Here is a 72089-nt window from a genome sequence, read left to right as displayed (position 1 = left end):
GCCCACAAACAGTTCTGTGTGTTACATCTGTGTCCTCTCCCACTGCCTCTCGACCCTCCTGTTCCCCTCACTAAACCATAGTTAGATGTTAACATCAATTCCAACATGCGTCGCTGAAAGCGTGTACAGTTGAACAGTAACCTCACATGCAAGAAAGTTACGTAGGTAGCTACTCCGTCACGTGCACGTAGAGACGCGGCTCGCACACACACGCACACACTCTCAAGCACACGTACACAAACACACACACACACACACACACACATTCCGGGAATGTTGAATGCAGATTTGTGAAGCGAGGAATCTGTAATAAGACTCGTTTCTGCAGTTAAGTAGGCGAAACTGCGCACTCGCCTGCTGCTCGTTACGAAAGGAACGCGCCCCTGCGGTCCTTGGTGGCTGTCTGAAGCACCTGCCAGTCGCTCGTTATAGCTGTACCTTGTTTCCCAATGGGCTTGCGTTGCCGCAGCTACCTGTCCGCCAGCGCGGCATTGCAATCCGACATCCTCCACACCTCGAATACTAATTAGTTTCCACCACTCTGGCGGTCCTGGCTTCTTTTTCGTTTTGCTTCTTAATTCTCCTTTATTTTTTCCTGATTTGCCTTTCTCTCTGTCTGATGCGTGAAAGTGTTGCCGAGAGCTACACTCGTATCATTGGAGAACATGTTCCGTGTTTGCTTGCTCATGTAAACCTGTTTCTCTGTCGCTGAACAGAGAGAAACCGTTTCGGAACTGACATGAATAACGTACCGCGGAATGTTTCGAAAACCAGGATATAGCCTGGTACCTCAGATTACTTCGGTATAGCTATTTCAAGAGATTTTTCGAGATTCTTAACTTTAATTGATAGTTTTGGTGACTCACGTGTCGTACTAAAAAAATGGTTCAAATGGCTCTGAGCACTATGGGACTTAACATCTGAGGTCATCAGTCCCCTAGAACTTAGAACTACTTAAACCTAACTAACCTACGGACATCACACACATCCATGCCCGAGGCAGGATTCGAACCTGCGACCGTAGCGGTCGCGCGTTTCCAGACTGAAGCGCCTAGAACCGCTCGGCCACACCGGCCGAACGTGTCATACTGTCAAGTAACAAATTACAGTGACTGACTGGTGTGGCGCAGTGATTAGTACACTAGACTCGCGTTCGGGAGGACGACGGTTCAAACTCGCATCCGGCCATCCTGATTTAGGTTTCCCATGATTTCCCTAAATCGCTTCAGGCAAATGTCGGGATGGTTCCTTTGAAAGGGCACAGTCGACTTCCTTCCCCACCATTCTCTAGTTCGATGGGACCGATGACCTCGCTGTTTGGTCCCCTCCCCCGAATCAACCAACCAACAAACTACTTTGGGTCGCAGTGGGCCGTTAGTTAATTACGCATTTCATCTTATCGCAGTTAACGTATTACGTATATAACGCGTGAGAATGTAACTCATCGCGTATGGCCATTGGCTGTTAATTGCCATTCAACCTGAGATACGTTAGCTGGTAACACAATATTTTCCGTCAAGTATAGCTATGGCCAAATAAATTATTCTGTCTGCACTTCTGTCTATTGTTCCTGAGCTATATTAACGACATAGGAGACAATCTGAGTTGCCGTCTTAGATTGTTTGCAGATGATCAAAACGAATCGCAAAATGATGTAGATAAGATATCTGTATGGTGCGAAAAGTGGCAATTGACTCTGAATAAAGAAAAGTGTGAAGTTATTCACATGAGTACTAAAAGAAATCAGCTAAATTTCGATTCCGCGATAAGTCACTCAAATCTGAAGGCCGTCAATTCAGCTAAATACTTAGGGATTACAATTACAAGTAACCTAAATTGGAACGATCACATAGATAATATTGTGAGAAGAGCAAACCAAAGACTGCGATTCATTGGCAGAACACTTAGAAGGTGCAACAGGTCTACTAAAGCGACTGCTTACACCACGCGTGTTCGCCCTATTCTGGAGCACTGCTGTGCGGCGTGGGATCCGCATCAGGTGGGACTGACGGATGACATCGAAAAAGTACAACGAAGAGCAGCTCGTTCTGTATTATCGCGAAATATGGGAGATAGTGTCACAGAGATGAGACGTGAATTGAAGTGGCAATCATTAAAACAAAGGCGTTTTTCGGTCCGATGGGATCTTATAATGAAATTTCAATCACCAATTTTCACCTCCGATTGCGAAAACATTCTGTTGGCACCCACCTACATAGGGACAAATGACCATCATGATAAAATAAGAGAAATCTGGGCCGAAAAATTTAAGAGCTCGTTTTTCCCGCGTGCCGTTCGAGAGTGGAACGGTAGAGAGACAGCTTGAAGGTGGTTCATCGAACCCTCTGCCAGGCACTTTATTGTGAATAGCAGAGTAATCACGTAGATGTAGATGTAGATGTAAACGCGCAACACCTACAATCTTCTCAAATTTTCAGTGATTGTAAAGACGTAGTAAACATTTTATATTTGTTATATCTCTCTTTTTTAAGTTGTTAGTCTTTTAGAGACTCTGTCCACCGCAATATCGAATCCATCAACATAATAGTGATTTCCCTTTCATGAGTATTCGGGATATAATGAGATGAAGAGTCGAATGCGTGTGAGGTACAATGTTGCAACTTCGGTAGTCACATGTATAAAACATCATTATATTTAATCACTTACTTATTTCGCAACGTGAATATCTTGTTTTATAACTTTTGTAGCATGATAGCAACTAACTCAACACTTGAACTTGTAGAGGAAATACAAATATGCTCAGAACTGAGAGCGTGAAGAGTGACTATTCTTCGGAACTTCTGTATGAGTCGTAGCTTCCTTTTTTTTCTTCATGTAATGCAAAGAGATCAGTCTGATAGCAGTAAATCAGCCTCCATAATTGCGGGGGCACTAGTCCGATTATTTAGCTTGACAGTGAATTTCTCTTCGTTTCTAGGCTGTAAAGCGCTGTTCTTATACAAGTGAGGAAATTTAGTGGCTGTTTGAATGACCCGGCCGTTGTGGCCGAGTGGTTCTAGGCCATCAATCCGGAACCGCGCTGCTGCTACGGTCGCAGGTTCGAATCTTGCCTTGGGCATGGATGTGTGTGATGTCCTTAGGTTAGTTAGGTTCAAGTAGTTCTAAGTTTATGGGACTGATGACCTCAGATGTTAAGTCCCATATTGCTTAGAGCCCTTTGAACCATTTGTTTGAATGAGACGTAGCAGGTTTGTTTTGTAAAAGCCAACAGTAACGTCTGGGAAAAGTTTTGTTTTCAACACAGGTACTTCCTTACTGACGTTCTATGACGCAATAACCGGGTCAATAGCAAACTGATCATTCGCCATAGCAGGGCTGCCAGGGCCTGGTAGGGCAATGGACAACGAAAGAAAGAGATTGTACGATATGACCATTTTTAGGGCAACAAAGACTATCTTGAGAAAGGTGAAGCGTAAACATCCTGCAGTACGTGTAGGAAACGAAACGTGGCTATTTAGTAGTGTAACAGAATTAAAAATGCTCGCAATAAAGGAAAGAAACCACAACCATCTCCGAAGCTAATTCTGATGCCGATATCAAGCTCATAATTACAAAATAGCTCATTTGTTTGTCGCGGTGCGATATTGCACCTGCAACTTCCTCCCATGTGTGCTTCCCGTATATCCAGTTCCGCGGCTGAATACGTAATGCTCTATGGTCTTGAAGGTCAATTCTTTCCATTAGTTCATACGCCATTTGAAGCTTGCACGTTGTTTACAAGTGCGATAGAAAAAGCGCCGTAAGAAACGTGCAACAGAATCGGCTCGTGGTGCGTCTGACACCAATAGACATGCACCATCAGTTGCGGAAGAACTCCTGTTCTTCAATAAGTTGCGCTCAAACTGTCTCCCTTCAACAACACAATTCTGTACCTAAGACGATTTGTCATCGCTAGCGGAAATACGAATGCAAAGAAGCTTTAGCCAAGAAAACTTGAGGGCTGGGAATTACTAATTGCTGTAAAGTCCTTCTTGTTGATTACACTTATCGGCCTAGGATCTCTTTCTGCTGTCATATTTAAAGAAATACGTGGTGGACAAACATTCAGAGTCCACTTTGGTTCCTAAAGACTTGTTTTTAGAAATTTCCAAAGTAGCATTTCAGCAATGTAAATCCTCCAGGAAATGTTGGACAGGCTACATGAAGGCTAAAACTGAAGCTTTCTTCTTTTCTCTTTTTTTTTACCTAAAACTCTTAGCCCTCGTGTCAGCATGTGATATTTTCCCCATTGTTTTCTTCGTCATTGATATGAAATATTAGTACTGATGTGTAACTAAGTAGCGCTGTATTATATAAAAGTCACGTGTAAATGAAGGGAACACACAGATGAAGAATATGGAACAATTTGAAATCCAGCGCTACAGAGGAATCTAAAGACTTAAGTGAAAAGGAAGGTACGCAATATACAGGCACTAAACAGACAGGAGATGAGGAAAATCTATGTAAAAGTCCTGCGACGTGGTAGTGGAATATGTTACATGGGATTCACGAATAGTCACCTTAGTCCTGAAATGAGCAGTGGAGGAATATAAATTTAAGGTTCGAGAAAGATTAGAATATTCAAAACAGATTATAGAGGTAGGAGGGGGGGGGGGGGGGGAGGAGAGAATATTTGTAGGTAGAAATGGAAAGATAAGCGCGAAATAGTTGTAGTGAACTGCATTGAAGTAATCGAAAGACTAATGAAAAAATTGTCTACTTCAATTTGTCCACTAATAATAGACTAAAAAACACTTTTCTTGAAAAATTTACATATTGCGCGCTTGAAGCATGCGGCCTTTGCAAATGTTTGTGTGGTAATTTTTACGTCACAATCGCTAAGGTATGTAAAAAGAATCCCCATTGCTAATTTCACTTAGTAGCTGCCGTCTTAAAATGTGCTTAATTCACTAAAAAGAATCATACAGACATATAGACAACAGAGGTTGGGTACTATGCACATCATAAAATCATCAACATTTCATTAAACAACATAAAATCATTAGATGACACAAGACTAAGATAGGAATGATGCCGTGCATTATTATACAGCGATATGGAAGACAGGGTTTATGGAGGAATGGAGGGAGGGGATAAGAAAGAGAGATAGGAAACATAGGTGAAGCAGGAGGATAGCAATGTACTCTGTATCTGTGGGCAGTCGTATACAACTGCTATTTTAAAAGGCGTTATGAAGGACACAGGTACTGACGTTAAAATATTTAAAATATTATTAAAAGAACAAAATTTTCATAAAGTAATATAAAGAATTAAAACTATATTTTTATATCAAAGACTGCCACATTTTAAAAACATAAAAATGTGTAGATGTTTTTACGCCCATTTCATACAAAATTTTCTAAAAGGTGCTGTAACGAATTATGTGCTCACATTAAAGCAATTTTCTTTTTTTTCTTTATTGTTATGTCACCCTGCTCGCCCATATGGGTTGGGGGTGGGCTGTCAGCGGTAAAATATTCCACTCTCTAGTCAAACGAATTATAAAAAGTCTGAATGACAATTATAAAGAATATATGCCGCTATTTTTGTACTTCAAATTAAAAATGAAAGACGTACGCTTAAAAAAGGAAACTATATACATTCTAGAAGCACATCGCAGGAAGCCGAAATTCTTCTGATAAAAGCCACTCAACGCAGTTTGTCTTAAAATCTGAAGAACTACGTAGGGAGAGAAGTACCATCAGAGAATAAAGAATGTTTCATATGGTTGAGGGGTGTGGATAAAACGACAGGGGTCTGTTCCATAGGACAACTACGCAGATGATAGGCAGGAATTGAGGTGGATGGAGGGAAAAACAGTCGGTGGGAAAGACAAAAGACAGAGAGTGAGGACTAGTGTGGTGGGTGGGCAGAACAGAGGTACAAGAGGAAAGGGATGGGGATGGATGGAGAGGGAAAAGGAGAGAGCAGCGCTCATGTGGAGTGGGATAGGTGGAAGAAGAATTAAAGTTAGTAAGAGGGATAAATATTGGTACGGATCTCAATATCTGGGCAAGGGAATTGGTTGAAGTTGCGTTGGGATAGGACATGGAGTGTGTGTAAGTTGTAGGTGCAGAGGGATGTGTTGTGAAGGTGTGTAAGCATACCAGGGTTGGTGATCACAGAGGAGAGGTAGAAAGCGAGACGGAGTGCCTGGCTGTTGAGGATATGGAGGGACTTAAATAATTTTGGTGGGGTGGAGATCCACGCAACATTTTCATGCAGAGGATTGGTCGGATCAGGGTTTTGTAGCTGTGGAGAATTGCGGAGGGGTGTAATCCCCAAGTTCGGTCTGTTAGTAGTTTTTGTATCTTCGGTCTTTGTGGGATTTCTAGACAGAGCCAGGATAGAGACCACTGCATAAAACATGTGTGATTAACGAGACACGTAAGTACTAACAGGCAGTTGCTAAAAAAAATTACAAATTTTATCAGTATGATAACAAGAGTGAAAAACAGAAATCATCAAAAACTGTTAAAATGAAAAACAATAAAATAAGATGACATTGTGATAACTATGGCCTCTATTACTCCATTCTGTATTGTTCAGTTGCTAGTAGTGGTGCCATCACTGAAACCATGGAAGTAAATGTAGATCTAACCAAGAGAAACTGAGGAATGGGAATTACGAATTGCTGTAAAGTCCTTCTTGTTTATTACATTTGGCTCCCTCTGATCTCCTTCAATACTCATATCTAAAGAAATACGTGGCACAAAATCCCTTAGAGTCCATTTTGGTGACTATTGACCTGTTTTCAGAAATCTTCCAAATTCTCACTTTAGCAATAAAAACTCCCCACCGGAATGAGCAGTGGAGGGCAATAAATATAGGGAGTGGGAAAGATTATTAGAGGAAACCCCCCGAACAACCACCCAACAGGAAAACCCTCAGCCTACTAAAAATATTAAATGGCCGAACATGGGAACTACACATCTCCACTGTCCTTCACACCCACAAATCCCTAATCTGCCCCATCCTTAGCTATGCAAACGCTATGCATCAATATCCACCCTCTCAAGTTCTATAAATCCCTCCAGGTCCACGAAGGCCATGCAGTCTGCCTCACTTTTTGCCTCTGTTTATCTTCCCCCACAAGAATCCTTTACCAACTCATCAATTTCTCGCCTCTCCTCAGTTACACTGAGCACCTCTGAACAGTCTACAACATTGGCAAACTCGGGTCCAATAATCGTATAGTTTTCCCTCTACTTGCCAATCTTTATATGCTGCCGCGCCTCCCCTCCCCACGTTTTCTAACCCCCCCCCCTTCACCTCAGCTGGCTTCATTTCTGCACCCCACCTTTTCCCAACAATGATTAGCCTCATCAAATCCCACCTCTACTCCACCCCTTCTTCTATTCCAACAGTAACTTCTACTCTATCGTTGCTATGCACCAGTCCTCCATCGTTACACCACCCCGTCTCTACCTTACTGACCGGTCAATATTTCCCCCTTCAACTCCCTATCCCAGGAAGGTCGTTCCGGTTCTTAGTGATGATGCGGTTGGTTTGTGGGGCGCTCAACGTCGAAGTCATCAGCGCCTGTACAAGTTCCCAGTCTTTCCAGTTCCAATCCCTCCACTTCCCGAATGATGATGAGATGATGAGGACAACACAGACATCGACTCCTTGGGCAGAGAAAATCGCTGACTCGGTCGGGAATCGAACCTGGGACCCCGTGATCCAGAGGAAGCAACGCCAGCCGCTAGACCAAGAGATGTGGACCCGGTTCTTAGTGACAGAAAAGTGCTCCTTTCAGATATCAGTGTTTCAGCATCAGGTAATGAATGATTTTAAATGTGTGCTTAGTGTGTTTCGTTTTATCTTTTATTATAATTGTTTTTAACTACCAGCGCAAGAAGTCATATGTCTCGCATATATGAAAACATCCATTTTATTTTTTCCCTCACGAAAGTGTTAAATTCGTTGTAAATACCTCCGCTGTTTGATTCGTGTTTCTTTTGCGTCTAGTTACATTTTTACTGTCAACTGGTTGGAGAGCAAGTTTCCTGGGGATGAAATAACAATAAAGAAAAAAAAAGATTAGAATGTGCAAATTAGATTATAACGTGTGGGCGATGTATTTGGCAGGTAGAAATGGAAATATGAGGGAAAAATAGTAATCTAAAACTGAACTGGGCTAGTCGAAAGACTAATGACACACTGCACCGTTAAATTAGTCCACTAGTAATTGACTAAATACTATTTTCTGAATATAATGTCTGGGAATATCGGTCTTTTAGCTTGTAAAGGGCAGAGTTGGGCAACGAAATTTCCTCTTCAGCGCTTGCACTTCGCGGTGACGTCTCACGTTATGGCGTTTTCCGCAGCTACGTAACAGGGCTGTGACGCGACCGTCTTGCGCGCCCTGCCTTTGACGTGTAGCGGCGCCTTTGAAGCGATTAGGGGGCTGCCGCAGACTGCGTCAGGTCCTCCTCTGCCCACCAAACGCTGACCTTGACTGGCGTCGGCTGGCGATCCGGAAGGGATGGGAAGGGAACGGTAGGGAAGGGAAGGGAAGGGAAGACTCAGGCTGACGCAGTCGGTGCCCACCCCCGTCATCCCGCCAACTTCTACCGCCAGGTCCTCCCAGGAAGGAGCACGTGCGCGGGAGGGCTTCCGCGTGGGACGGAATTATCTCGAAATTCGGTACTGACGTCAGCGCTCACCCATTCACAAAGCAGCGGCGTCACAGGTCCCACAGAAGTTGTTCAGTTACAGATTACCGCGAAATAGGGATGATTGTTCGTTTCTCATTACCAACTAGCGGTTGTGATAATGATACTAATGTCAATATTACGTTTTAGCTCAAATTTCTCTGGATAGTGACAGTGTAACGCATTTTAAAGATACCTGACAATTTATGAATTCGTTACTAAAATTTCTGGCCGTTGTGGCCAAGCGGTTCTAGGCGCTTCAGTCGCTACGGTCACAGGTTCGAATCCTGCCTCGGGCATGGAGATTTGTGATGTCGTTATGTTAGTTAGGTTTAAGTAGTTTTAAGTTTTAGGGGACTTATGATAACTAAAGGTGTTAAGTCCCATAATGCTTAGAGCCGTTTGAATCATTTTTTGTTACTAAAATTCCTCATATGTAATCCATAACAACTAGACAGAGTAGTGATGTCTGTATCCACAACATCAGAAGGAAAAAAATAATCTTTCTTACCTTCAATTATTTATTTACATTTATTGCGTGTAGAGCATTAAGCTGATGACTTTTGCAAACGTCACACATAAGTTGAGTAGATTACTGTAGATAGCGCTTACATACAGTAATGGTACATACATTTATCTTAGTATTCTAATTACGTTACGTGTTATAAGAGAGGACAAGTAGATTAGAATTCACTGAGTGAATATAAACATTTATTTTTGGGAAGGCTTTTAAGCTCCTTTAGAACAGCTTTGGTTCACAAGTTTTCAACGCTTGTGGTTGCTTGTTGAACTATATCTGCCCATTAATATAAAGACTACCGTCAGTTTTTTCTAAATTTTGTCCTGTGCCTGAAGTAATTTCTATTACTTCTAGCAGCACAATTGTGTGTATCGCTGTACTTATTTAGTTTGTTTTTACTATTCAGAAAAAAATATAATAAGTTTATACAAATACAAGAAATATACTGTTAGATATTTATGTCGGACAATGGTTTCACGACAGGACTCTCTGGACCCTAGCTCATGCATTAACCTAATGGCTCTTTTCTGAACACTAACATTCTGTTCAGATGCAGGTCTGCTACACAACCCCACAGTTAAATACCATAATTAAGAAATGGATAAACCGTTCCATGTCAAACAATTTTTAATGTTTCGGTTGGCACAACTTTTGACAGCTGACTCATAAGATATAGGTTACTGTTGATTTTCTCACACACGGAAGTAATGTGGTTTACCCAACGGAGATTTTTGTCCAACTGGACACCAAGAACTTTAACGTTATGTGCTTCTGCTAAAGTAACACCACAAATATTGTTTGTTTCAGTCTCATGAGAACTAGTTGTTTTAAATGTTAGTAACTGGGATTTACTAATGTTGGTGTTTAGGTCCTGATGTAGAAAATAGGTGACTACTTCCGCCACACCCTTAGTGGCAACTGAATGTAATATCTCCAAGTCGTTTTTCATAAAATAAGACGGAGATGTCGTCAACATAGGTTACTAGATGTGAGTCGAAGGGTTTTATCATGTCATTGACATAAAACAAGAAGAGAAAGGGACGAAGGATCGATACCTACGATGCCCCCTGGATTTCTAGAAGACTGGAAATCTATTACCTTGATATCTGTTTTACATGAAAGTTTAGTACATTGTTTGCAATTTGTCAAATATGTGGTCAGGAGTTGCATAGATGACTCCTTGGTGTTACAAGCCTTAGGTTTGTTAATAAGCAACCTTTGGTTGACTAAGTCAAAGGCTTTCGAAAGATCTAAGAATTTGCCAGCTGTCTTCATAACTTGGTATAGGAGAGTGTACACTTTATAGAGAAATTCAGGAACTGCAGTAGTTGTGTAGCAACCTTTCCTGAAGCCATGCTGTGTTCCTGTTAGTAATTTCTTCTTTGTAAAATAAGCAGAGAGCTGAGAAAGGATAGCTATTTCAAAGACCTTATTAAAGATAGGGATCCATGATATCGGGCGGTAGTTCCAAACCTCTTTTGTACTCCCCTTCTTATGCACTGGTTCAACAATGCTTATTTTTAAACTTCTAGGGTAAGTGCTTTCTCTAATACCATAGTTTATGAGGTGCGTTAGTGGTTTAACAATTTCTTTTGATTTTTAACTACTACACTCGACATATCATCCCATCCAGCTGAGTACTTGTTCTTTAATGCGAGGGTTATCTTTCTGATCCATTTTCTGTAACCTGATTAAATTCAAAACTAACTGTTGGGGGGTTGTGCTACGGTACCTCTCGGTACATTTCTAAAGTGTGTGTTGGATTTCATGTTGGTGATGTGAATTGTGTATGAAAAAGGTTACATAATTCTTTGGTTCTTTTATAATATTGCCATCCTGTACAATGTATAAGGATTTACTGTCCCTAGTTGTGGAGGTTCTTCGACTCTTATTGATCAGTTTCCACGACGTCTTGCTTACATTTGTGGATTGAGAGATTTCATTACTGTGGACTTGTTTTCTAAGATTTGAAAGTTCTACTTTAAAGGTTTTCTTAGCAGTGTTATATTTTTGTTTGAAAATGTACGGTCTTGTTGGTCTGTACAAGACATCCAGGTCATGAATACTTTGCTTGAGTTTAGCAAGGATAGATGGAAGTCGCAGGGCCGGCCGGACTGGCCGTGCGGTTCTAGGCGCTACAGTCTGGAACCGAGCGGCCGCTACGGTCGCAGGTTCGAATCCTGCCTCGGGAAGGATGACCTCAGAAGTTAAGTCGCATGGTGCTCAGAGCCATTTGAACCATTTGGAGTCGCAGGTTCTTATTTCTTTCTCTCTGACTGTGTATTGACCCTACCTGCATTTCTGTAATGGGACAACAGGAATCATTGTTTCTCAATATGGTGTTATAAAAGTCATTCCATTTGTTATCTGATCTTTCCACATGGTAGATTCGATCCAAATTCCCGTCAGTCTGTTTAATTTTCAGACGTTTGATGTTACCAGTGCTCATAATTCGTTTCTTTTCAAACGTTTTCTGTGTTATTTTGGGAGCTGTTTTTTCTATATTCTATCTTTTGTGCAAGGTGGTCTGAGTAGTGAAAGTCCATGTTATTAAACTTAGCAGTGTCTTCAGCAGTTTTGTTGATTATTGCATAGTCTATCCTGGTAGAATTAGAATCTGAGACTCTGGTATCCTTGGTAACTATATTTCTAAGATTGTATGTTGTTAATACATCTACAAGTTTCATGACAGCAATGCTATTGTAGTTTGTATCAACGTTAAGGTCTCCAGGTATATTAAGGTCATTGTTACCAGTCTGCCTAATTATGGTATTAAACCTGTTGAGAAAGTGGATTACATCTGCACAAGGTGGTCTGTATATTCCTATTACCTTATGTTTGAAAATGTACAGTCTTGTTGGTCTGTGCAAGACATTCAGGTCATGAATACTTTGCTTGGATACATTGACTCCACGCTCTTTCAGTCTCTACTTACTTCTAATATCCACTATTCACTGTGTTGCTCAATTGATGTCAGTTTCTTACACATAACATGTTGTCTCACAAAGATTGCCACACCTCCACCCTTATTCTGTTTCCTACGATAACTGTTTCCCAGTAGTTAACCATCTAGTTTATAATAGTTGTTGGAAGCTGTCGTTGTATGAGAAAGGAGTTCAAAGGCCATCAATAAAAAGTTTTCGTAATTTGCCTAATAACGTGAAATGCCTGGCAGCTACCAAAGCAAGTATTAGACCTATCCTAAGTTACTTCTTCCGAATAAGTCAATATATTCCACAGGCGAATTTTTATTAGAAAACTGATAGCCTGTAAAAATTAAAAATTAGCTACTTTTTAGGAGAAGCTGCATGATTAGGACTGAAAAAGATATATAATCAGAACTAATCGTCTTTGCACATACTTTAAACTGAGTAGTTTATTTCGATAGAAATCTTTCAAATGTGCTCTGTATCTGGTAACTAACTAATCAAAAATGAAATACAAAATTTAGAAAATATCTGGGAGGGTAACATTGAGTTTATTGCACATACAGCACACAGAAGATAATGAAACTGTGTAAATATTGCAGATCTACACTTGTCAAATATGACTCTAAAGAACTTGGATACTGTGCCGCTAAGCCTTTAACAGCAAACCAAACGACTGAAACAGCAAAGTAGGTAATTAAAAAATCTTAGTACTAATATTAAAAAGTCAGCACCGGACAATGAAGCCTCCAAAATTAAGAAGCAATGGTGAAAATTGTCAAAATATAGAAAGAATAATAGAAATAAAGAGGGAAAAATACATATTCTTTTGAACATTTATGAATGATAACAAGCTTATAAAATAGATCTCCAGTTGCCTGTGGGAAAAGAAATTAGCAAGAAGCTGGATTCGAGAAGTTAAAGAAACAGAAGTTTGCAATACAAAAGCCGAAGAATCAATAGAGAGAGATGTTTTCAAAGTGAAATATACGGTGGTAGATGAAGAATGTTATAAGGAAACACTATCGCAGGTCCTTCGTTTTGTTGGCACCCATGTGCTCTGTTCTTAATTTATGAGTGACCACAACTCCATTGCGCTCGATACCACAATTAAGGAACTTCGAGTGATGAATGTGTCAACAGCTGACTGCAAAAATCCATAGTAATGTTCACCATTCTGCCTTTCCCTTAACTGCAGCAAAAGATAGCAGTCAGTGTGAAAGGGGAATTAAAGTGAGTGCATACTGTTGCACGTATTGGCAAGCTGATCGGCATTCCTGTTGTCCCTTACGCCCATATGGACTAGTATCCACTACCAATAGATCAATGCTATAAGGAAGTGATGCACTTTAGTAAGGTTCTTTAGATGCGTAATTTTGTACAACGCTGATGCCTTCAGAAGCAGCAGAACATTCTTGTAGCAGAACTTATCTGAACTATGCCGACTTAACACGACTAGAAATGTTTGTTCTTAGTATATACATGCCTGACAAAAAAGTGAAGTGCCTAGAAGGGCAGGGGGAGACGAAACGAAGCTTCTTGTGTTGAGAGAGCATGTGATGTTACTTCAGTGATAACCAAACCGAATAAGATTTACAGAGAACCTGGCAGTATAGCCCCACTTATCAGCATGACATTGCAGCCTCTCTTGCCTGGATATATGCACTGATTCTGTTGAGAGGTGTGTCGTAGAACCGTTGTATCCTTTTCTGAGACAGGCCGACCCACCTGCTTGAGACAGGTCCTTGACATCCTGGATACTGGTATTACAACCGAGTTGACATCTGAGCTGGTCCCACACATGTTCTATTGGGGTCAGATCCGTGTATCTTGCTGGTCGTGGTAGTACCTGAGCATCTGGAAGACAGTTCGTAGGGACTCGTGCCATGTGTAGAAGAGCAATGGCGTCACGATACTGTCAGATGTGAGGTAACACGCGAGAATACAATGTGTCCATGACGTACTGTTGCGCCATGAGATTTCCCTCACTCGCTATCAGCCGTGACCTGACGTCACACCCAATTGATCACCACACCGCGACGCCAGGAGTCACACCTCTGTGCCTCTCCAGAATATTTTAAGATCGAGACTGCTTTCCAGATAGTCGCCATAATCACTGATGATAGTCATTTGGCATAGTGCAGAACCGTGAGTCGTCATTGTAGCGAATGCTATACCATCCATCACCGGACCTTGGTTCTTTGTAATGGCGTCACTTAAAACAGCTGTTTGGTGTTCATGGCAACCTACCGCATGGGACGGTAATTCCCTAGTGCTGCTAGTCTCCGACCAATGGTGCAGGAAGATGAAGAATGTTTCACGGAGTCTATTAACTGTTTTCGAACTTCAGGCACAGATGCGAAGGGTTTACACTGTGTTTGGTCCACAACACAGTGATCCTTCATTATAGTGGTCAGAAATGTTCCACTGGATCGTTGACGACGTGTATGCCTGCCCTCATGTTTCCATACTGCTCAACAATGGGCCACTGTCACATCTGAATGCCTCATAAATCTGGACACTGCACTATTCATCAGTTGACCCAATGGAGACCCCCCATAAGGTCACTTTTAAACTTTTGTCACTTACTAATAACGCTTTCTCAAAAGAGTATGTGGCATCTCCATATCATCCTCAGCAATCCCCCTGAACATAACTCTGTATATTGCTGTTACCAGGGCTGGTAACAACAATAAATATGAACAACATGAATGCACTCTGGTGGCTGCTCTACCTGCCACAGAAAACAGCAACCTTAGTAATAGACATATTCAATGAAGGTGTGTCCCTATATATTGTTACATGGACATCCGACATGTCTTCCATACACATATATACTGCTAGTGTTACTTTGAAACGATGAGGTTGGGACACTAGAGGAATCCATGACAGGCTGCATTACACCAATCAGTAGACTGATGACTGTATATATATTCCAATCTCTGTCTTCCTCTCTAGTTTATGCCATCTACAGCTCCTTCTAATACCACGGAAGTTATACCCTGATGTTTTAACAGATGTCATACTATTCTGTTCCTTCTTCTTGTCACTGTTTTCCATACTTTCCACGCCACTTCTGTGGTAAACCTCCTCCTTCCTTACTTTACCAGACTACCTAATTTTCAACTTTCTTCGCTAGCACCACATCTCAAATCCTTCGATTCTCTTGTGTTCCTATTTCCCCACAGTCCATGTTTCACTCCCATACAATGCTGTGCTCCAAATGTACATTCTCAGAAATTTCTTCCTCAGACTAAGGCCTATATTCGATGCTAGAAGCGTTTCCTTGGCCAGGAATGCCCCTTTTACCAGTGCTAGTCTGCTTTATATGTCCTATTTGCTCCGTCAGTCTTGGGTTATTCTACTGCCTAGGTAGTAGAACTCCTTAACTACATTGCTTGTTTATCAGCAATCCCGATGTTAAGCACGCACTATTCTCATTTGTGGTACCTCTCATTACTTTGATCTTTCTTCCACTTACTCTCACTCCATATTGTGTACTCATTAGACTGATCATTCTATTCAGAAAAACCTATAATTCTTCTTCACTTTCACTTCCACTTTCACTGACGATAGCAATGTCATCAGTGAATCTTATCATTGATACCCCTTCACCTTGAATTTTACTCTTCAACCTTTATTTCATTTCCATCATTGCTTAATCAATGTATAGATTGAACAGTAGGGGTGAAAGACTGAAAGACTACACCCCTGTCTTACACCCTTCTTAATACGAGCGCTTCTTTCCTGGTCTTCCACTCTTGTTGTTCCCTCTTGGCCCTTGTTCATATTGTGTATTACCCGTCTATCCCTACATCTTACCTGTATTTTTCTTAGAATTTCGAGCATCCTGCACCATTCTACATTATCGAAAGCTTTCTCCAGGTCGATAAATTCTTTTAACACGTCTTGGTTATCCTTTAGCTTTGCTTCCATTACCAACCGCAACGTTAGGATTTCCTCTCTCATGCCGTTACATTCCGTAAAGCTAAACTGATCGTCATCTGACACATCCTCGATTTTCTTTTCCATTCTTCTGTATATTGTTCTTGTCAGTAAGTCGGAGGCATGAGGTGTTGGACTGATTGTGCGATAGTTCTCACACTTCTCGGGTCTTTTAGTCTTCGGACCACACAACAACGTGAATATTCGTTTTGTTGCCACTTCCTCCAATGATTTTAGAAATTCTGAACCAGCGAAATCTACCACTCTTGCCTTATTCGATTTTAAATCTTCCAGGGCTATTTTATATTCTTATTTCAAGACTAGATCCCTATCTCCTCTATATCGACTCATATCCCTTCTTTTATCAGTTCATCAGACAAGTCAATCGGCTCATGGAGACCTTCAGTGTACTTTTTCCACCTATCCGCCCTCTCGCCTGTATTTAACAGTGGATTTTCCATTGCACTTCTCATGTTACCACCCTTGCTTTTAATTTCATCAAAGACTGGTTTGACTTTTCTGTGTACTGACTTAGTCCTTCCGACAATCATTTCTTTTTCAGCCATTTCACCTTCGCTTCCCTGCACTTCCGATCTATTTTATTCCTCAGCGACTTGTCTATCTGTATTACTGAATTTCCCTGACTATTTTTGTACTTAGTACTTTCATCGATCAACTGAAATATTTCTCCTGCTACACCCGGTTTCTTTGCAGCTACCTTCTTCGTACCTATGTTTTTCTTTCCAGCTTCTGTGATTGGTGTTTTTAGAGTAGTCCTTTCCTCTTCAACTGAACAGCCTATTTGAGTTATTCATTATCGCATTATTTATAGCCTCAGAGAACTTCAAGCCGATCTCTTCATTCATAAGTACTTCGGAATTCCACTTCTTTGTGCATTGGTCGTTCCTGACTAGTCTCTTGAACTTCCTCCTACTCTTAATCTCTACTAAATGATGAATTGAGTCCATATCTGCTCCTGGGTGCGCCTTACAATCTATAATTTGATTTCGGAATCTCTGCCTGACCATGATGAAATCTTACTGAAATCTTCCTGAGTCTCCCGACCTATCACCAACAGTTTCGCCCTTGTTCATGTATGGTACATATGTCGCACACATTTCCTCCTCAGCCTCACTCTCTGTGTCTCCTCCTACCCCTTCTATCTTTCCATTACCTACTCCCCCTCTCTCTATCCATCTCCTCTTCACTCTCTCTCTAATTGCTCCTCTCCTTCTCTCTCTCCATCTCCTCTTCTCAGGTATCTGTCCATCTTCTCCTCCTCCTAGTTCTGCCTACCTCCATCTCCCCCTCTCTTTGTCTAGCTCCCTCTGCCCCTCTCTTTATCTATCTTCTCCTCCGCCTATTTCTATCCATCTACTCCTCCTCCTGTCTCTGATGGTCTCCTCCTCCCACACTCTCTATCTCCTTCTCCCCTTCTCTCTGTCCATCTCTTTTTTCCCCTCTCTACCCATTTCCTTTTCCTACTCCTCCTCCTCCTCCTCCTCCTGTTCCTGTCCATCTCTTCCTACCTGTATTTCTGGTGATCTCCTCCTCCCCTTCTCTCTATCTCCTCCTTCGCTTCTCTCTGTCCCTCTCCTCTGCTACCCCCTCTCTATCCACCTCCTCCTCCCTCCTCTATGTGCCTGTCTCTACCACCCCTCTCTTTCTCCATCACCCCCTCTCACTCCTCTCAGTCCAGCTGCACTTCCCCTCTCTCTGTGTCTATCTCCTTCTCTCCCTCTTCCCTTTCCACCAGTCCACTATCCCTCTCCATCTTTCGCCTGCCTCCTGCACCTTCCCTCCTCCCCCTTTTCTCTGTCCACCTCCCAGTCGTCCATGAGAAGATAGAGAATGTAAATGAAATGACTTTATATACATATATATACTACTGGCCATTAAAATTGCTACACCACGAAGATGACGTGCTACAGACGCGAAATTTACCCGACAGGAAGAAGATGCTGTGATATGCAAATGATTAGCTTTTCAGAGCATTCACACAAGGTTGGCGCCAGTGGCGACACTTACAACGTTCTGGCATGAGGAAAGTTTCAAACCGATTTCTCATATACAAACAGCAGTTGACCGGCGTTGCCTGGTGAAACGTTGTTGTGATGCCTCGTGTAAGGAGGAGAAATGCGTACCATCACGTTTGCGACTTTGATAATGGTCGCATTGTAGGCTATCGCGAATGCGGTTTATCGTTTCACGACTTTGCTACTAGCGTTGGTCGAGATCCAATGACTGTTAACAGAATACGGAATCGGTGGGTTTAGGAGGGTAATACGGAACGCCGTGCTGGATCCCAAAGACCTCATATCACTAGCAGTCGAGATGACAGGCATCTTATCTGCATGCCTGTAACGGATCGTCCAGCCACGTCTCGATCCCTGAGTCAACACATGGAGACGTTTGCAAGACAACAACCATCTGCACGAACAGTTCGACGACGTTTACAGAAGCATGGACTATCAGCTCGGAGACCATGGCTGCGGTTACCATTCACGCTGCATCACAAACAGGGGCGCCTGTGATGGTGTACTCAACGACGAACCTGGGTGCACGAATGGCAAAACCAAAACGTCATTTTTTCGGATGAATCCGGGTTCTGTTTACAGCATCATGATGGTCGCATCCGTGTTTGGCGACATCGCGGTGAACGCACATTGGAAGCGTGTTTTCGTCATCACCATACTGGTGTATCACCCTGCGTGATGGTATGGGGTTGCCATTGGTTACACGTCTCGGTCACCTCTTGTTCGCATTCATGGCACTTTGAATAGTGGACGTTACATTTCAGATGTTTTACGACCCGTGGTTCTACCCTTCATTCGATCCCGTCGAAACGCTTCATTTTAGCAGGATAATGCACGACCGCATGTTGCAGGTCCTGTACGGGCCTATCTGGATACAGAAAATGTTCGACTGCTGCCCTGGCCAGCACATTCTCCAGATCTCACACCAATTGAAAACGTCTGGTCAATGGTGCCCGAGCAACTGGCTCGTCACAATACGCCAGTGACTACTCTTGGTGAACTGTGGTATCGTGTTGAAGCTGCATGGGCAGCTGTACCTGTACACGCCATCCAACCTCTGTTTGACTCAATGCCCAGTCGTATCAAGGGCGTTTTTACGGCCCTGAGGTGGTTGTTCTGGGTACTGATTCCTCAGGATCTAGGCACCCAAACTGCGTAAAAATGTAATCACATGCCAGTTCTAGTATAATATATTTGTCCAATGAATGCCCGTTTATCATCTGCATTTCTTCTTGGTGTAGCAAATTTAATCGCCGGTAGTGTATATATATTACTAAAAGACAATAAAAAAGATACACCACAAAGAATTACGCAACTGGGTCATAAACTGATATTCATACAGGTGTCAGCGGAAAATGTGAAACTGTAAACTTTGGCAGCTGATGGATGAATGTGTGACGCTGTAGACAACTTCACGGCACAGTTGACAAGAGTAGTAAACAGGCGACATATTGATACCATGGCATAAAGTCTTCGGTAATTTCACTCCGTGTACTCATTCGAACAGTAACTATGCCTCGCAGGCAGGCTTGTGATCAATATATGCAGATATCAGTATTTGAGAGACGATGTGTAATTGGGTCAAAGGTGGGAGCTGTAGTAATCGGCGAATTGCTCGACACTTGAATAGAAGCGATGCCACTATTCGACGATGTTGGCAGGAATGGTGAACCATGGCCGAATACAGCATCAGGAACGAAGGGATCGATCTGGATAGAGGACAGAAAGTGGGGACTGAACAATCCTCAAAGAGGCACTCAGACCCACGGATTCATCATTTTCATCGATCTGGCGAGCAACTTTTTAATGACAACAAGGACCATTAACAGGCGGCTGACAGGAAGGGGGCTGAGCTTAAGGCGCTCTTTGCGCTGGCTACCATTGATCTCTGTGCGCCAACAAGCCCGTTTCCAGTGGCGTCGGGCACATTCGGCTGGAATCTCGTGAACTGCAGTAGAATTGTCTTCAGTGATGAACCCCGCTTGGAACTAAACGCCACTGACAAACGAAGACGTATCGTGCTGTGCTTACATTTCAGCAAGACGATGCCCACCCAAACACGGAGACAGTTTCTACCGTTTGTCTTAGTGCTTTCCGAACACTACGTTGGCCAGTAAGGTCGCTGTATCTTTCCTCAATTGAGAATGTTTGGAGCATTATGTGCAGGGCCCTCCAACCACCTCTGCAGTTTCAAGATCTAACGTGCCAGCGGACGTTAGTACGATGTCACTCAGGACATTCAACAACCCTGTCAATCGATGCCAAGTTGAATTACTACTTAAGTAGGGACCAGAGGTGGACCAGTGCAAATATTGACTTGTTCAATTTGTGAAGCTCGTTCTCTTGAAGAAATCATCCACATTCTCTAATTTTGCAACCATTTGTTTATCTGTACATGTATATTAAGTATACCGATTTCTGTCCCGTTTTGATAATCCTCCCAGCTGCGCCCTTTTCTTGTCTTGGAGTGTAGGTCGCTGTTATTTCGGTAGACATTTTCAGTTTCGTTTTTGCAATGTGTAGCTAGATTCAAGCTAAACAAATACTGAGCATCACACCTCTTATGCGACGCCCAGTGTCATCAGAAGGCATCCGTTCGTCTCCCGTTGCAAAGAAATGTTTTTAAAAGGAGAAGATAATGTGTCTATTCGACAGTGCGATCCTAGATTTGTGTAGCACAATATTCGTTTTATCGATATGCATTAACAGGGACAGTAACACAAGAAGAATAATCAGTACATTACCTGCGCTTGACTGTGTCACCCTACTCCCCACTGTCTGCTGCCGCCATGCAGCAGTCCTACTCAGTCGCTACTGGTGTACTGATTATTCTTTCTGTTTTACTTTCCCTGTTAATAAATATCGATAAAACGAATATCGCAGAAGACTCACCTGGGACTGCTCTATCGAATTTCACGTAAAATTCCACTTTAACCCTTTCAGACTTGGAATTTCAAAAATTACACTCCTGGAAATGGAAAAAAGAACACATTGACACCGGTGTGTCAGACCCACCATACTTGCTCCGGACACTGCGAGAGGGCTGTACAAGCAATGATCACACGCACGGCACAGCGGACACACCAGGAACCGCGGTGTTGGCCGTCGAATGGCGCTAGCTGCGCAGCATTTGTGCACCGCCGCCGTCAGTGTCAGCCAGTTTGCCGTGGCATACGGAGCTCCATCGCAGTCTTTAACACTGGTAGCGTGCCGCGACAGCGTGGACGTGAACCGTATGTGCAGTTGACGGACTTTGAGCGAGGGCGTATAGTGGGCATGCGGGAGGCCGGGTGGACGTACCGCCGAATTGCTCAACACGTGGGGCGTGAGGTCTCCACAGTACATCGATGTTGTCGCCAGTGGTCGGCGGAAGGTGCACGTGCCCGTCGACCTGGGACCGGACCGCAGCGACGCACGGATGCACGCCAAGACCGTAGGATCCTACGCAGTGCCGTAGGGGACCGCACCGCCTCTTCCCAGCAAATTAGGGACACTGTTGCTCCTGGGGTATCGGCGAGGACCATTCGCAACCGTCTCCATGAAGCTGGGCTACGGTCCCGCACACCGTTAGGCCGTCTTCCGCTCACGCCCCAACATCGTGCAGCCCGCCTCCAGTGGTGTCGCGACAGGCGTGAATGGAGGGACGAATGGAGACGTGCCGTCTTCAGCGATGAGAGTCGCTTCTGCCTTGGTGCCAATGATGGTCGTATGCGTGTTTGGCGCCGTGCAGGTGAGCGCCACAATCAGGACTGCATACGACCGAGGCACACAGGGCCAACACCCGGCATCATGGTGTGGGGAGCGATCTCCTACACTGGCCGTACACCACTGGTGATCGTCGAGGGGACACTGAATAGTGCACGGTACATCCAAACCGTCATCGAACCCATCGTTCTACCATTCCTAGACCGGCAAGGGAACTTGCTGTTCCAACAGGACAATGCACGTCCGCATGTATCCCGTGCCACCCAACGTGCTCTAGAAGGTGTAAGTCAACTACCCTGGCCAGCAAGATCTCCGGATCTGTCCCCCATTGAGCATGTTTGGGACTGGATGAAGCGTCGTCTCACGCGGTCTGCACGTCCAGCACGAACGCTGGTCCAACTGAGGCGCCAGGTGGAAATGGCATGGCAAGCCATTCCACAGAACTACATCCAGCATATCTACGATCGTCTCCATGGGAGAATAGCAGCCTGCATTGCTGCGAAAGGTGGATATACACTGTACTAGTGCCGACATTGTGCATGCTCTGTTGCCTGTGTCTATGTGCCTGTGGTTCTGTCAGTGTGATCATGTGATGTATCTGACCCCAGGAATGTGTCAATAAAGTTTCCCCTTCTTGGGACAATGAATTCACGGTGTTCTTATTTCAATTTCCAGGAGTGTATTTTTTTCTATTTTCATTCCATTATGATACAGACATTGTGTTAGAACAACTTTATGAAGAAGTTTTACTCGCAGCTTGGTTTCAAATGGAACCACTGCACACACAATGTCGTTACTGCTACTGGTAATGTGAAAAGCAGTTCCCTTTTGCAGACAGTCACAGGGATACTTAGCAGAGAGTACATGTCCATCTGCTTCTCTGACATTTCTTCTTTGTGCTACAGTCTACACAGCGTCTTCAGGAGCCATATACTGGCAGACGATTTGCTTCTATTGTATACCTTTCAACTGGAACGACAGTTCCAGAATTTTTTCTAAGGATTCTGATGATGTACTTGGAGTTCCAGGACTTTCTTTGAAAATATTGCTGCCTACTAAATCTGTTGCAAACGTCTCTACAAAAATCTTTTAGCACACTTTCACCTTTGAATTAGTAAGTTCAAATAGAATAATTGAATTTACATTAGAGGTGTCGGCCGTGTTCCAGGGCACTCTTGTCTACTACTTTCTGGCTTTTCTGTCAGTTGCTAAAATAAATGTAAATGTCGTGTGACTAGGGCCTCCCGTCGGGTAGACCGTTCGCCGGGTGCAAGTCTTTCGATTTGACGCCACTTCGGTGACTTGCGTGTCGATGAGGGATGAAATGATGATGATTATGACAACACAACACCCAGTCCCTGAGCGGAGAAAATCTCCGACCCAGTTGGGAATCGAACCCGGGCCCTTAGGATTCACATTCTGTTGCGCTGATCACTCAGCTACCGGGGGCGGACTGTCAGTTGCTTATAACATGTTCATCATGTCTGCTTTATCTACACATACCATTTTTAAATGTATATGTTGCTTATTTCCTTGAATATGATCTTCTATTTTTACAATGACTTCCCTTAAACATTGCCGGCCGGAGTGGCCGAGCGGCTCAAGGCGCTAAAGTCTGTAACCGCGAGTCCGCTACGGTCGTAGGTTCGAATCCTGCCTTGGGCATGGATGTGTGTGATGTATTTAGGTCAGTTTGGTTTAAGTAGTTCTAAGTTGTAAGGGACTGATAATCTCAGAAGTTAAGTCCCATAGTGCTCAGAGCCATTTGAACCATTTCTGAACCTTACACATTCTTTTCTTAGACGGTGAATGTTTCTTTGTTTAAAACTTGATTGAGTGTTATAATTAATTGTTCATTGAGTTTTTCTCTTTGTTATTTTCTATAACAGTAATTTTTAGTTTATGTGTTTATTATTTAATGATTAAAGAGTTTTAATTGAATGAGAACTTTTTAAATTGACAGGTTCTGATAGTGTTAATGACTTGAATTTTGGACTGAAACACACACATAAAAAAAGTTTTGCATCGCCCCATTTCACAGAACTCCTGAAGACATACGTTGACTGTGTATATTGTATCACAGACACAGTCCCTTTGACTGTTCAGAGATGTCACTAAACCCGCCCAAAGATGTAAACAGCCATGCATGAGTGTTAGACGGAGGGGGTCCACAGCCGATCAGTTCCAGTCATTCCACCAGGAAGGAGGTACACGGCTCGTGTTGTCTGTAGTTTAACCATCCCTAGACGGTCAATACCACGGTTCGATCGCATCCGTGTTGTTACTTTGTGCCAGGAAGGGCTCTCAACAAGGAAGTGTCCAGGCGTCTCGGAGTGAACCAAAGCGATGTTGTTCGGACTTGGAGGAGATACAGAGAGACAGTAACTGTCGATGACATGCCTCGCTCAGGCCGCCCAAGGGCTGCTGCTGCAGTGGATGACCGCTACCTACGGATTATGGCTCGGAGGAACCTTGATAGCAACGCTACCATGTTGAATAATTCTTTTCATGCAGCTACAAAACGTCGTGTTACGACTCAAACTGTGCGCAGTAGGTTGCATGATGTGCAGCTTCACTCCCGACGTCCATGACGAGGTCCATCTTTGCAACTACGAAACCATACAGTTCGGTACAGATGGGCCCAACAACATACCGAATGTACTGCTCAGGATTGACATCATGGTCTCTTCACTGATGAGTGTCGCATATGCCTTCCACCAGACAATTGCCAGAGACGTGGTTGGAGGCAGCCTGGTCAGGCTGAACGCCTTAGACACACTGTCCAGCGAGTGCAGCCAGGTGGAGGTTCCCTGTTCTATTGGGGTGGCATCATGTGGGGCCGACGATCGCCGCTGGTGGTCATGGAAGGAGACGTAACGGCTGTACGATAGGTGAATGCCATCCTCCGACCGATATCGCAGTCGTATCGGCAGCATATTGGCGAGGTATCCGTCTTGATGGAGAATAAAATGCGCCCCCATCGTGAACATCTTGTGAATGACTTCCTTCAGGATAACGATATCGCTCGACTTAAGTGGCCAGCATGTTCTCCAGACATGGCCCCTATCGAACATTCCTGGGATGGATTGAAAACAGCTCTTTATGGACGACATGATCCACCAACCACTCTGAGGGATCTATGCCGAAACGCCGTTGAGGAGTGGGACAATCTGGATGGCTCTGAGCACTACGGGACTTAACTACTGTGGTCATCAGTCCCCTAGAACTTAGAACTACTTAAACCTAACTAACCTAAGGACATCACACACATCCATGCCCGAGGTAGGACTCGAACCTGCGACCATAGCAGTCGCGCGGTTCCGGACTGCGCGCCTAGAACCGCTAGACCACCGCGGCCGGCACAATCTGGATGAACAGTGCCTTGATGAACTTGTGGATAGTATGTTATGATGAATAGAGGCATGCATAATGCAAGAGGACGTGCTACTCGGTGTTAAAGGTATTGGTGTGTACAGCAGTCTGGACCACCACTTCTGAAGGTCTCGCTGTATGGTGGTACAACATGCAATGTGTCGTTTTCATGAGCAGTCAAAAGTGGAGAAATGTTGTTTATGTTGATCTCTATTCCAGTTTTCTGTACAGGTTCCGGAACTCTCGGAACTGTGGTGATGCAAAACTTCGTTTATATATTTGTAAAATGTTATTTAATAATTTCTTATAGAGAGGATTATATGTCTGGTGAAAAAATATGAATCGTTTTAAAGTTTCATTAGTACTGTTTTGGGGTTTCTTCTTTCAGTAGGTTTTCTAATTATTGCCGAAATTTAACTAGAATTTTATTATGTTAAGATGGGTTGGGTTTAGGTCCTTGTTATTTGGTTGTTTACTGTCAAAATATGAATCTTGTAGTGCAGATATGTCAACTGCCTACTCAAATCGTATTAGTGACGTTGTTATTTTAATTTCTAGTGCTTAAGTATTAAATTTTGCAATTAGATTTAGTATTACGTTTGTATCCCAAACTCAATAAGATGAAGCTTGTTACTATAGTAAGTGTCTTACTAGCTGTAACTAAGACAGCTCAAATTCTTTTTTCTGCTTGATTGCCTGGAGCTGTACCTTTTCCTCTTTCATTATTGCTTAGGTTCACTTTTGTTACAGCTTGTGTTTCGTTGTTAATTCGTTTGAATCTGATACTTAATACTTATAATTGTGGTGTATAACTATATTTATGGTGGGTCTAGGAAATAACTTCGTATTTGAATTTAAAAAAAAAAATGTGTCTTTCTACTTTAAGTCAGTTTGGGTTAATAATAAAATGTTTGGCAATAGATTATCCGAAGCTTGCTCTTTTAATTGTTAGCTCATGCGTTATTTGAAGTGTTATTATTTATATATGCAAATTCAATAATTCATAATTTCAAGGATTCTCAAGATATTTTATGGGTTCTATTGTGAGCCAATGTCATTGCCACAGTGGACACACCATCAGATCAACAAATTTAAACACTGTTGGGCTTGACTAGCACTTGGATTGGTCACCCTCTGTGTCTGCCAAGTGCTGTTGCCAAGCAGGGTGCACACACCCCCTGTGAGGCCAATTGAGGAGTTACATGATTGAGAAGTAGTGGCACCAGTCACAAAAAATGAAACGTGACAATTGGTGGGAGAGCAGTTGCTGACCACATGCCTCTCCATACCTGTATCCACTGATGCCTGTCAGGTGAGAATAACACGACAGTAAGTTGGTACTGTTGAGCCTTCTGAGACCTGTTAGTCAATTAGGTCCTATTGTGAATTATATGCCTTTAACTTCTGTTTCTTTTAATGTTTCCACATTGTCTTTGTGTGATATGCCTTTTTAAGCTAGGTTTTATTCAGAAGATTTAACCCTTGACACTCTTGGCATAATATTAATTAATTGTCTAATTTCTTAAAATTTTTCTACTGGTTAAAGTGGTTCCTATTTTATTCAGTTGTTTTATTATTCAGTATATAGAGATAATGACTTTTTTTCAAGATTTTTTTTTATGTTAATGGTTACTGTATTTCTTTTGGAGTATCTGATTTATTAATCATTGCTGATTTTTGGTCCTAGAGTTTTACCTTGGTTGGTTTTTCTTGGTACTCATATAATTTGCTTAGCTTAATATTTAAAGTTTCCAACGATTACTTTTGTTGTTTCAGTTCTTATTTGTATTTCTTATCTCTAAGTTCGATTTTTCTCAGAATTTATTTTCTTTCCATATGTTATCTTTCCTTAGTTTTGCTGGTTCTGTATGATTTATAACTTTTTTTCAACTAAGTTTGGTAGATATTTGTCTTTAAAGATAGGTTACTATTCATCAAAGTCCTAAGATCATGACTGAAAGATTTATCAGAGTGTCAAGGCTTATATACTTCATTTCTGTAATTCGATATATCCAAGAATGATATTATTCTGGTTCTTAGACTTATCTTTTGACTTTTATTTTTGAATATTTATTTATGTTATATTAATTTTTTGTTATACCGAAATAGCTTATAAGTAGAGTGTGATACTAAAGATTTTAAGGATATATTTTTAGGTTTAGGTGGTATTTATGAATATAAATAAATACTGTTGGAAAAAATTGTAACACAAAAAGATAATTAATGTAGAGTAATGAAATTTTTTGTCTAGGTAACATATTTATGCGATTAACATTGCAAGATCACAGGTTAATGTACGTATGAGATAAGGCATTGAAAATGAGAAACATTAGTACATTAATAACTGGTGTAACCTCCAGAACGTTGAATGCAAAAGTGCATGCATTGTGTTTTATAGATCCAGGATATCTGTTTGTGGGATGGAGTTAAATTCCTGTTGCACATGGTTAATACATTTGTAGATGAAGCTGGAATTGTGATCTGATGATGTCCCATGTGTGTTGGATTGTGGAGAGATTTGGTGATAAAGGAGGTCAAGGCAACATGTCGACACTCTGTAGTGCATGGTAGACTACTACACTGGTATTTGACCGAAAACACACTGTGGAATGCTGTTAATGTATGGCAGCACAACAGGTCGAATCTCCACACTAAACTGCAGTTTTGCCATCAGGTTGCATGGGAAAACTGCTGGAGTGCTCCTCCTGTCGTACGGAATTCGAGCCCAGACCGTAATTCTAGGTGTAGGTCCAGAGCATGTAGCACACCAACTGGTCGGTTTTCGGCCCTCAACTAGACTCCCGCTAATCAACACATGGGGCAGAATCAATTATCATCATAAAACACAACAGATCTACACCCTGCCCTCCAATGAGCTGTTGCTTGATACCACTTATGTCACATATGCCGGTGGTATGGGGTCAGTGGAATGCGCACTACAGGCAGTATGTCTCTGTGCTGTCCTTGAAGTAAAAGATTTGTGACAGTTCGTTCCGTCACTGTGATGCCATCTGCTGCTCAAATTAGTGCTGCAGATTCATTACTAGGTACCAGAGCCTTACACCAAACGAGTTGGTCCTCCCTTCGCTAGTGCCACGTAGCCACATGGATTCTGATCTTGTTGCGACCGAATATTCTCGTGACCACTGCTGCCAGCAAATATGTGCAGTGGCTACATTCCTACCAAGTTTTATATATATATATATATATATATATATATATATATATATATATATCTAAAAACAAAGATGATGTGACTTACCAAACGAAAGCGCTGGCACGTCGATAGACACACAAACATACACACAAAATTCAAGCTTTCGCAACAAACTGTTGCCTCATCAGGAAAGAGGGAAGGAGAGGGAAAGACGAAAGGAAGTGGGTTTTAAGGGAGAGGGTAAGGAGTCATTCCAATCCCGGGAGCGGAAAGACTTACCTTAGGGGGAAAAAAGGACGGGTATACACTCGCACACACACACACATATCCATCCACACATATACAGACACAAGCAGACATATTAAAAACCTTTTTGCAGTCAGATCTGATTGTACTTTACTTGTTTCATTATCTTTCGCAAACATTCCATCTATGCGTGATAAATAATTTTCGCCTAATAGAAAAGAATGGTGGTTGTATGCTTCGTATCACAAGCGTGAACTCGACCTCGCCTTAACTGGCGCTTTAACAAGTGGTAGCCGCGTGCTGGCGCCTTGGCTGACCTTCAAGTGATAACTCCCTTCCAGCTGTATCCAGAGCGCTCTCTGCAGCAAACATGCTGGCCATTTGGGTTGCTCCTCGCAAACACACATTGATATCTGCTAAGAAGTTTCGTAGGACGCTATTCCACATATACTCTGACATCTAACTAAAAAGTTCTTCGGACGTGACAGGAGGAGCTCTTGAAACAAGAGGATACTCTGCAAATGGACTGGCCTCCACCTTCCCCCAATTGAAATACCATACAGCATATGTGGGAGGTGCTAGGGAGACGTACTGCTGCACATCCGCAACGCAGTTACCAATCGCACCGATGGAGAAATGGAACGCCCTCCAAATGATCTTCTTCCCAAACTTGTGGCCAGCATGGGAACATGTTGCAGAGCATGTATGCCAACTGCGGTGATCACACACTCAGTTTAGAGACCTATTCCAACTTTTGACAACCGCAATGGCTTATTTTAGTTATTGCCCTTGAACAGACCGTCATTCCTGTTTGTCTCATTGTGTGCTTCTTTCAGTTACCTACTGTAGTATACTGCAGCTATTGTTTCTTCGTTGGGCACATCATGCGAAAGTTGCTTTCGTTCAAAAGTTTCCAACGCTAGTGTATGAACCATAAATCTACAGCGAAAAAAATTAAAATATTGTAGTACGGTAATTTAAATTGAACTGAGTGGCTGATACCAACGCAAAGTATTGCCCCATTGCCGTATATGGTGTCCGAATATTGCGTCTATATCTGGCGTATGACGCTAGTTTAGCGACGGTACCAAAGCAGTCTAGTAGAGACAGTTGTGCAATAAGCAGGACAGCATGCTGCCAATTAACTGACTTTGAACGCGGTGGTTGTAATCAGTGCAAGACAGACTAATCATAGCCTGTCGGAGATTACAGAGGAATTCTGTAGAGTCTTGTACCGCAAGGAAGCAAGGTAGAGGATATTATTATAGGTATCTGGCATCCTCTTTCTACCAACACAAATGCACACGTGGGTAATACAGTTCTTTATTTACATGAAGGTGCTATTTACCTTGAATAGAGTCCATGTTCGTGGTACAAGCTCATCAGTAATAGTCCTCTTGCAGACAGTATCGGTAATCTTGCTATTACGAGGCTGAGTAAAATGAAAACCTTGAATGTTTTTTAAATATTATTTATTGGGCAGAAGTGGTACAAAGCTGTAACACTTTTCAACGTTATCTCCCCCACGCTCAGTGCAAGTCCTTCAGCGCTTACAAAATGCATAAATTCCTTTAGAAAAAAAATCTTTTGGTAGTCCGCGCAACCACTCATGCACCGCGTGGCGTACCTCTTCATCAGAACGGAACTTCTTTCCTCCCATTGCTCTTTGAGTAGTCCAAACAGATGGAAATCACTTGGGGCAAGATCTGGTGAGTATGGTAGATGAGAAAGACGCTAAAAATGCAGGTCTGTTATTGTTGCAACTGTTGTACGTGCAGTGTGGGGCCTTGCATTGTCATGTTGCAAAAGGACTCCTGCTGACAGCAATCCATGTTACTTTGATTTGATTGCAGGCCGCAGATGCTTTTTTAGGAGATCTGTGTATGATGCACTGGTGACAGTGGTCCCTCTAGACAAGTAATACTCCAAAATGACGCCTTTTTCGTCCCAAAAGAGAGTCAGCATAACCTTCCCTGCTTATGGTTCTGATCGAAACTTCTTTGGTTTTGGTGATGAGGAATGGCGCCATTCCTAGCTCGCTCTCTTCGTTTCCGGTTGGTGGAAGTGAACCCAGTTTCGTCCCCAGTAATGATTCTTACAAGGAAGCCATCACCTCCTCGTTCAAAGCACCGAAGAAGTTCTTCACAAGCATCAACACGTCGTTCTCTCATTTCAGGAGTCAGGTGCCGTGGCACCCATCTTGCAGACACTTTGTGAAACTGGAACACATCATGCACAATTTGGTGTGCTGACCCATGACTAATCTATAAACATGCTGCAATGTCAATCAGTGTCACTCGGCGGTTTTCTTTCACTGTGGCTTCAACTGCTGCAATGTTCTGTGGAATGACTGTTCGTTGTGCCTCACCTGGACGAGGAGCATCTTCCACTGAAGTCATACCATTTGCGAACTTCCTACTCCATTCGTAGACTTGCTACTGTGACGAACATGCATCGCCGTACTGAACCTTCATTCGTTGATGACTAATTTTCATACCTTCTCTACGCAAAAAACGAGTAACAGAACGTTGCTCATCCCTGGTGCAAGTCGCAAGTGGGGCGGCCATTTTTATACTGATACTACCACGGCATGTGTGCATCTGCACTATGCTGCCACCTACAGGCCATTCTGCACGCTGTTTGTACCACGCTTACCAACTTACAGGATAACGGCGCGAAATTTCGATTTGGTATTGCAAATTTGAGGTATTCATTTGACTCACTCTGGTACAAACTTTAGTCTCGCTATAGTTACTAATCTGGACGCTATGTACTGTTATAGCCTGCAGTATGAACTGACCCCGCTCTGCAAGTGGATGACAGACGCCAAACTAGAATGAGTGAGTCAGTGAGGCACTCCGGTCAGCGGCGGCCTAAATGCGTGCCGTCGACAGGGCTTTGTCAGCTTGTAGCTTGTCGGTGTGTCTCTGGCCTCTCTCGTGATAGGAGCGCTGGATAATGCACCACTTATCAATCGCGCTTCATCTCTCCCGACCGGTGTGACGACAGTTTGCGAAAGCACAGATTTAGTTTTCCGAGGGTAACATTGTGTAGGGTTCATCTTCAGTATTGCATAAGCGATGTTTCCATGCGCGTAATCCACTGCGTTGGGCGAATGTTATAACATCTCTGCACAGCCATACAGTACTTTGAGTCAGAATGCCACTGCTACGAATGTGGTGCACCGGAAACCCTTTTGTACCGGGTCAGTACAGAGAGAAATCCAACATGTAGGGTACAGTGGTCACCGATCGACATCACATCCACCGTCACTAACGGTAAATGACCTTTCTGCTAGTGCTGCAGAGTTATTAATTGTGACTGGAGCGAACAGGCACTTGGTAGTTACACAATATGAAGGTAAATGACCAGTGGTGGCTTTCTCGCAATGTATTGATGTCACTGTTCATATGATCTCCGACTAACATTTTGCCATTGTAGCGCAGCGCCCTCTGGTGTGGTGGCTGCGGGCATGGTAGCCGGTTTCGGTGGAGTATGAGATGAGGAACGAAGCTGTAACGAGGTTTTCGTGGGGCCCCTTCCCCCTGGTGTTAGACCTTGGCGGGCGGCAAATTTTGGGATTACGCTGTCCTGAGTAAGTTATAGAGTGCCGACGTGGTTTGTGCTGTGATTTATCAGAAGGGTACCGAGCCGTCAGGGCAGTGTTCACTTTCTATTTGGTCTGTCTTTCTTCTGGTTGTGGGGCATAGCTACCAGTGTTTCCATTGTTTTAGAAGGGCAGTTTTATTGCAAGATTTGGTAGACATTTTAAACTGATACTTCATTATAATTTGTTTTGTGCATTAAACTCATGTATCCGTAGTACTTGTGAACCTTTAGCCAAAGCGTTCCAGATGAAAGCTTATTTCGAATGTTATGTTGGAGGAGTGCATTAGCATATGCTTTACCTGTTCTTGTCCCTCTTCCCTTAATTCTTCTGATTTTTAGATTAAGAGATTGGTCATGTAATTCAACTGGAGGCGCAATGAAATGTTTAGTGAATTAGTGCCGTTCTGATCTGATCAGGTACTGTTATTTAGATGTACACCTGCCTTTATTCGCCTTTAGCCTTATAACATTCTGCGCATTATACAGGGCGCGTATTTGCCTTAAAGAATATTTAGTTTGTTTGAGTCAAAATTAATTTTTAATTTTTATGTAATTTAATTGGCATTGAATTTTAAATGAGTTTCTTATTGCAGGGTCTTTTAATTAATAAAAAACAGGCTTAATTGGCTGGTATGTGATGGAAACTGCATAAAATATATTTTTGTGCTCTACCAGTGAATGAAGTGCGTAAAATTCCCAATGACCCAGGAATTTCTTTACTGGCTGAATTAAGAGGGCGTCATTACCACTATTTCAGTAAACAACAACAAAATAGTCATCTCCTAATACAGGACGTAGCTAAACTCCCTTTACAGACTTTGAGGACAGGTTCCTTTCAGGAAAAAAGGAAAACATCTAGTAAACATTGGTCTAAAATGCGCCCCTTGGGAGCTATGAGCTGTTGTTCATCTTTGATGCTATGAAAACATCTCTTCTACTGCAAACTCTTTGCATTCCGTAGTCTTGGAGGAGGTAGTAAAGATAAAAAAAGAAACGAAATGTCTAGTAAACATGGGCTCTAACAAGCATATCTTAAGAGCTGTGCGCACTTCTTCATCTCCGCTACTACGAAACACATCTCTTCCATCGAACAAATGACCATAGCTCTTAAGGAACGCATTTTAGAGCTCGTGTTTGCTGGTAACGTTGTTTCTTGTTTTGGTCCGTACTCCAAAAATATCGGAACCAAAGAGCTTGCCATACAAGTGTTTCGCAGTGTCAAAGACAAACAAGTGTTCGCAGCTCGTCAGCTACGCATTTTAGAGCCCTTATTCACTGGGCGTTTCTTTCTTGCTTTGGTCCATACCACCTCCTCCCAAAATATGGAAAGGAAAGAGCTTGCAGTAGAAGTGTACACGGTATCGAATGAGAACAAGTGCTCATAGCACTTAAGGTATGCTTTCTAAAGCTCATGATAAATAGACTTTCTTCTTGTTTTGGTGTAAGGAAACTGTTCTCAAAATTTGCAAAGGGAATTTAGTTACACCCTCTAAAAGGTAGTTCGGCGCAGACTGAATAGTGAGAATGAGATTTATCATCTCACAGCCTGCTAAAAGAGCTAACATAAGAGGAAGAGTAGTACTGACAAATAATTTCATGGTAGGTCAGCAGAAGATTAGTGGAATGTTAACAAGAAGCAGATAATTGAAGCTAGTGGCCCTCTTTTATAATTGTCCTAGTCGCTCACTGTTTGCTTCGCAATGGACATGTAGGGCTCTGATCACCAGTGAAAACAACTGTCTGCCCCCCGGGACAGACAGCTCTTCTCCCAGAGTATAGCTCCTATTTGCGAAAGTTTACCGGGAGAAGGAAGGCTTTGTTGCAGTTTGGACAGCAAAACATTCTGGCCAGGTTAAGGCCCACACGCAAATGCTTTTATATACGAGGGCAGTTCAATAAGTAATGCAACACATTTTTTTTCTGAAACAGGGGTTGTTTTATTCAGCATTGAAATACACCATGTTATTCCCCAATCTTTTAGCTACACAACACTATTTTTCAACGTAATCTCCATTCAATGCTACGGCCTTACGCCGCCTTGAAATGAGGGCCTGTATGCCTGCATGGTACCATTCCACTGGTCGATGTCGGAGCCAACATCGTACTGCATCAATAACTTCTTCATCATCCGCGTAGTGCCTCCCACGGATTGCGTCCTTCATTGGGCCAAACATATGGAAATCCGACGGTGCGAGATCGTGGCTGTAGGGTGCATGAGGAAGAACAGTCCAGTGAAGTTTTGTGAGCTCCTCTCGGGTGCGAAGACTTGTGTGAGGTTTTGCGTTGTCATGAAGAAGGAGAAGTTCGTTCAGATTTTTGTGCCTACGAACACGCTGAAGTCATTTCTTCAATTTCTGAAGAGTAGCACAATACACTTCAGAGTTGATCGTTTGACCATGGGGAAGGACATCGATCAGAATAACCCCTTCAGCGTCCCAGAAGACTGTAACCATGACTTTACCGGCTGAGGGTATGGCTTTAAACTTTTTCTTGGTAGGGGAGTGGGTGTGGCGCCACTCCATTGACTGCCGTTTTGTTTCAGGTTCGAAGTGATGAATCCATGTTTCATCGCCTGTAACAATCTTTGACAAGAAATTGTCACCCTCAGCCACATGACGAGCAAGCAATTCCGCACAGATGGTTCTCCTTTGCTCTTTATGGTGTTCGGTTAGACAACGAGGGACCCAGCGGGAACAAACCTTTGAATATCCCAACTGGTGAACAATTGTCACAGCACTACCGACAGAGATGTCAAGTTGAGCACTGAGTTGTTTGATGGTGATCCGTCGATCATCTCGAACGAGTGTGTTCGCACGCTCCGCCATTGCAGGAGTCACAGCTGTGCACAGCCAGCCCGCACGCGGGAGATCGACAGTCTTGCTTGATCTTGCGGCGATGATGACACACGATTTGCCCAATGACTCACCGTGCTTTTGTCCACTGCCAGATCACCGTAGACATTCTGCAAGCGCCTATGAATATCTGAGATGCCCTGGTTTTCCGCCAAAAGAAACTCGATCACTGCCCGTTGTTTGCAACGCACATCCATTACAGACGCCATTTTAACAGCTCCGTACAGCGCTGCCACCTGTCGGAAGTCAATGAAACTATACAAGACGAAGCGGGAATGTTTGAAAATATTCCACAAGAAATTTCCGGTTTTTTCAACCAAAATTGGCCGAGAAAAAAAATGTGTTGCATTACTTATTGAACTGCCCTCGTATATACTTGTCACTTACAGATATTTCAGGCAACGAGTTGTAACTCTCATTCAGCCCATGACTCACCAGAAAACGTGCATCCATAGCATCCTTCTCTACGAGAATGAAGAGGAGGAGGGAAGAAATATCTATGTGGTTAAACATTTAGTTATTCTTATACTCGATAGATACTGTTAGTATAGCAGTAAACAATCTTATACTACTCGTATTTTTGTGGAAGTTGAATAACAAATGCCGAATTATGCTTAAGATAAAAATAATTATCTGAAATATAATGAATTGTTTGACTCTTCTTGTCTGGTTGTTCGCAAACCTTAATGAGGCAACGACAAGGTGGTCCATCGAATTGCATGCAGAAAAGAATTCTCTGCTACCACACTGATTTTCGTCTGTGCAGCCAAAAGCGGATAAAGTGTAAACGGAAGTGAAAGTTTCTCTTTTATCCTGTTATGTTTACTTATCCCTGCAGCCAGAGCTGCTTTATGACTAGGACATCGTACTGCTGGCAAAGGAGAGATAGCAGGTGTAAGGTGTCGTGGTCTCCTGACCTTCATTTTTTACATATTCCGTCCTCACAACCGTATTCTGCACATCAAGACGCTTCATTCGAACCCAAACTCAATAAGGTAGATTCAATTTTGTGTCAATTCATGTAAACGATATGCAAATCTAATAAGTAAATTTCAAGTGTGCACCGAGGTTGAAAAAGTCGAGGCTGGTGTACACAACATGACGGCCACAGGAATTTTCGTTCTAGGGAGGCGGCCGGCCTACTGGGAGGCCCATCCCTTCAGACGGAAGGGTCGGTGCACGCCTCCTTTGGCCAGAACGACCTCCCAGAGAGAGGACAGCTTTTGCCAGAGCGAAAGGATTACAATCCCTGAGTCCAACTTAATGGCAAATTCCGCCACATTGTGTGCGAGGACCCAGAAGACGCATTTTTTGATGGACGGACTGTGCAGTTATGGAGTTGTCACAGGACAGTATATGCCTAACAGAGATGCTACACCTTTCTGCATTGGTCGACTTAAGCAAAATGCCATTCTCCCTTTTAAAAGAGCAACGCTGATTGGCGAAATATTTCTGATGCAAAGAGCCAGAGGAGTGAGGGAAGACAGCAAATGATATACCCTTGCAACTTTTCCAGAAAAAAGGGGCCGTTCCATTGTCGCTCTTGGAGTGGGAACACGTAACGAGAGCGAGTGCGCTCGTACGTGTACTCAAAGTCTGAGGAACAAAGTCTCTCCTCAGTACTTCACTGGGAGAGCACCTCTGTCGTTAGCGAATCGGAGTGATACTCTATACTGAGTCGCTCGCGATTAAGCATTGTTCACTGTGTTGGCTGCCACACTTACTGTGTCGTGTGAACACAGACAGAGTACTAGTTAAACGCCTGCGAGCGAATATTGAGTGGCATCGCAGTGGACTGGTTATCTGACCGGTGCACCACACCAATAGTTCGACTAGGGGCGGATAGGAGTCCTTGACTTCATCAAGGCATAGGGAGAGTTTTATTGGCGAAGGTCAATCCAGATAGAAAGAGATAGTTGTGTTATTAGTCAGCAGCGAGCGACGCAGGCAGCAGTCGTCGCAGCTCATGGTATTGTGCTCTACAGCATATGCAAGCCCCATTTGTCCTCCATAACAGTACACTCCATTACATTTCTCAGGCGACAGCCTTGACCATACCTAGAAAAGTTATTCAAGTTGTGTAGGTGCGGCTCTCAGCCATTCTGCCGAGTAAATAACATTCTTAAAGAAAATGGAGAAAAAAACCTTTCCATACTTTGTAAAATAAAAGCATTAATAGCATTCCTATCCATAAGAGGCAATCTACTGTTCCGAAAAGAACCCAGGAATTTATTAATTTATAAGAAAATATTTCACTTGATTTCTCAGAATTTTTTTTGTAATAAATGATATTTTTCATTCGTTTAATTTTTTTCTTACACTAACTAGGAATACTCCAGCACCCAAGTATCCCACTAGTTACGTAAGAATATAGAATATTTTGTGTCTTTTCCTTACAGTGGACGACTCCAGAAGATATTCGTTGCTGAATGTTTTTCAAGCAGATCTTTTTGGTACATTAGGAGCATCCGTCTGACTTCTGTAGTAGTGTGAGGCGGAAATTGTTTCTTGCAGGTGCCAAAGGGTACTTGTTGGATCAATCCATTGCACAACTTGACAAAATAAAACCCACAAACTCACACAAGTCCTAAGAATTATGGTAAACGGACTTTAAGTTGAATATCACATTACTTTACCGTATTATGCCAATGAAAACTGTAGTGTAGTTGCACAGAAAAAACTAAACGACAGTATGTTTTGAAACTGGCTGGGCCATATAGTTCCCTTAATGGTTAGATCTGTTTTATTGTGGACAGCACGATGTTTAAAGTATACAATTGGCAACATTTTATCATTCTTAACGGAGTAGAAGCATCTGCATGTCGTGTTTCACAGGGTCTCATCACAGACTTATTGCGACAGTTAGAAGTTAGTGCTAAGATCTAAGTAGTGTTTCATGTATCTTAGTGAACCATTCCGGGTATTCACGATCAGTTACAGACACGCAGTAGCAAAGTTGAAAGTGAGAATGGAAGACAAGGTAAGAAAGTTGTAGAAGTTCCACAGTGCAAAACACACCACACAGGAGTCCCCAAATTATATACAGCCAGTAGTCTGGACACATGTTAAAACGTGAAAGGCACTATTACTTTTTTTTCAGCAAACAAATTTAAATGGGAAACTGAAGCAGCCCACTGTTAAATAACATTTAATTTTCATGAAAGAGAGTGGTATATTCATTTTATTCATTCGTATAAAAGAATAGTATATGTATGAGAATGTGTGGTAACTTTTCTAGGTGAAATTCCTTACAAGAGAACATATGCACTATTCGAAGCCAACTACTTGCTAGTTTTTCACCCTTAGATGATGTGTACCTCAAAGGTGATATTACTGAAGTGCTTGTGGATCAGGCCACCATACGGAATGCTGATTAAATTTATTCCATACAATTTTTGAGAATGGAACATATTGTAATAGGTGACAACTGCCACAACTTAAATTATCTCCAACTCCGACGAAAGAATGCGAATTATAATGTCATCGCTTTCACGTCGCAGTATAAATATCTTACTTTGCATCCACTGCATGTAATATCGGTTAGGCGTTGAGATCGTAAGTAGCGAGATGGAAGTAAAACACGAATTCCCTTGGCATCTCTCCGTATAAGAAGCCAATTACAGAAGCCGCTACTCAAGGCTCCCTTCCTCCGCTACATGTTCGTTCTTATCTCTCAGATCTTTCGTGATGTACAAAAGTAATCCGCTACTCGTGCTCATCTCAACACCCTTTTCTATTTTCTTTAGTGTCATGATATCCACAACGTTAGTATACTTTTCTTCCACATTCCACATTTTGGAAAAAGAGACGCGTGTCTCCTCGCAACCAGAAATATTGAAAAGTGTTGGAAAGATATCCTTAAACAAGAACATGACCAAATACTTGTCTGAAGGACGTATTGCGGACAGAATCGAGTTCTTTGCTAGCCGTCGAAGCTGATTAACAAACTGAAAAGGACCGACACTCATTAGGCTACTCTTTATTTTGAAGGTGAGCGGTTCTGGAACATAAAACAATTATTTTTAACCTATGGTCAGTCCCAGGAGACAGACACCAAGAGAGACACCAGGACCGTGAAACTATCCGAGAACGGGCGCTCTTGAAGGTACGAGATCAGAGAATGTGGAACATAATCGCACATACTAGGCAATTCTACGATAGATTTTCACTGCGCTGACAAAAGTCATAGGACACTGCCCAGTATCGTGTCGGATCTCCTTATGTCCTGCATAGAGCAGAACGTCGACGTGGCTTGGACGTATCAAGTCGTAGCAAGTCTCTGCACACATATTGAGCCATGCTGCCTCTATAGGCGTCCATAATTGCGAAAGTGTTGCCGGTGCTAAATTTTGTGAGGGAAATGACCTCTCGACGATTTGCCATGAATGGTCCATGGGAGTCATGTCGGGCGATCTCTCGAACTGTCTAGGATGTTCTTCAAACCAATCGCGAGCAGCTAAGACCTGGTGATATGGCGCATTGACGTCCATAAAAATTCCATCGTTGTTCGCCTGCAAATGGTCTCCAAGTAGCCAAACACAAGCATTTCCAGCAACGATCAGTTCAGTTGGACAACAGGACCCAGTCAATACCATGTAAAGACAGCCCACGCCATCATGGAGCCACGATCAGCTTCCACAGTGCCTCGTCGACAACTTGGGTCCATGGCTTCGGGGGGTTTGCGGCACACTCGAACTATACCATAAGCCTTTACCAACTGAAATCTGGATTCATCTGACCAAGCCACTGTTTCCCAGTCGTCTAGGGTCACTAACCCAGGAGAGGCGCGGCAGGCGTTGTCGTACTGTTAGCAGAGACATTCGCATCTTTCGTCTGCTGCCGTAGACCCACTAACGCCAAATTTCGCCGCACTATCCCAACGGATACGTTTATCGTACGTCCCACATTGATTTCTGCGCTTATTACACGCAGTGTTGCTTGTCTGTTAGCACTGACAACTCTAGACAAACGCCAGTGCTCCGTGTCGTTAAATTAAGTTCGTTGGCCACTGTGCGACTGGTGAGAGGTAATCTGGTATTCTCCTCACGCTCTTGACCCTGTGGATCGTGGAACATTGAACTTCCTAACAATTTACGAAATGAAATGTTCCATGTGTATAGCTCTAGCTACCATTCCCGTTCAAGGGCCGGCCGAAGTGGCCGTGCGGTTCCAGGCGCTGCAGTCTGGAACCGCGAGACCGCTACGGTTGCAGGTTCGAATCCTGCCTCGGGCATGGATGTGTGTGATGTCCTTAGGTTAGTTAGGTTTAACTAGTTCTAAGTTCTAGGGGACTAATGACCTCAGCAGTTGAGTCCCATAGTGCTCAGAGCCATTTGAGCCAACCCGTTCAAGGTCTGTTAATTTCCGTCGTCTGGCCATACTCACGTCGGAAACTTTTCACATGAATCACCTGAGTACAAATGACAGCTGCACCGATGCACTGCCCCGTTGTACTGTGTATGCGATACTATCGCCATCTGCATGTGTGCATATCGCTCTCCCGTGATTTTAGTCACCGCATTATGTCTGTTGCTTGTTGTGACAATGCCACTGCTAACGGCATAGGAGAAATGTTACTCTGTAAGTTTAAAGAATACTAGAGTATAAGGTTGACTCTGGGTTAAATTTACAATGTAAACATGATAATCTGTAATGTAAATGGCTTAAACAATTATTGTTGAATTATGTTGTGTTATGCACATGTATTAAAAATTGTGACACAACCACTACAACATTGTAGTCCCAAAAAACAGTTACAGAACTCAACTACACTCTCTGTTGAAAGGGTGCTTCTGTTTCCGTCATTCGAACTAAAACACTAATTACAATTTCGATATACTTTGAGAGTACGGTGCACAATACAGGCTTCCAGTTCGAAGTGGTTACGTAGAGTATGAATACTATGAAATACCGCAAGTCCGTGGAAAGCGTAAGTGCGTCGTACTGCAGTGAAAAATTCAGCCAGTCAAAAACCAAACATCATCAAGGTTGCAGCATAGATTATCAACAAGAGGGTAGCAGTACATATGTTGTAAGCTGTAGACTGAATACGACCTTTTCTTGTTTTCACTGTGCAGGCAGTTTTATCCTACCATGGAGACCAGGATATAACGGCAGGTAGCACGATATGGGGAAAAGCCGCGCGGGATTAGCCGACCGGTCTGAAGCGCTGCAGTCATGGACTGTGCCGCTGGTCCCGGCGGAGGTTCGAGTCCTCCCTCGGGCATGAGTGTTTGTGTTTGTCCTGAGGATAATTTAGGTTAAGTAGTGTGTAAGCTTAGGGACTGATGACCTTAGCAGTTAAGCCCCATAAGATTTCACACACATTTGAACATTTGATACGGGGAAGCACGTTGCGGCATGCTTGCTGCCTGCTGCACATACGTGGCGTCGCCGGTTTTGGGAGTCACTAAATAGTCTCCCTATCTGAGTCACTAGCTACACCTCTCTCCTCATCTCGGCACACAAATAAGTGTCATACCTCACATTCCAATGCTAGAAACGTGTGTAAACGATTAGCGAAATTCTTGCATAGTGGAGACTAGGGCGGAGAGAAATTTATTAGTGATTACTTATGAAGAAAGTCATACTTACGGAGGAGCAAATATTCACAGGCCGAGAAGACAATGAACTCTAAATAATAGTCACTATGTAAGCATCCTACTAGTCTATCTCCAGTTTACGAGGTCTACAAGTGATTCCAAAACTAAATATCTCCATTTCGCTAGATCTTTCGGGACACTATTCAGCCATAAACATTTTTACACTAACAGGCACCATCAATCTACGTGTTTTACTGTTCTTCTCCGTCTCTGCTATTCTTAACCATGTTACACACGTCCATCTAAATTTCACATCTAAGTTATTTCTCATGGGTTTTGGAACAGAAAATGGTTCAAATGGCTCTGAGCACTATGGGACTCAACTGCTGAGGTCATAAGTCCCCTAGAACTTAGAACTACTTAAACCTAACTAACCTAAGGACACCACACACGTCCATGCCCGAGGCAGGATTCGAACCTGCGACCGTAGCGGTCGCGCGGTTTCAGACTGTAGCGCCTAGAACCGCTCGGCCACTCCGGCCGGCTTTTGGAACAGATCACCATATGATACTGAGAAGAGTCATAATCCCCCTAAGATAAAAAGATGTAGGGAAGCATAAGGAAGAAGCCCTCAGTACAGAAATGCCACGGCTAAAGGCAGGGCTTCGGCGGGACTGGAGTATACGAGGCCTATACCAGAGACGAGTTGAGCGGAAACTCAGATCGGATAAGGACGGAACTGCAACATCACTGTATCAGGATTTAAAACGAAGTTTACTGGGGACCACTGAGGATGCTCTTGGAAAAGAAGGAATAAGAGGGAGGGCTTCTGAGTGGATGACTCTGGTGTTAAGAAAAAGGACTGAAGAAAAGAAGATGTTTATAAGTTATGAAAGCCAGAAGATGGAGATCACTACAACACAGTTAAGAGATAAGTCAAACTTATAGTTACCCGAGGTAAACAGGTGTTGTGCAGAAGAAATGTGCCGATATAGAACATTTAGCTGGGTGCAACACGGCATCAGAAGCTTGGCGATTTATACCCAAGTGGGGTCTCATAGTAAAATTAAAAGAGGAACTAGAATGAGTGCCATTTCTGGATGGAAGGCACGTTTTAAAGACCTTCCTACTGAGGATAGGAATGGGTTTCGAGAATATCTGAATAAAGTGGAGATTTATTCTGTGGAGGAGGTGGCCTATAATGAAGTTTATCAGGCCATTTAGTAATCAAAGAATGGACAGACAGGCGGTTCCGGAGCTGCAATAACAGAATTACCGAAGTACGGAAGACCTAAAGCAGTAGCAGCACCAGTAACTGTTTATAATATGGCGGATCGAGAAGATGAAGCACTTCAAGAATGGAAGACCTATGTCATACGTTACTACCATATATAAGAAAGGGAGCAGGAGAGGTCCGACTAATTACGAAGAAATAACCACAGTGGCTTCGGACAGTAGGTTGTTCACTAATATTAACAAAAAACACTTTGGAAAAGGTTGGGCATGACGTTGTATTGCAGGAACAGTCGGGTTTTACTGATGGGAATCTGTGTCGGTGACATCTTTTGTGTACTCCACATGTGTCAGAAAATGATAAGAAAAAAATTGAGATCTCCATTTGGTGTTTGTTGATTTAGAAATGGGCCTTTGATTTTGTGCGAAGAGGGTTACTATGGACGGCGCTGGAGAAGGGTGGAGTGGATGGTACAGTAATAGATTTGGTGAAAAGGATGTACCATCAACGCGAGACAGGTGTCAAAGTTGGCTGTAAGATATCGGAAAGTTCTTAAATAACTAAAGGATTAAGACAAGGCTGTCCTATGTCACCAACCTTATTTAAGTTGTATTTAGAAGTTGTTCTTGGTTAGTGAAATAGACAGTGCAGAAGTTTGGATGTGATAGTACAGCAACAAAATTTACATTCATTACTGTTTCGCATCGATGAAGTTTTATTGCTCTGGATGAGGATGATTCATTTCATCATAGGAGAAAGTTAATGGTGTTTAACAGTCAATATGGATGAAACAGAATATCTTGTTGTTCGAAGTAGGCAAGGTAAGGGTTTGGAATTTGAGTTTAGCCGCGTAAGAAATGTGAAAATCTTCAAGTATTCGTTGTCACTAATCGATAAGACTGGACAGTGTGACTAGAACATATCCCACAGGATAAGTTAAGTGATGGTGGATGTTAAACCATTAAATGATATCTTTTGGAGTCGGTACACATCCAGGCGAAGAAAGAAAGCAGTGTTACGTACTGTGATGGAAAGCATTCTGACACCGCTCACAGTGTTTCACGTAACGAGAGACAAAGGGGGAAAACTGAGGCTGTCGATATGGACGGCTCACGGCGGAGCGTAAGAGCGACCCGCTTGGAGCGAATGAGGAATGAATATGTAAGGATGGAGATGGATGCGGTAGAACCAGTCACACACAGGATTGACGTTCGCTCTCTGAGATCGTAGTAATCTTAAAATTGTAGACAAGTGGCATACACCACAAAAAATGTGAAGTGAGGTGTAGCAATATAACTGATTCTCGTACTACGTTGACAACGGCCTTGCCGCAGTGGATACACCAGTTCCCGTGAGGTCACCGAAGTCAAGCGCTGTCGGGCGTGGTCGGCACTTGTATGGGTGACCATAAGGGCCGCCATGAGCTGTTGCCATTTTTCGAGGTGCACTCAGCCTCGTGATGCCAAATGAGGAGCTCTTCGACCGAATAATAGCGACTTCGGTCAAGAATACCGTCATAACGACCGGGAGAGCGGTGTGCTGACCCCACGCCCCTCCTATCCGCATTCTCCACTGCGGATGACACGTCGGTAGGATGGTCCTGGTCGGCCACCCGTGGCCTGAAGACGGAGTGAGTGCGTACTACATTACGCAGCTTCCTAATACAGGTGTATTCTCTTGTTACGTACATTGTCCGGTTCTGCCAGTCACCGACTTCAATGTCGGACCTAGTTACAGAATAAAAAATATATATTTAGCAACTTGTGATGGTTGTATTTTGAAATATCGTTCACAGATCTGTGAGTTGTACGATCCGCTGTCGTTATCAATGTAATACGCTGTAATTGTGGAGGACAGTTTCATAAACAAACGCAATCGGGTGACGTCTTCGACAAACATCGATTTTTTGCGGGTGAACAACCAGTCATTTTCAAGACAGAAATGACACTGGAGAGCGCTTTGCAAGAAAAGTTAAACCCTGAGAAGGCAGAGCCTTGCAGACAAAGTATCATAATACAGCGAATACAGGAAGACAAACATGTAGAATAAACAGCTGGCGCCATCACACAACCAAAGACGATCAACGTCGGAAGCTATTGATAGTGGATATTAATTACCAAGAGGTAAACAAGTGGCATTAAATCTATTGTTTGACTAGGAAGAGAGCAGCCTTACGAGCAGAATTTAAGCAAAAACCACAGTTTGTACATCTAGGGTGACTTTCTAATTTAATCTCAACTTCTTCCCTAATAACATTATCCCAGTAGCTGGAAGATCATGGTTTGCTTTAGGGGTTGTCTACCGTATGCGTTGCAGTTGTGGCATGTCATACATTAGTCAGATCATCAGGATGTTGGAGTAACGGTGAATGTAGCGTGAGCGTCACTCAGTACCTCCTATTTGCTGCTGGTGAACGTTTCATGTGGTAGTATGGCTGTGGTCCATGAAATTTTTTTTGTTTCTAACGTTTCGTCCAGAATTGTGGGGGAGATCTTCAGATGTGCTCCTGGTACCTACTGATGAGTTGGACGTCGTAGAGCGACATAAATAAGGTGAAAAAGTGAAATAAAAAGCTTGGCTGTCGGAGTTTCGTGTGTCAGAGGTAAAACTTAGCTGTCGATTCTATAGAGCCACTGTCAATACATCACAAAGTTACAGGACTTTTAATTTTATGTTAAAATTGTCCCGATGTGTACATATTTCGATGCCTTCTCTATACGTTCGTGGAGAATAGTTCGTCTGTAGACAAAATTTTAGTTTCTGAAAACTTTAGTGGTTTCCGAATTGAAGAGCATAGTCTACTACAGTTGATTTTTCTACTTCTTCTAGTCGGCAGAGGCTTTTGTGTTCCTTCAGACGAGTATTCACCGGTCTCTTTGTCCAATGTAGACCATGCTACACGTACATGGAATTTTATAAGCTCCACAGAGAAGGGCGTTTATCCTTTACAGTTTTGTGGGCTGGAATATTTTCCCTGTTGGTACAGAAAGCGTTCTGATGTTATGTATTTGTAAAGTCTTACTGATCTGATTATTGTCTAAAACGTAAAGGAATCATATTTCATTCGTAAGTGGACTTGTTCAAATGATATTCTCTTTTATATACGTTAATTTTGTTTGCAATGATTGTTTATACTATAGTGGCTTTATTTTAGTCATTTGACTTTAGATTTCCTATCAGCACAGCTCAAAAAACTCTCTGAATGAACACTGTGAAAAAAATATTGAAACTGATCAAACGTAGCAAAATATCTTCTCAAAATTTACAGGAGGAGGACCTAGAACGAACATCAGTTTCGTCAGTTTGTATTAAGGAAAATGCTGGATTACGAAAGCAGTCGTTTCACATGATATTCTCCTCTTCGTGGTTATTCTAAACGCTTATCAAAGAGAAAGTTAATTTAACGAGGCCAAATGTGTCGTATTATTGAATCAAATATGCATATAAGAGCAGAAAAATGTCTGAAAATGCGTTCCTTACACTGTCTTACTCGCGAAAGCACTGTAACAATTACTGACCGTCTTCCTCACAGGGGCTGTCTCAGTGCACCACATTCAAAGGCTAGGTCCTGAATTCAACACTGCCAACCTCTCATTCCATTAATTTCAATCTGTGATGTCAATTCACTACATTTGTGCCCCTGCACGTCTACGTGGGTTGCCCGAAAAGTAAAGCACCGCATCTTTTTTTTTTTCTTTTTTCAGCCGAAAACAATGCTACGAATGCGAAACGTAACGTTTGTATTGTTTGAAATCTCCTGGAGTGAGCGCGCCAAGTTTCCGTCACTTCCGACGGATAGCGTAGCTGCAGGACAGTTTGAAAATGGCGTCTGTAAACGATGTACGTCACAAGCAATGTACTGTCATTGGATTTCTCACTGCAAAGAAAGAAACTGTGAGGAATATTCACAAAAAGTTGTGCAAAGTCTATGGAGCATCTACTGTCGACTGAAGTACAGTTAGTCGCTGGGCATGGAGGGTGAGGTCATCAGAAGGCTGTTCGATGGAGCTCCACGGTTTACAGCTGTCCGGGAGACCATCCACGGCTGCCACACCTGACATGTTGCAGCGACCTGATGTTATCATTTTCGCGAGGACAGACGCATTACGACTCGCCAGATGGCACTTTATCTGTCAATCAGCAAAGGAAGTGTGGATGCAATTATCTGCACTCTTGGATATTTAAAAGTGTGTGCAAGATGGCTCCCCAGTGTATAACGGTGGATCACAAACCACACAGAAAAAGCTTTTTCTCGATTTTTTTACAACGTTTTGAAGCTGAGAGGGAGGCCTTCTTGTCCCGGATTGTGAAGGTGATGAAACCTGGGTCCACCATTTTGAGCCCGAAACAAAATGGCAGTAGATGAAATGACGCCATTCCCACTCCTCACAAAAGAAAAAATTCAAAGCAACTGCTTCCGCCCGTAAGGTCATGATCACCGTGTACTGAGACTCTGAAGGTGTGATTCTCGTTGATGTGATGCCAAGAGGCGGTGCCATTAATTCAAAAGCATATGTCATCACATTAACAAAACTGAAGACGCACTTCCGGCGACTTCGGCGCCACAGCAACGCAGTAAATGTTTTGCTGCAACACGATAACGCTTGGCCCCACACAAGTCTGAGGACTGCTGAACACATCGCAAAACAGGGTAGGACAGTGTTATCCTATCCACCGTACAGCCCTGACCTAGCCCCCTCGCACTTCCACCTGTTTGGGCCTTTAAAGGATGCCATTCGTGGAAGACATTTTGAGGACTATGAGGAGGTGACTTATACACTGGGCCACTAGCTCCGCCACCAGGACAAGGATTGGTACCGACAAGGCACACACGCTCTTGTTTCACGCTGCAGGAAGGTCATACAACGGGATGGAGATTATGTGTAAAAACAGGGTGTGTAGATTGAGAGACACCCACATGCCTTACTCATACTGTGGCATCAAGCAGTCAGGCCTGCAAGATGAGTGGTCTGCCAAGCAAGTGGATTCATTCTTATTCATCGAGTAACATGAACTCAAGTACTCACACTTAAGTTACAAGTTATCCTCCTATATGATTAATACGCAACGGAAACACGCTTCTGACTATCAGTAATTTACAGAACTCTGACTGTACACTACGCACTGGCAATACCACATTTTCTTTCTTTTTTCATTTAACGGCTTTTGTCAACACGTGGCCACCGCACTGAATATGAATGGCGCACACATTATAAATTTGGGACATTATGACAACATACAATTCGAAGGAAAAGTCCACCAATCTTTTTCTTTTCACTATCTTATTTATTCCGATAAATTCTCTAACCTAAACACACAAATTCTATAACCCACAACAATAACACATGAGAAATTCCGCCCAGTGGGCATGGCTTTACAATGGTGAATCTCTATATTATGGTCTCGTAATTATTTTAACGCTACAGTGCACTTTCTGGATAGGATGGTGGATCTTTTATTATACCTCACACTTCGACTCTCACAATCATCATCACTAAACTTTCCTCCAGACCGAGCGGTACCGAAGGAACAAGCATAACCCACTAATCTTTTGAAACTACCTCGCTACTCTCCCATTCAAACCCCACATACCCAAATTACATGACATACACCACACTACAACATGAAATACTACACAGAGAATGGTCACAACATTATCACTTTCAGCTTTCCCACTTCAATTAATATTTATCCCAGTTTCACACGACACTGCCCCACTTCGTAATTCTACTTTCCTACTATGAACTCTGGAGATATATGCACGTCTTCCTGTGAAATGCAAGCCAAGTGGCGTTGCTGGATAAGGTAATATTAAGAACGTATTCATCACACACGCGAGTCCTCAACTGATACCATGGACGAGTACTTCTCTTTATCCTTTGCCTCATACACAGATTGAGACTCACACAGTACTCACCACGTGGAAGTACTCGTCTCTAATTTCAAGTCCTGCACACGCCATTTCTTAAATATTTCAACTTATGGTACACACGCTATTTCTTAAACATTTCAACTTATTGTACACACGCTAGTAATTCAGCTTAACTTAAGCACACGGAAGTATTTCAACTTATTGCTACACGTGGTTTCATTGTGACCGTTGGTCACTTCGGAAGATTACTACAATCCCATTAATATTACCTGCCTGACATTTAATTCTCCCCACAAAAGTTCCTGAAATAGAGAAATTAATATTTCAAACTACTCTTAAATATTCCACATGCATACCATGTCTCCACTCTTTCGTCATTACGGGGCACAACTAAAACAGGTCTTAACAGCACAGGGTCCAGCGGCAGAGTGCTGAAACATGGCCCTTCTCTAGGTCCTCTCCCATCTCTGTCGAGGTAGGGGAAGCACCTTGCTATCGTATTGGTCAGCCACATTTCAGGCGCTCAAAGCTCTGGTAAATTTCATCTCTTTGGTCCCACCAAAGGTGGCCAAAGGATCGACTCAAAGATGATCATATATTCACATTCACTATCTGCGGTTAGCAGACGACCATACATTCATTCATTTCACAGATCTCACCAAACTGGATGTAGGGATTTACTTTGTGGGAGTGCACATGTGATCAGTTAAATAAATAAATTGACATTCTTTCCCACACTGGTATCCGGCTTCGCTGTATTAATTGAAATTGAGTTATTTTACAAAAAAAAATGTGTTGTTCTGACAAAAATAATGAAGTATGTTGTACCTATTTTCAATGTCGGGCGGTACTGTACCCTTTCAAAATAAAACAACATTCTCTCGTGTGTGTAATTCTCGTTATGTTCGATAAAGAATTATTGAAGAAACAAAATGTGGTGCATTACTTTCTGGGCAAACCTCGTGTACTGGGTGATCAAAAAGTCACTATAAATTTGAAAACTGAATAAATCACGGAATAATGTAGATAGAGAGGTACAAATTGACACACATGCTTGGAATGACATGGGGTTTTATTAGAACCGAAAAAAAAATACAAAAGTTAAAAAAATGTCCGACAGAAGGCGCTTCACCTGATCAGAATAGCAATAACTAGCATAACAAAGTAAGACAAAGCAAAGATGATGTTCTTTACCGGAAATGCTCGATATGTCCACCATCATTCCTCAACAATAGCTGTAGTCGAGGAATAATGTTGTGAACACCACTGTAAAGCATGTTCGGAGTTATGGTCAGGCATTGGCGTCGGATGTTGTCTTTCAGCATCCCTAGAGATTTCGGTCGATCACGATACACTTGCGACTTCAGGTAACCCCAAAGCCAATAATCGCACGGACTGAGGTCTCGGGATCTGGGAGGCCAAGCACGACGAAAGTGGCGGCTGAGCACACGATCATCACCAAACGACGCGGGCAAGAGATCTTTCACGCGTCTAGCAATATGGAGTGGAGCGCCATCCTGCATAAACATCGTACGTTCCAGCAGGTGTTTATCAGCCAGGCTGGGGATGATGCGATTCTGTAACATATCGGCGTAGTTCTCACCCGTCACGGTAGCAGTTACAAAACCAGAATCACGCATTTCCTCGAAGAAAAACTGTCCGATAACGGTAGATGTGGTAAATCCAACCCATACCAGAACTTTCTCGTCGTGCAATGGAGATTCTAGGATTTTCGGTAGCCCAAATTCTGCAGTTGTGGATGTCGACAGACCCTCGGAGCGTGAAATGAGCTTCGTCGGTCCACAACACGTTACTCAACCAATCGTCATCTTCCGCCATCTTTTGAAACGCCCACACCGCAAATGCTCTCCGCTTCACTAAATCGCCAGGTAACAGTTCATGATGCCGATGGATTTTGTACGGATAGCATCGGAGGGTACGCCTAAGTGCCAACGAAACAGTAGTGTATGGAATACCGGTGCGATGTGCGACTGCACGAGCGATGACTTCTCTGTGCATAGACGAACCCGCTACAGTCTCCATTTGTTCCTGAACTGTCTCAGCAGCATTACGCCTTGTGCTCGGTCGGCCACTACTTGGTCTATCGTCTAAACAACCCGTGGCTTCGAACTTCGAAATCATTCTCGCCACAGCTGCATTTGTCAACGGACCTTTACCAGTTCGAATCCCCTTCCTATGACGATAGGATCGTAACGCTGAACTAGCACATTCCCCATTCTGTTAATACAGCTTCACTAAAAGCGCCTCTTCAGGTAACGTCAACATGCTGCGACTGCTGGCGCATCTGATTCTCTCTCTCGTTACAGCTCCTTTTATACACAATTGTCATGAGCAGTCACTGACATTTTGCTGTCCAGCACCATCTGTCGAACATTTTGTGAACTTTATTTTTTTGTTGGTTCTAATAATTCCAAGCATGTGTGTCAATTTTTACCTCTCTATCTACATTATTCCATGGTTTATTAAGTTTTCAAATTTATACTGACTTTTTGATCACCCGGTATATCAGCATCAGTTCACATCTACGTTTCTGTCTTTAATATAATCAACCTATTGGTGACTTTGAACGCATCTATCATTTCAGTAGCAGTGAAACACATATTTCCAGTCCTTTGTCTCATTTCTTGGGGGGATATTAACTGTTTGGTTATCAATTTATAACAAGCGCCAATCGCGGATAATTTGGTTTGGTCAATCCATTGCACACATTTCAAAGTATTGTTTGTTGAGTGTGGTGTATATCATGAGGGGAACTCTGATACACATTTTTAAACAGTCAGTTAGTGAAATGCTCCCTCACCTGGTGCCTTAGAATCTGCATATCTAGAACAAAGTAAAACTAAATATGTGCCACCCAGTACTTTATAATAAGTAAAAACAAATTGCACATAAATTTTGGATCTAAGGCAACTGTTGCGTCCACACAACGGAAATTAGGAACAAGAAGCAATCGTAAACGGTACTTCGATAATTTTTTGCGGCGTGTGACATGGTGGCGCCGCTTTCAATGCACCGTACAGCGTAAATGTGTTACGCCATCTTCCCTTGTTATACCTCCATGACAGAATCGACAGATACGTGTTAATCTTTGACAGGCGATATTTCTGTAGTTAAATTTCTGTCGATCACGTGCATACATCTATCACGTCTCCTTCTCAAGGCATTTATGTCACTCTCCGACGCCTGACACGTCAGTCGGCAAGACTCATCGGTACAACGAGTACTGAAGATGTCCATCACAGCTGTGGGCGAAACTTCAGAAACAATTAAGTTGAATGGATCACGACCACATAACGCGGAATATTTATCGGCAACAAAGACAACGGTCGTGAAAACCTTCTTGTAAAATCTGGTATTGCAGAACTTCGCCTCGGTAGCGGCCACCCTAAGGAATATAACAACACGAAGATTCTGGCGTTGTGTTTTTACGCGTTTCGTGCTCGAAAACTTTTCGTCTCTGAGACAGACAATAGGTTGCTCGAGAATACGAGTTTGCCGGCTGGCGGTGTGGATGGCGGCGTCTTCCGCGGCCTGCGAGTGGAGCACTTAAGTGCGGTAATTGGCGGCGCGGCGAGGCACGAAGGGGCTCGCCGCCTCACGACTCGGCCCCGTTCCGCGCCATAGACTTTTATCGTCTGCCGTCTCCCTCTGCCCGGGAGGACGGGAGGGTGGCGCGAGGTCGCCGTCACAGCGCGGGCGGGCGCAGCCACAGGTGTCGGCCCATAAATTGCCGGCGAGTTAGGGGGCCCCAACCCTCCCCGTGTAATTGCCGCGAGTGCTTAAGTGAAAAGCGGCGCGCTCCCCAGGGCTCTTTTTTGGGGCCCGTGCATCTGGCCCGGGTAATGGCGCGGCGGCGCGTGTGCTGCGAGGCGACACCGCCGGGAACAGACCGCAGCGACGAGGGCAAAACCGGCCCTAATTGTGTTTGGACAGCCGACCGCAAAGAGGCGAATCTGGCTGCCGCCTGGTGGGCATTTCTCCTGGCTAACTGCTCCCATCTGCTGGCTCCGGGCTGCGAGCATTAATGTCTGCGGGAAAAGAAACACCATCCACCCTCGAAATTATTTCCTCTCCAGAAGTTCAGAGGTTTGTTTTCTGTAGTTGGACACGTTCTCTTAATTCCTCCATTTCGGAGCCATTAGCGCTGCGGAACATTCTCAAATCTCATCCCGTTCCTAGAAGACATGTCCGGGTATTCTGGCTTCCGCACATATCATCAACCTACTGGTGCTGCCTTCCGTCCGTACGTGAGCGCTACATCTCCAAATCGAGAAAGCAATTAGTAGTGCCATGCGATGGTGTGTTGTGCAAACTATCCCAATTAGAGTGTGCACATCATAACTTTTATGTTGTTTCTTCTTTTTAAAGAGGAAACTGTCTAAATTTCGTTTAATACACATCTATGGTCGATTTTCTTTGCCATCAGACTACCGGTTTCGATCTGTAATGACCATCTTCAGATCTGTTTCTTCCTCGTCCTTCCCTAATCCGAGCTTGTGCTTCGCCTGTTATGACCCCGTTGTCGACGGGGCGTTGAACACTAATCTCTTCCTCCTTCGCCGCCGGTATTTACTGCCTTCTGGGACTCGTGGGCGAACAGAGCGAGCTGCGTTTCACGCGATCGTCCTTTTACGGAATCCATGTTGGTTTGTGTAGACGAGATTTTCGCTGTCCTGGAAGGCCATAATATGGGAGGATAAGATATATTCTAAAAGGTTACGACAGACTGACGTCAGCGATGTCTCCCTACAGTTGTGTGCGTCTGCTCTGCCCAATTTTGGAAAGCTGTGAACATTTCCTATCAATAGTAACGCTTCCTTCTTTCAGCAACCTTCCGTTGACTGATAAAGTGACTGACGATGAAGGCACAGTTACTTAAAAAATCTCCAGTATATAAATAAGATAATTAAAAATAAACAGAGCTCTGTAAATACATTGGTCAAAATAAATGTTGCATATAGCTTTATTGTAAATACTGGATATAACAGGATACAAAACTGATTATTTTCAGTCAGATACGGTCATATGAAAACAAAAAAGGAAAGACGAGAACTTACACAAGATTCCAGTACAGTGTAGTTTCTTCTACTGTGATCTTGCAGAACACATCGATTGGAAACCAACTGGCCCTTCTTGTAACTGGAGGCAAATTTCAGTACAGTTAGGCACACTCGTTATGAGATTGTTCAGATAACACTTGTAAGTAGGCTGTTTAGGTTTTTTTATTGGTAACGCCACCTCTGTATGAAAATCACTGGCTGTGCTGTGTGCAGTCTGTGGCTGCTTTGCATTGTTGTAATACTCGCCATTGTAGTGTTGGGCAGCGGCAGCTGGATGTGAACAGCGCGTAGCGTTGCGCAGTGGTGGATGTGGGGAGAGAGATGGCGGAGTTTTGAAATTTGTCATGAACTGCTATATTTATATATGATGATATCAAGGTAAATACATTGTTTGTTCTCTATTAATATCTTTCATTTGCTAACTATCCCTATCAGTAGTTAGTGCCTTCCATAGTTTGAATCTTTTATTTAGCTGGCAGTAGTGGCGCTCGCTGTATTGCAGTAGCTTGAGCAGCGAAGATTTTTGTGAGGTAAGTGATTTGTGAAAGGTATAGTTTAATGTTAGTCAGGGCCATTCTTTTGTAGGGATTTTTGAAAGTCAGATTGCGTTGCGCTAAAAATATTGTGTGTCAGTTTAAGCACAGTCGTGTATAATTGTTTAAAGGGGACGTTTCATATGTCGACCCTTAGCCGAGGATACCTCACTGGAATCTTCTGATTTTTTTTTCTTGTAGTTTGTGTAATTAGTGTAGCTTTTGTTTATTGCTAGCGCGTAATTGTAGAGAAAATCTCCTTTGTAGTTGCAGTCTTTCATTGTTGTACAGTAAAACAGTTGTGGCATGCATGTAGATTTGCACCAAGTATTTCGCAGCTGCAATTAACTAGATATTATTTTCAGTGTTATGTTAATGTGTTCTCTTATTTTTGCTCTTCAAATTGTGCTTTTCTGTGTTATCGTGAAATATTGTGACAATAATGGCGTGTGAAAAACGTAATACTAGGCTCCAAAGTAAATTGAGAAATGACAGTGAAGACGAAAGCAGTGTGTTAGCGCCGCAGAGTAATGAATTATCTAATGTTCTAAGTAGTAATTTGGTAATTGTGCATAGGAAAATGGAGCGGGCGGCAAACAATGGTGTAGACAGTGAAACAATTAGAGAACAGGGAAGCATTATCGATCGATCGGTCGGCAACAGCTCGCCTCAGGAATCCGAAATGACAGGAAACAATCTCGCAAATACTGTAGATTCAGGTTTTGGATCCTCACCGTTTTCTCAAATAAGTCAAGACACATTTTCTGCTTGTCAAAATGTGAATGTTTCCGGTGCAAATTCACTGCCGAAAAGCACTGAGGAACATGTTCCAGACACCAGTGCATTGTTATTACAATTAATACAGCAAATGGGACAAACACAGCAAAAGCTTCAAAAGTTAGACACAATGGAACAAAATCTTCGAAAGTTAGATACAGTGGAACAAAATCTTAAAAAGTTAGACACAATGGAACAACATCAGAGACAAACACAGCAACAGTTAGACACAATGAAACAAAATCTTCAAAAGTTAGACACCACACTTGAACAAACACGTGAAGATTTAACTACTGAGTTACATAACATTGAATCGAAATGTCAAAAAGTCTGTAATGACGTAAAAACACAAATTTGTGAGCATTTTCAACCTATTTTTTCGCGGCATGAAAATGCATTACAGAATCACGAAGCAGCCATAAAAGAACTGCAAACCATTGTTCATGAAAATCATGAGACCTTGTGGGCTAAAATTGACTCAGTTGCATCTACCGATTCGGTTACGCAACTTGCAAAAACTCAGGAAAACTTAAAGGACACAGTAGATTCGATTTCAACACAAATGGACACTCTGAAACTTGGTTCAGAAAAACACACTGAGGAAATGTGTTCACTATCGGAGAAAGTAGCCGAACTTTCGGATCAGGTCACCAACTTATCTACAAAGGTAGATGATAATCTGAATGACACAAGACCTGTAGCCTTCACTGACACAGAAGAGTATGAACAAATTAGAAAATTCAAACAGAATCAAAATCAAATCAATACACAGTACAAAAGAGAAATCCGGGAAGTACAAGATCAGCTGACACAGGTAATACAAGAATTACGTATTTCAGAGGATACTCGCGCCCCAATACGGGAAGAGGGACACAGAAATACGGAACAGCCACGAAATAATAACACAGGGCATTTCGGAAGTTATGAAAGAAATTGGCAATGTGCACCGAATTTTGATATGGAACGGCCGACACGACCTAACAATGACCGATATGCGACTCGCCGACATGATGATTTTGACTATAAGCTGTTCATTACTACACGTAAATTCAAAACATTTAAGAATTCTGGCAACGACATTCATCCACAAGCATGGCTCCATCAATTCTCACATTCTTTTCCTCCCAACTGGTCGTTAGAACACAGATTAGAATTTATGTGTGGCTACTTGGAGAATGAACCAGCTGTAAGAATGCGATCGGTAATTCACGATTGCCACAGTGAAGGAGAGTTTTACCATGCCTTCCTCTCAGCATATTGGTCTCAAGCCACACAATACCGAGTAAAACATAGCATCATAATGATGAAACGTTTCGAACAATCTGAATTTTCCAGTCTTATGAAATATTTTGAAGACATGTTGCATGAGAATCAGTATCTTTCAAACCCATACAGCCCCTCAGAACTCATACGCATTTGCTTAATCAAACTGCCTGAACATTTACGACATATTATTTTAGCAGGACGTTGCAAAGACGACATTGAAGCTTTTCAGGGACTGTTACAAGAATTAGAAATTGACACAGACAGTCGCGGGATGCGAAAACAGGAAAACAATCACTACAGGTCACATACGTCACAATTCCGTGATGACAGAAACAATAACTGGACACGACATGGCTATTCTTACAACGCAAATCGTGAACAAAACAGACACCACCCATATGACAACCACTGGCAGAATGATAGTTACAGAGAAAGATCGCATTTCCGTAGTAATGAATATGACAGAGATAACCATAGAAACAGACAATATGGGTACCAAAATAATTATTATCAAGGGAGACCGAATAACTTTAGACGCAACGGTCCAGCACGCAGTTACGATTCAGGGAGAAATTCTCCACCACTTAACCGACAAGAAAGAAACTCCAGGAACTACCGACATGACGACAGACGAGATAATCATAACGACAGACCTGAACTGCATCAGAACTGGCGGGATTTAAACAGGGCAGGGCCCTCTCGTCACGGTGAATTTGTAGAAGTTAGGTCTCCAAATCCCAATAACGGCGCGCGCCAACAAAGAGACAGACAATGAATCGCACAGCAGGCAGCCGCGTGCGCCCGCTGGCTCCGAGAAAAATAACATAAGACTCTAGCCTTGAGAAAAATTTTAGCATTCTTTACCGATGTATACAACATGATAATTGCTTTGAAGTTGAAACTCTGCGTACTAGGAAGAGTAAAGGTTTACACCACATTTCACATGTAAAACCGTTTATTGAAAGATAATCTGCTTTTTAACTTTGTCTTTGCCATAAAAGTTTCACTTCACGTTGCTAGTATGCTTCAGAAACTGTTACCATGCAACAATGTTTGAAGTTAAATATCCAGTCAAGAACCAAGAGAACTTATTGAAACAGAAATGACGAATGCATTGTTATAGTGAACAGACGTCACAGTGTTATTGTGTGTGTACATTCTTGCTTGTTAGTTGCACGATTATGGAACGACTATAAGGCTTACATACTTAGAACATTTACCAGTACTGCTAATGAGATTTTAATGCAACATTTTGGTTTACTTGAAAATATATTCTGGATTTAAAGTACTTTCAGTGAGATACCAGATGGCACAGTGGTTAGTTTATGTGGCAGCTACACGATTTTATCACGACGCTACTAATGAGTGACAATTTACAATGTTGCTTTTGCAGTGTTTCTGTTTTATATCTGCACAGTTTTCTGTTTTATTCTGGAAAGTAAAACAGGTTTTAGTAGTAACTTTTGTGGTATAGCTACAATGAGACTGCCTTTTCCGTAGCACAACAATACGTTACAGCACAGTACTTTCCTCATCACGGCAATAAGCGTAATAACTAAGACATCTATTCGCAAAGCATTTCACTTTTGTGTATTATGAGGTAAGTACATTGACTTCTGCAGAACTTAGCTTTCGGAGGACGATAACTACGACACTTCCACACAGAATATGTTGCAACAAGACGCACATTTAGCGCTACAGTACATGTGTTTGAGTGATTAATTTTGTACTTAAATCATTTATTTTTAAAGATATTTGAAGGATAATGATACAAATGTTTTCCGTAATACATTTCATTCCATTGTTGTAATCTGTAACACCTGAGGGTATAATTACATTAATCCTCAGGGGGGTACACGCTTACTTTGTGTACCATGTGTGTGCCAACCACAAGGAACCCTAGCTAATATGGTATTTGCTTATACAACTTTACACATCAGTACCATATTTCTCTAACACACAAATTACACAGCTATCTGATCATTTAACTGAAAGATAAACATTTTTTTTACTACATCAGTGACACATGTTTACGCAGTACACAGTTGGGTAACTTCACACTTATGAAACTGTATTTTGTCTGTACTTTGTAAACTGTTCATTTTTTTTCGGAATCATTGTGATACTATGAGAGCTTTGAATGATGTATTTGGTAAGGGAGCATGATTTTAAAGTACGTTTGAGGTAGATGACACTATTGAAATGAGCAGAGAATTTTTTTTAGGTTTTGAAATTATTGCAGAAAGCTACGACGTTTTTGAGATTTGACTGAGGTGTTATGATGTTATTATTACGACGACGATGTGTACTATGCTGTTGAGATATGTTTATGATCAATAAGATGATGCTACCGTATATGAGGAATAAGAAGTATGTTGGAAACCAAGAATCGTACTTTAAGAGTCATGAAATGTGCGTAAATGCGTGACTGTATCACAATGCTGACGAATATTTTATTTGGACACTTATATTTATAGGATTTTCTTTCTACAGATTTGCAACGCTAATTCTTGACCTGTGAAATATTTTTATGTGAGACTGTCACTGTAGCGGAAACTGCTGTCGTAAATATTTCCGTAAGAAAGTTAAGTGACCACCTGCACCGCGGGCACCCACCTGGGCGACAGCCGCCCGAAAAAAAAGCCATTAGCCTTTCAGCGGCACAGGTAGAAAAAAAGAAAGGGGAGGCCATTGTCCTCGCTATTGACATTTCCTTGTTGAAAGCATACTGTGGAGCTCGTAATTTATGATATTTACTGAAATGCCTAATGAAATGACGAGAAATATTTTTACATCTGCACACCTGATTACGACAAGCGTCTTTCTACGAGAGTTGAGAGAATTTCTACTAATTTATGAAATGTCACATGACTATTGAATGATATTTTTATGCTTTGCTTTTCGTAGTTGCTTATTTCACTTGATATCTGGTTTCCAGCTGTGTTGCAGCATTGCTTTTATAAAATAAAATGCATTTGCTAATGTGAACACTTTCTGTCAACAGATCTATTAAATAATAATTTTGTAATCCACATTCTTTAAAAAAGGAGCACTTGGAAAGGAAAGAACAATAAGAAGGGACTAGTAACAGTAACTGGACACATAATTTTCTTTTCAAGTACATGGTAATATTTTTTTTACAATAAGTTGTTGTGGTGCACCACTTTAATTACTTAGACATTAAGATGTGATTATACATTTCCCTTATCTGCATTGTTATCTTTAGTGTACTATATTTTCTGCTTGAGCTATGTCATGTTTAGATATAAGCTGCTGTTTGCCAGGCATAGTGTTACTGAATTTGACTTTGTGTTACTCTGCTAAGCCAGTTTTACTACTCTTTTATTTTTCTTGTTGCTGCACATTGGCTCATATTAGTTGTAATGTTGCATTGCTTGGTAATTTAGATTTACTGTAGTTTGCTTTGCAATTTTCCATTTTTTTGGTCATTGCTGTTTGTGTTACTTATTTTGTGCTGCTGCATTGCCTCGTCCCTTAGTTTAGCATCTGAGCTCAGTAGATTTAAGTTAGCTTAAGAGGGGGTAGCCTCTAAGAGAATGAGTTGCGATGAATTGGAAGAAATGCATTGAGAAGTTATACGAAAGAAAGTACAGAAAACAGGTTTAGGTAGGATTTTCTTGGAAATAAATGTTGAGGTAAGAAACGTGTGAACATATAAATACAGAAAGCATGCTTAGATAGAATTTTTTTGGTGGAAGCAAAGGATGAAATAAGAGGAAAGATATATGAAGTTTTGGATTGGACTGCAGTACCAAATGTTACACTGAAAACGAACCCTGTCCTTTCCTATTGGTGTTATCCCACTATGTGTTTGTGTACCCTTGTGTATTTGTTTTCTTCCTGTCTCTGTGTAGTTTCATAGAATTTTTTCTTCTTTTAATATTAAGCTACATTCACTATGATGAGGAATACTGTTATCCTCGAATATAATTGGCATTAATAATATGTTATTTACTTTGTAAAGATGTTAGACATTATTAATTCCGTTCTGTTTAATGCTCATGTGTGAAGTTGATGTTTCAAAAGTTATTGTGATCTTTTATGTATGTACTCATGTCATAATTCCACTGATGTATATGTTAGTTCGATTCTTTTGTAACGCCTGTACTACAAATGTTATCTGTATAGTTATGTTTTTAATGATGTATTTTGTACCTTTGTTATTGTATTCTTATGTTATAAAATTGTAATTGTCACCAGTTCATGATATTATTAACATGTAAGTTCCATTTCACTGCACACGTTTCTGTTGGTCATAGTATATGGACAATATGTGAGAAGTAGGGACTGATAGTGTTTGCACGTGTGTTAATAATTCAGCAAGGGACTGGATAACAGCATTGCTGGTTCTAAGGACAATTCCAGAAATTTTGTGAGTGGACATGTGGTGGTTTATGGACTTGCTATATTCTCCGCAAGACTCTTCGATGGTGATTGTGCACCTGCACAGTCGCAACAGATGGCTGCTGGCTATCTGTACAAGGACTACAGTGGGTCTACATCTTTGATGATCCATCAATACCATTATTTCTACAAGGACTGCAGTGGGTCTGCACCTCTGATGGCCCACCAATACCGTAATCTCTACCAGGACTACAGTGGGTCTGCTCTGTGATGACCTACCTACCAATACTCTTCAAAATTTCGAATGACTCTGCTGTGGGTTTGCTCTGTTATGGCCCATTATCTGTCAGCATGTCAAGAGTCAGCACTGTCTTTCCGTTGGAAGGACAACACTACTTCTTCAAGACTGCATGGAAATCCACTACTTCTGTGTGCATTTTCTTTTACTGCTCAGACTTTGAGAAAAACTCTGCATTTTTACTGTGATGAACAATCTGGACTGTCTTTATGGACTGTGAGAAATTTTTAGCTTTTGACCAACATTGTATCAATAAGTGTGTGCATTTGATTTCTTTGTTACTGTAATTACGAAAAATTTTTTTCAAATCTGTATTGGCCACTGCCCAATCCAATTTGTAAAATTTTTTGTGGGGAGCATGTGGGCTATGTAAGTAGGCTGTTTAGGTTTTTTTATTGGTAACGCCACCTCTGTATGAAAATCACTGGCTGTGCTGTGTGCAGTCTGTGGCTGCCTTGCATTGCTGTAATACTCGCCATTGTAGTGTTGGGCAGCGGCAGCTGGATGGAACAGCGCGTAGCGTTGCGCAGTTGGAGGTGAGCCGCCAGCAGTGGTGGATGTGGGGAGAGAGATGGCGGAGTTTTGAAATTTGTCATGAACTGCTATATTTATATACGATGATATCAAGGTAAATACATTGTTTGTTCTCTATTAATATCTTTCATTTGCTAACTATCCCTATCAGTAGTTAGTGCCTTCCATAGTTTGAATCTTTTATTTAGCTGGCAGTAGTGGCGCTCGCTGTATTGCAGTAGCTTGAGCAGCGAAGATTTTTGTGAGGTAAGTGATTTGTGAAAGGTATAGTTTAATGTTAGTCAGGGCCATTCTTTTGTAGGGATTTTTGAAAGTCAGATTGCGTTGCGCTAAAAATATTGTGTGTCAGTTTAAGCACAGTCGTGTATAATTGTTTAAAGGGGACGTTTCACACTGTGGGATATTGTCCCATTCCTTCCCAGCAGCCTCTATGATGCACTGTAAGATCTCCGGTGGGACATGACGATTGCCAACCGCTGATTTTAGGATAAACCTGCATTATCAATGGAGCTGAGATCTGGAGAATATGGAGACCACGCCATCCAACTGATTCTGTGCTCCACTAGGAAGATGTTTAGAAGATTATGACGATGGGGACTTGCAGTGTCGTCTATCACCGTGAATCCCGCTCCAATATATACACCAACCGGAGCCACAGTGCGTGCAAGTATGCTTCACACCAAACACCCTCCTATGTATTGGCGTAAGACGTTTCCTGCGGCCAGACACGATTGCAGTGCAAAACATGACAGAGCCACCTTGATAAGTTTGGCGGTCTACGATACAGTTAGTGTACAAAGGCTGTTCTCGTTGCCATCACACACGAGTATCGAATTTGACAGGGTGGAAACTCAGACGGCTCTCATTCTAAAAGAGCGTTGCGTCGCACTGTTGTCTATTGCACTAAGAGTGGTTTCGTGACCATTCCGGCATTTGCCTCAAGCGATTTAGGGAAATCATGGAAAACCTAAATCTAGATGGCCGGACGCGGGTCTGAACCGTCGTCCGCCGGAATGTGAGTCAAGTGTGCTAACCACTGCGCTACCTCGCTCGTTAGCAGATATCGACTCTCAAACTGGTGTCATGGTCCTTGACTCCGGAAGGGGTCCCAACAACTCTGCGCTGTCGCCTAATGATAAAAATAGGTGCGTACCGAATATCACATCAGCTGATGATTGGAGAGTACCTAGCAAACGGAACGCAGCACTTTGTTCTTAATATAGAGGGATTTCTTCAGACGTAAAACTAAATTTTGGAGTACGGCACAGGAGTGTTACAGGGCAATTACTACCCACACCATTTATAAATTACTTAGTACACAGCATCTGAATCTCTGTAAGGATGTACACGGATGATGCTGTTGTATACAGAGAAATCGCAACTTTGAAAGCTGTAACTATGTGCTGGAAGGCATTCAGAGGATCGATAATTCAAAAATGGCTCTGAGCACTATGGGACTTCACATCTGAGGTCATCAGTCCCCTAGAACTTAGAACTACTTAAACTTAACTAACCAAAGGGCATCACACACATCCATGCCCGAGGCAGGATTCGAAACTGCGACCGTAGCGGGCGCGCGGTTCCAGACCGTAGAGCCTAGAGCCGCTCGGCCACCCCGGTCGGTAGGAAATATCAGCTGAACACTTGCAGACCACTAGCGATTGTAGCCAATACGCTGCAACACTTTCGAGCGGCCTCAGCCCTGTTGACGATGAGGTAGCTGGGCGCTGTTTCTTGCTGCAATATTGGTATTTAGACTTAATACCTTTCGAGAAACACAATTTACTCTTCCACTTATCATTTCCGCTCCTGTTCAGCTTTCCTACGACGACAGTTACTGCACCTTCCTGTAGCCCACCTTGTAAGTGTACTGTCGTATCGCTGGATTGGTTGCGGAGCATCTTTGCGTGCAGCCGCGTCTGTCGAGTCGAGCACGGGACACGGAACTGTTATGTTGTGGGTAGCTCTGCATGTGAGAGGCATTGTTAGTATGGAAGTTGAAGTGTTGCTACAAGTGCTATTACAGTAAAGTGATGAAATATGGAAATGAGTCAGAGGAAAGTGAGTCAAGATGTAATTTAAAAATGAGCAGTGCCGCCGATAACGTATTTGTGTGTCCTTTCTTTGCGTATCCTACCGTACAGTGGCAATCATCCGCTCCGTGTTCTGTCTGCCAGAATGAATTGATGTGAATCAGTAGAAATTAGTTACCATAAAAGAGTGCGGTCAAGTGCCAGTGATTTGCAGCGAGCGTGAGGACGTGCGTTCGATCATCGTTACCGCATTATCAACAATCAGCCGCGCCGCGACGGTTACGCGCACTCTCGTACAAGTGAGAACTGAGAACTAAAAAATTAACTTTACGAACTGGGTTAAAATATCATTACTAGTGTCAAGGAGGACTGGTACCAAATATCTGTGTATGCTTGACGAGCGTAAGAACTTTCGTTCGATCATTCTACTTCCGCATTATCAACAGTCACCCACGTCGTGACGGTTACGCGTACGCTCTTCTGAGTGATATTGTGGACTGGTAATCATCCATTAATTGGGATAAACACTTATGAATTAGAATGTAAACAGTGCAACCTGCGATTTTCTTGTATCGTCTCAGAATATAGTTGTTCATACCAGACGTACAACAGTGTTGTGTTTTAACGTTGAGTGGCTCCCCTAAACCCGCTTGCATATTTCGATAGATAATTTCAGGCAAGCCAGCAGCAATGTGGAGCAGAACAGTACGACCGCCGCGGAATTATCAGGTACGTGGTGTGGGACAGGGCGCAAGGTCCGAAGTGAAAAAAACCAGTTTAAGGGTCCCTCCCCCGCCATTTGTACATTTGTACTCCCGGGCGTGTTACAACAGCTTCCTACCATTGTACACAACAACCTCTGTGTGTCCTATGTTAAAGTGTCATCTTGTTTATTAGCTTCTATGTTTTGTGTATGTGCAAATTTGTTTTATTGCGGAATCTTTGCTTTGTTAAGTCTATGAAACTTTGTGGCAGGCTACGAATTAATTAATGTATACTCTAAATTGTTAAAACCAAACAGTGGCACAACACATCCAGTATTGTATAGGCGCTTTCCGGAAGCCAAAGAAATATACTGCGTGCTCCCATAACTGCTCCTTGTCTAACACGCCCAGAAGCCTGTGATCACGCTTGTGCGGAACTTAAAAGTGGGAATACCTCAGGGGTACTGACTGACTACTGTTGACAGTAGTCAGTGAGTCAGTGCATTTCTTTCTGGACAACCCTCGGATATGACCTGTGCGTAGACATCTAATGCCGCATACCACCAAAAACCTACCAACTAACTGTCACATACTTGATGCGCGGAATGAGTGACGTAATTCGTTCCAAAGATGGACAAACAAGCTACTAAGCGGATGATCATAACGTTGTGGCTCATCATTGTATGGCTAAACAGAGAGACGGCCGAAATACTGAATTCGGTCTTCCGAATTTATTTCACCGCGGAAAATCGTAACACCGTCCCTCCATTCAATCGTCGAACGGAAGTCGAAATGGCGGATATTGAGATAAACCGTGGCGGAAGTCAGAAGCAGCTACAATCGATTGGTACTGGAAAGGCGTCAGGACCAGATGAGATACCTATAAGATTCTATGAGGATTATGCGAAAGAACTTTCTCCCCTTCTAGCAGTAACTTTTGGTAGATCGCTTGAGCAACGAAAGGTACCTAACGACTGGAAAAAAGCGCAGGCCATTACCGTTTTTAAGAAAGGCCACAAGACAGATACACGCAATTACAGACCTATATAGTTGACGTCAATGGGTTGTAGAATTATGGAACATGGTTTATGCTGAAGAATTGTGACGTTTTTGGAAAATGAACATCTCGTCTATAAAAATCAACATGGATTTCGCACACAGACATCCTGCGAAACTCAGCTCACTCAGATCCTCCATGAGATCCACAGCACAATGGACAGTGGCGCTCAGACTGATGCCTGTTCCTTGATTTCAGTAAGGCCTTTGACGGAGTATCTGATCAGACTTTCGACTGGAGTCAAGACTTTCTTGGAGACAGAACTCAACTCGTCGCTCTTAACGCAGCAGAGTCGACAGATGTAAAGGTAACATCCGGAGTACCACAGAGAAGTGTGATAGGGCCGTTGTTGTTTACAATATTCAGGGTTTCCTCTTAGAAAACTCCGAAAGTATGATAGTAGCTGAAACGTTTGTGGGGCAAATGTTTCTTGGGACAACGAGGGCCATAATATACGACGTTGGTTTTTTCTTGCTAGGTGGGGTCGCGTCAGAGACTTGAAGGTCAACTTTTTTTTTATGGGATGCTATAATTTGGTACTTATTTTCCGATAGCGCCTCTCGAGACTAATCCAATGATGTGTGACATTAAGGTCTTTGGAGGTCAACTAAGGTCACAAAGGTGGCATGAACCTCCATTTGCAGAAGATATGACCATTGGTATCAATGCAGTGTTGCAAACTTCTTATCACGAATTCAGTGTTATTCCTTATCACATCGACACCTATCGAAGCGTATGGTCTGACAATTCTCTCTCACATATCTTCAGGTGTAGTTCGAACATCTTTACAAATAATGTCTTTTACGAATCCTCACAGGAAAAATTCCAGAGGCGTCAAGTGTGGCGAACGAGCCGACCACGACACATCTCCTCCGCGTCCAGTCCAACGATTTGGGAATTCTATCTGCAACTCATTTCTAGGCATCAGCGAAAAATTTTCCGGACACTCATCGTGTTGATACCACATTCTGTTCCTGTTCCTAAGGGTATTTCTTCCAATAACAGATCTAATGTTCTAACAGAGCTAATGTTCCTTGCAGGAATGTGGTGTACTTCCCACCATTAAGATTTCCTTCGATGAAATAGGGGCCTATAAGTCTGTCCTCCACAATCCCACACCATACATTCACCGACCGTGATTTTGGTGTGCAACTGCCGGCCGGAGTGGCCGTGCGGTTCCAGGTGCTACAGTCTGGAGCCGAGCGACAGCTACGGTCGCAGGTTCGAATCCTGCCTCGGTCATGGATGTGTGTGATGTCCATAGGTTAGTTAGATTTAACTAGTTCTAAGTTCTAGGCGACTGATGACCTCAGAAATTAAGTCGCATAGTGCTCAGAGCCATTTTTTTTAATCTGAAGTTTAGCCCATCGATAAAATTCAGTGTGATGCTCCGTAGCAATTAATTCTTGGTGGAGACTGATATGGTAAGAATGATATTTATGGCGATGCAGAACACGAACACTACTCTGGCTGATGCCAGATTCCCTTGCGATTTGACGCGAACTAACACAAGGATCTCGAACCACAGTGGCCAATTCAGTTTCCTCGTCAGTAACTTTCCTTTGCTGGATATGTTTCCGATGCGTTAATGATCCAGTTGCTCTCAATTTATCATTCGCATAATTAAATGTACGGCGTGTACGGTGAGTATGTTGAGGATATCTTTCAGCGTATAAGTCTCTAACTCTCCCTGAATTTTGTTAGCATTCTCCGTAAATGAGAAGCATATCGACTTGTTCTTCAAAGGGATATATCGCTCACATTCGCTTGATTCGACGATACTAGTCTTACCGTTCCTATTAGTGTTGTATTGCTAAGCCGTCGAATGGAGTTTACATGTCAATGGCGCGTTAGTTGGGTACAGCGTATTCGGCGAATATTTACTGTTTGCATGATATACGACAGAGAATTGTGAGAGCAAGGGCTTCGGTAAGCGCCGATGTGATAAGGAATACCACTCAATCCACGATAATAAGATTGCAGCACTGCATTGATACCAATGGTTATCACATCTGTAAATGGATGGTCATGCCACCTTTGTGAACTTCGTTGACCTCCAAAGACCTCACTGTTACACATCATTGGATTAGTGTCGATAGCCGCTATCAGAAAATAAGTACCAAACTATAGCATCCCAATTAAAAAAAAAAAAAAGTGTACCTTCATATCTCTGAAGCGACCCCACCTAGCAACAAAAAACCAACGTCATATTAATGCCCCCGTTGTCCCATGGTACTTTTGTCCCACACAGTTTTAAGTTCCTATCATACTTTCGGCGTTATTCGTGGTGGCAATAGTTAGTGACTCACCATGTATATAAATGATCCAGTAGAAAATGTCGGATGCACTTTAAGATTATTCGCAGATGATGCAGTTGTCTGTACCAAAGTAGCAAAGCAGGCTGTCCAGAGCAGCAAGAGCTCAGTCTTGTAAACTACTCCAACCGAAAGGCGAGAGCCGACTCCCTCAAGAGCACCCGTACAAGCCGAGCACTGAACATTCCCACCCCCACGACAGTGGCCATGGTTAAACGTTCCAATCAGCAACTCGAAAACCGGCGGAAAATTCCACTCTATGGAGACACTTGGCGCCAATTTTTGCGCCGATTTTGCTATGTCATGGAGCTATGCCCTGAGCAAGCCAATCACAGTTATGATTTTGCAGAAAACGCGGGAGTTTGCCCGCCAAGACTGCCTGGGAACACAAGCCATTCCCACGCCTCGCTGGTAGCCCGCCAGAAAGTGTTTTCAGTAAGTTTCTGCGAAGTAACGGAATCTCTAACCCAGCCGCTCCATCATCCCCTGTGGGCGTGTCGCCCCCGCTCTTATGACAATGTCGGCGTCTAGAAAGCATTCTCTCGACTCCCTCACACCCGTCGGCTTAACCCTTCCAAGATCAGCAGAACCCGCCTGTCATTGGACCACCCGGGTGACGAGAGACGCTGCGTGGGAAGTCTGCGTGTGAAGGAATAGCAACTTTTCGCCGCATGCAATTAGAGAGGAAAATCGAATTACTCAGAGTAAGACAGAAATATGAGAGGGGGCTCATGCCACCCCTCATGGTTACAGATGACAAGTGACCAAGGCCCCGGTAATGAAAGTCTTATTTTGCTTTTATAGAAGTCCAGGATAGGACCACGCCGGATTTACTGCAATTCCGTCGTCCTCTTGTATTTTCACATAGCCTCACGGTGCCCTATCAGGGCGTAATGTGTCGTTGTTGAGTTAATACAGAACACTGTGCATCCTACGACAGTTTTTTAAGCAGTTATAATCGTCGAGCAGTCCTCGGGGTGGTGGGACTGAGGCCTGGGATCGCCGGCAGCCGGTTTGCTGCACTCGTTGGATTTAAGGGGAGCGACGAGCCTAATTGCAGCGGCGGTGGCTGTCGCGGCCGCTATCTGCGCCGGGCCGTCACGCGGCGGCGAGGAACACGGGCCGCCAATTAAAACGTGCGTGGCGAGGCGAGGCGTGCCGCCCGGCCGTATACGGAGCGACCCGGCCGACCTGCCCGGATCGGACTACTGCCGCGAAGCGGCTCGCTCGGCAGTGGCAGAACACACGTCGCCTCGTCTCGCCCCAGTGTGCCCACTTGCCCGACAGCTTGTCTGGGGAAGCGATGACAACTGTGACATTCGAGCGACGAGCGCGTCAGACAGGGAGGAACCGGAAATCGAAACGTTCCTTACGTCCACCCATTCGGAGCTTCCATGGCGTCGCACGATTGATATCTGAATCACGACCGCAGTCAGACTCCACCCACTCTTTACCGTCCTCACAGGAGACGCGGAGCTGGGCGTGTTTGTGGCGTCAGAACGAAGAATTTCACGTTGAGAATAACTTTCGTTTGAGAATGACTTAATTACACTCGTCGTACTTTGCCTCGTAGGCAGGAACATGTCAAATGAGATGCAAGATCTCCTTTATGTCACATGCGTGTGAGACGTCTTACTGGAGTACGATGAATGCAAAAAATGGTTCAAATGGCTCTGAGCACTATGGGACTTAACTTCTAAGGTCATCAGTCCCCTAGAACCTAGAACTACTTAAACCTAACTAACCTAAGGACACCACACACACCCATGCCCGAGGCAGGATTCGAACCTGCGACCGTAGCGGTCACGCGGTTCCAGGCTGTAGCTCCTAGAACCGCTCGGCCACTCCGGCCGGCGTTGAATGCATTCGAATCTCTTATTAAGTGATTTGTGTACACTCTGGTTCAAATGGTTCAAATGGCTCAGAGCACTATGGGACTCAACTGCTGAGGTCAGTATTCCCCTAGAACTTAGAACTAGTTAAACCTAACTAACCTAAGGACATCACAAACATCCATACCGGAGGCAGGATTCGAACCTGCGACCGTAGCGGTCTTGCGGTTCCAGACTGCAGCGCCTTTAACCGCACGACTATACACTCTGAAAAAAGAGACAGAGAGAGAGAGAGAGAGAGAGAGAGACATTTGGGGAGGGGAGAGAGAGAGAAAGAGAGAGAGAGAGAGAGAGAGAGAACGATGCTTCACGAAGGAATTATCCGAATGGGACGGAAATCGGTAGATGTGGTTTACATGACCAGACAAACAGATGATTATAGTTTCAGAACAAATGGATGAGTTATTTGAGAGAAAGAGATTCAAAAACTGAGCAAGTTGATAACACGTTTGTCGATTTCTGCCCCTATGTAAGCAGTTATTCGACTTGGCGTTGATTTATAGAGGTGTTGGATGTCCTCCATTGTGATATCGTGCCAAATTCTGTCCAATTGACGTGCTAGATGGTCAAACTCCCGAGATGGTTGGAGGGCTCCAAAAGTTCTCAATTGGGGAGAGGTTGCCACGTTTCTGGCCCATGAAGTGTCTGGTAATGGAGAAGATAAGCATTAGAAATACTCGACGTATGCAGACGGGAGTTGTCTACATCTACATCTACACTCTGCAAATCACATTTAAGTGCCTGCCAGAGGGTTCATCGAAACATCTTCACAATTCTCCATTATTCCAATCTCGTATGCTGTCTTTCTTAAATGTAAGCCGAGGGTGCCTTGCGATGAAGGGCAACAAAATGGCATGTAGAATATCGTAGACATACCGTTGTGCTGAAAGTGTGCCGTGAATAAGAACGAATGGAGTGCTCCTATGAACAGAAACAACACAACAGATCATCACTCCTGCTCGTGGGGCTGCATGGCTGGCGACAGGTTGGTATTCCACCGCTGTACGGGGCGTCTCCAGACACAGTTAGAAGCGGAAGTCATCACTGAAGACAGTTCTATACCCGGAAATGAGATTCCAGGCCGGAGCATTGTTGGAAGGGTCGTGATTTTGACGATCTAACGCCACAGCTGGACAGAACTGGGTACGACATGCGTCAGAAGCATATCCAACAACTCCATCGTTCAACGCTAAGCCGATAGGGGCTTGCACAAGGCCCTATGCTCAGCTTCCACCTTCCTCTCTACGTTATCACAGTAGCACACTTTGGTCGTGGCATTACACCTAATGTCAAGCACCCTCGTCGTACAAGGCTGCCGCGCGGTGTTTTCTGCCATCGCTGGTCTGCAACTCGTTATCTATGCTCTCCTCATTGGTCATGTGAGCTATAATAAGAGATAAAAATCAGAGGGAGCCTAATCCCGTCTGTTTGGCGAGTGATCAAACGCTTCCCATCGAAAACGCCGCAGCAATGTCTTTGTTGCAGATGTACTGTGCGGTCGAATATTGTCATGAAGTAGTACAATGCGTTACTAACATTTTTCTTCCTTTGTAGACGCTTTTCTCGTATCACCTGATCCACTTGCTGATTAACATCACCGGTTGACACTCGCTCCATTGCCTGACCACCTGCATCATGTATATCTTTTAAGTCGTGCTTCAAAGTTTGAGCACCACTGCCTCAGTTTGCAGTCACGCATAACAGTTACGTTGTGTGGGCAGCATGAAATGAGGCAGAACCCCAGCTCCCCACGCTCGTCTATTCTGTGCAAACGTCATCATCCGTGCATAACTACTGCAACCTACTTACTGTATTCAACCCTTAGTCTCCATCTACAACTTTTACTCCACAAACTTCGCTCCATTACGACACTGCCATTTCCTTGATACTGCGGTAGGTGTACTGTCAATCGATAACTTCTTTCAGTCAAGTTGGGCCATTAATTTCTTTCTTCTCGAATTCTGTTAACAATCTCACCATTTGTTATTCTATCTACCCATCTCATCTTCAGCATTCTTCTGTAGCATCACATTCCGAAAGCTTTTACTCTCTTTTTATGAGAACTGCTTATCTTCTACGTTTCACTTTCGTACAAGGCTACGCTCCAGACAAATAGCTTCAGCACAGACTTTCTCACATTTAAATGGATATTCGATGTAAAAAAATTCCTCGTTTCGAGAATTGCTTTTCTTGCTGTTCCAAGTCTGCGTTTTATATCCTCCCCACTACTGCCATCTTGTCTCATTTTACTCCCCAAATACCAAACTTCATCTACTACTTTTAGTTTCTCAATCCCTGATCCACTTCCCTTAGCCTCACCTAATTTAATTCGAATACGCTTCATTAGCCTTATATATGTTTTAGGATGGGGCCTGGCTTTAGAAAAACACGGGAAAAAGAGCATCAACCTCAAGATGATCCATTACCCTTATCTTGCTTTTCTTGATGTTCACCTCACAAACTTTCCGAAAGACATTATCCAATCCGTCAAACTGTCGTTCCGAAGCCTTTGCTGTCTCCCACAGAATTAAACTGTCGTAGATGAACTTCAGGGGCCGGC

The sequence above is a fragment of the Schistocerca serialis genome, chromosome 6 (genome assembly GCF_023864345.2).
Source record: "Schistocerca serialis cubense isolate TAMUIC-IGC-003099 chromosome 6, iqSchSeri2.2, whole genome shotgun sequence".
In the NCBI taxonomy this organism is placed as follows: domain Eukaryota; kingdom Metazoa; phylum Arthropoda; class Insecta; order Orthoptera; family Acrididae; genus Schistocerca; species Schistocerca serialis.
This window is presented reverse-complemented; position numbering follows the sequence as displayed.